A 72,089-nucleotide genomic window follows, 5' to 3' on the forward strand; every position below is an offset into this window, starting at 1 on the left:
CTCATGGCGCTGCCACAACCACAACCACAAGGGATTCTGGGTAGGTGCATGCAAATAAGGTCAACAATTATCACCTTTTGCCTATATATATATATATATATATATATATATATATATATATATATATATATATATATAAACCCAGCAGTATACTGGTAAATTTGGCAACTGCATTTTTTTCCAATAATTTCCCTTATACTTTTTACTTAAAAATTGGGCTGTGAACGCACTATTCCTAGAGAATGTTCTAGTGTAAGGGAAATAGCTGGGGCTGGTCCCTGGGATGGGCAATTTAAGTGGCTGTACAAGGAATCTCTATGAAAGAGGGATGCCTGTGTCTCTCACTCCACCCTCAATTAACCTCAACATAAGAATTATATTTTGATAAATATCCACTGGTAATGGAAAACATATTCTATGTCATAATTCTACTCAGATTTTATGGAGTGGGTGTGCCAAATTCATTTTACGTACAGGGTGTGAGATGGCTCAAGGCCAGCCATGAAAATAGTAAGGAATGGAAATAATGGAGAATAAGCAATTACGTTTCTAGTAATTAGACAGAAAATTAGAGTTTTGCCTTCATTTAACTCCTTCCGCAGCTGCTGCTGCTAAAGGCAGAGAACATACCTCACATACAAAGAAAAAATCTTATTCTTGTTAATGGGTGTAGCGGCAGGTAATCTGATGTATGCTATGCTATCTGACGTTTTTCTAGCAGGCATGTGGTTGGCTGCCACTTAAGTAAGTTCAATGGAAGTGCTACTGAGCATGTGCAAGAGAATTACATGCTAATGCTTCCTGGTTTCAGTAGAGACGGCCAAGGGAAGAGTTATACGAGACAGCAGTCTTACTTTCTAATTCCGATAACTAAACAATGGCTGCTCCATTGTGCAGTAAAAAATAAAAAAATACATTGTTTGAAGACTAGAATGTTATTTCATTGTTTCATAAAACGGCATCCAAGCAGTGCCTATAAAATAAATTCATGAATCTGGCAGTTTACCTTGTAAAGTGAATTTGTTTCCTTAAAATAACATAATGTAAATTAATTTAGGTAATGAGATCATCCTCCACTAGGTGTGATATTATAACCCATTAAAAACCATACAAAGTCCTTCTTACACTCATCGGTTTACTAAAGAAAATAATTGTGGTTTGGGTTTTTTCTCTCCTACATTAAACATATCATCAGGTACATATACAATTATACATATCTATCCCTTTGTATGTAATATAGCGAGTCTTGATCTTTCTTAATATTATTTCTCTGCTGCATGATAATTGAATGGAATAGGCTATTCTGAAAGGCCTAGTTTACTGTCTTTGACAGCACCACTGAAGAAAAAGAAGAAAACACCTGAGGCCTCCAGGTAATCAGTGGCAGGAAGGTGCTTCCAATGAAGTGAATGGGAACATTTTCTGTATGTGTGTATAGGGATCGAAAATGCCTGCAGTGTTTGCCACAGAAATATATCACGTGCATGGAGATGCGTTCAGTTGAACAGAATCCCCAAATGCATTTGCAAGGGGGGCGCCACAAACATGTTATCATACATTTTACCACACAAATATCATATACATCAACGTGCATTTGATCATTGGATTTACCCTTTAAGGCAATGCAGATACAGTGGTGAACATTTGGTACACTCATCGATGTAAATAAATGGGAACCGATTTTCTTTACCAAACTGTGGGGATAGTTGAAAGGAATTATCATTACTGAAAATGAAGAATAACAAATGGCATTCCATTGTACAGGACTGAAGAATACAATGACACTACATAAATCAATAAATACTGGTAGTAAAAGAGCATTCCTTTAACTGGTTAGTTTTTACCACTTAAACAGACCTATATATTGATGTGGGGATGGCCAATTATGAAATGGATATTAAGAGCATGATGATGGTAAAAGCATTTGCCCGGTCCACTGCACACACTAAATGTACATTACAATGTATGCAGCACAAAGGAAGCATGGCAACATCTGGCTCCACTCCTCTATGTCTCTGCGCCAAGCTCCAGCAGACTTATTTATCAAAGTGCAGTTGAAGTAGTAAGGGAAAACACTCTTCGATGCATCATTGCACCATTATCAATAAATAAGTAAATGCTATTCAGCAAGCAACAGAACGGTATTATAAGACTGGGGAAAAAGGCAAGACAAGAGTGTTCTGTATCACAACGCATGCAGGACCGGAATTATAACACAAGGTCACCTACACAATAAAAATAAACAAGCGTTTCCATGTGCAGAGCCATTCCTAACATTTTTGAGTTTTTTGTTATTATTTCTTTATTATTTTCTTGGTAATAAAAAATATTTTCTCCTTGTGCTGTAATATCATAGACCCCATGTCAGTTATGACAATTTGATCCCCCTCTTGTCATCCAGGACAAGAAGATGATATCTAACATTCGCAGTATGTGCATTGGCTACAAATCATTTCTTATAACCACTGTGAATGCCAGTAGATAAAAGGTAAGGGAATCCGGTTTGCAGGCATTGGAGTCGTCGTTTTTCCTTGCGATTAAAAGAAACACAATGGAGTGACAGTGTGTCTATTATGTTAAAGTTGATCTTTCTAAGCAGATGGGAGTTTAAATTCAACTACTGACGAATTACAGATTGCAGAATTTAAGGCATTTCATTCATTAAGAAGAGCTGACTCCCACCTAGATGCTCGCTGAGCTGAGTGAAACTGCAGGAGGCAAGCATTATGTACTCATTGTCAATAACTTCATTATAGTGATATATATAAATTACCAGTTATATACTAAATTACCAATTATATTAAAAAAATATATGTTTATATATCTATATATAACTGGTAATTTAGTCATTTTCACAATGAGTGCACAAAGTACAAAATATCTTCTCCGCAATAGGGATGTTGAGGTTTCCTGCGGCTATACCCAGAGATGTATTTACCTTCCATGCTGCCCTAGGCCCGACCTAGTGAGCCCCCTCCGTCCTCCCCCTACAGTGGTCTGCATGTTCCCTGCATTAAAAGGTGTGTTGGGTCACAGAACACAATGTTCGCTGCACCTTTTGACGCAGTAAGTGATCTGCCCCCAGTTTTGCAGCAGGGAGACTCCCGCCCCCTGGACCTGCCACCTTAGGCCTGGGCCTAGTTGGCCTATGTATACAAAAAACAAAATACTGTCTGCGCTTCTCACCCTAATAAAGTTGGCAACAAATATATAAACATAATATAAATGAGAGGTTTTGGTTATATGAATTGGCCAAAGCATAATTAAGCTCACCCGCCACGTCAAGGCACACTCTCAATAGGGTAAGAACCCACTCTCACCTCCTACATAGTGGGCACACAAAGCAGCTTATACTGCTACCAAAACCTTATTAATGTGTTGGGGGAGGTGCAATTAAACCTCCTCCCATTTAACCCCTGGACAGCAAGCTGCAACCAGACTGATGAGGAGCCAACAACCTCAAATACGTGCAAACAGGGAAAAGAAAAAATGTCGGTGCGCTAAGCTAGTCTCAGGCTCAAATAATACAAATGTATAATATGAGGCCTACCAAACAGTGTGAGCATGCTACAAATACAGTGTGTTGGCTGTACAATGTATACAAAAAACAAAATACTGTCTTCTCACCCTAATAAAGTTGGCAACAAATATATATAAACAAATATATATATATTGGCCAATTCATATAACCAAAACCTCTCATTTATATTATGTTTATATATTTGTTGCCAACTTTTTTAGGGTGAGAAGCGCAGACAGTATTTTGTTTTTTGTATACATTGTACAGCCAACACACTGTATTTGTAGCATGCTTACACCTGTTTGGTAGGCCTCATATTATACATTTGTATTATTTGAGCCTGAATCTAGCTTAGCGCACCGACATTTTTTCTTTTTCCTAGTTGGCCTATGCCAGGATTCATCACTGGCTGTACCTGGCTTTTTTGGGTGCATCTATCCCTATGCAGATAATGTTCTCATCATACAATAAAATTTGCATGATAAAGAAAATCATATTAATATTTTATAGCAATTGGACTCAGCCCTCAGGATACAAGAATTTAGAAAATTAAATTAATTAGAAGATTTAATATACATTAAAAATTTCTTTCTGACTTTCCTCAGGGCAATGTTTTATAAATTCAATTAATTAGCTAGTACATCAGGTTCATTTTTATGCATGCATGCATATCTGTGCATTTATTTCCTCCTCGATAAATTGTAAAGAAATCACTGAAAAACACTTTGAATGTGGAATATAGCAGAGGGCTCAAGTGAATAAAAAATAGGCTCTATGTTCAAAATGTCATTCATTTTTAAATAGAAAAGTAAGCAAAATTATTGTTTTTGTATTTGACAAATTGTATTCTAAGGTTTCAGTGAGATATCCTGTATCTGTAACTATAGAAACAACCGCCAAATGCAATACTTTACAGGTCCAATAAATTGGTTAGCAAGGATGCCTAATGCAGATGACCACAGAGTACTCAGCATGAGAATCAGGGGTTCCCTTGTTGTACAGAATATCTAAAGGGGTAACAGAATCGAGGACATTTTGTGTACAAAGTGCAATTCTGGTGCCATGTAGTTGAAACTGAAGCAATCAAGGGGAGAATTCAACTTGTTGCTTTGATGACCATCACACCAAGCTTCTTTAGAAGAAACCATGAGAACAGAAATAACATGAAAAAACTACTGATCACCTAATAAAAGGTAGCCTCTGCACTTTGCTGTTCCAGCCTGTAGACTATGGGCAGACTAAATGACCTAAAGGGTTCTCAATTCTATGATTTTATGTTGCTCCTACTCTGCGGAATAGCAATTGCAACACCTTTCTTAGTGTGGAATTTCCAAACAATTCCTTGAAAGAAATAAAAATAATACAAAATAATCTTTTAAAAATTCTACTTCATTCAGCTTCTTAAGTGTTTATGTGTTGTTTTGGTTTAATTAAACAATGGGAACAAATACAATGGCAGATTAATTTACTAGCAAACATTGTTTTGTCTAAGTGGAACAGCACCTCTATGAATGAGATGAGCTAGAGTTTATGCATTATTCCACATGCGTCTTTGAAATGAAGCATGATAAAACAGCACAGAGCTTGGTAAAATGTATGTGTCAATAAGACTAACTCAATTTAGAAAGGGAGCTAGAGTTAGCTCTGCTGCTCCTGCAACACTGGTTAGGAGTGCCTCAAGTGGATGCACAGTAGCATTGACAAGCTATGATGTCATATTTCACAGCTATTCATTATTTTACTAATGGATCAGAGATAAAAATATAAGTGCCAATGACATATTTCCCACATGTGCCTCAAATGTCTTAAATCCACCCATTCATCTTTCCTCCTCTGATGTCCCTCTTTTCAAAATGTTTGGTGGATCCTGGGTATAGTTTTTGTGGGTTTTGGTGGGTCATACTGTTCTGCAGTCCTAAACGTTACAATAATGTGTATCAGCATGTATGGGTTTATAAACGAACCTGTGTAAATAAGATACATTATTCTTTTAAATAATTGCGTAAAAGTCAAAAGTCACATAAAAACTCTTGTAAAGCCCCACCTCTAGCCCCATTCCTAAATCAAAGGTGTCCCTCTTTGTATGCAATGGAAATACAAATCTCTATTGGCTTCCCCCATGTCTTTATTGCTGCTTGTGTGGCAGACTCTGTCCTTTAGTGTGCACCGGTGTAACAGCATAGTGCTGCCGTATGTATCCTACAGACAGCTTTATGTGCATTGTTTTACCATCTTTATCTTTAAGCCCTAGTCCAAGACTGACAAGGACATGTGAAGGGCTAAGGATCAGATCCCCAGAAACCCTAGGGTACCTAACTCTAATTTCTTACTCTAATTTTCTCTGAAGCACTAGACTAGGTTTCATGGTCTACCAACGCACTCCCCGAGTACCACCTTTACATACTTTTGGCTCAAGAGCCTATACAACTTGGGTGCCAATTTCAAACTCATGGAAATTATACTGTAGAAACATCAAAGTTGTTACAGAAGAGAAAAGCTGTAATACTTAAGAGATCAATCAATTTTCAAATGCAAGAATATGGACTTTACAAATCTTTTAACCTATGCACTCATAAGCAAGTTAAGTAGAACATTTATTCAATCTTTTAGTAGGTTGGGAAACTGTTCCTTTTTCATTTCTGTTTTCTCTTAATGCCATTTCTCCCTCATTCTTGCTCTGCTCCTGACAGTCTCTCTGTCTCCTCTTTGTCTTTTCTTATCTCTTATCTCTCTCTCTATGTCCTAACTCCAAAGCACTTTCTCCCTCTCCATCCCCCACACACCCTTACATCTCCTGTCTGCCTTTTCTCCTATAGCTAGCATACACATTGTGATTTCTGGCTTTTTACAATTGTCATTCTTCTTATGAAGTCAGGCTAATGAATGATCATACATTTAAATCTTGGTTCAGTGTAAATGTGGCCCTTCTCCTGCCACACTTGTGTGAATATATGAAGTAAAATTCTGAGTACATCATTCGGTGACAGAGCTGGACCAAATGAGCCTATTATATGTCAGCGCTACAGATTAAGACGTAACATAAGAATTTTTGCCTGTGGGAAACCATACTGTCTGTAACTGTTTCTTTGGCTTAATTATTTTTTATTATAAATTACCAATCTCTCCTATGGCACCAGCAATATACCCATTACTTTCCACAAAATAGGGTATTGCACACATATATTATCGCTCTTAGGGCAGACTACTGATGTGAAAAACTATTTGCCCCTAAATGATTTTTTCTATTTTTTGCAAATTCGTCACACGTAAATGTTTCAGATTTTATTATGTGCACTTCTTGAATGCTGTATGTTTGTCTTTTTCAAACATTTTTGAAAATCAATAAATTAAAAATAAAAAAATGTTTCAGATCATTAAGCTAATTTTAATATTAGAGAAAGATAATCCGAGTAAACACAAAATGCTGTTTTTAAAGGATGATATTATGTTTAGAAGGAAAAACTCTATCCAACCCTGGCCCTATGCGAAAAAACATTCTTAGTTACTAAAACCAGCAATTAACCAGATTTAATGATTACTGTCAGCCCCGTTGAATATAAAAATCAATTATATATAACCTGTCTGGCAAAGTAAGCTAAAAGGTCTCAAAAAGCAGCACATGATGCCACAATCTAAAGAAATCCAAGAGCAGGTGGGTAACAAAGTAATGCACCAAGACTTTTGGGATAATATTCTGTGGACTGGTGAGTCAATGTGGAACTTTTTGGAAGAGATGGGCCTCGTGTCAAGCTAACAGAACATTCCACAATAAGAACATCATACCAGCAATGGTGGCAATCTGATGGTATGGGGCTTATGACAAGTTGCCATTATTGATGGAACCACAAATTCTCCTCTCTACCAGAAAATCCGAAAGGAGAATGACTGGCCTAAAGCTCAAACGTAGTGGGTTATGCAGAAAGACAAGCACACAAGCAAGTCCATGTCTGAATGGCTCAAAATAAACAAAATTAAGATTTTGGTGTGGCCTAGTAAAAGTCTTGACTTGAACCCAATTGAGATGCTGTGGCATCACCATAAAAAGGCAGTTTATGCTAAAAATCCTCCCAATGTGGCCGAATTAAAACAATTCTGCGAAGAAGATTGGGCCAAAATTCCTCCACAGTGATGTAAAAGGCTCGATGCCAGTTATCGAAAAAGGTTGATTACAGTTCTTGCCGCCAAGGGGGCAATTACTTTTTCACATGGGTGATAAAGGTTTTGATTAACTCTTACCTTCAATAAATGAAGCCTCCTAGAGATGAAAACACTGCACCAATTATGTTACATAGAACAAAGTATGTGAAATAATTGAATATGTATGGATGCTGCAATTGGTGCCCGACACCCCACATGGAAGCCATGAATAGCAATTTTTGTGCTTTGGGAATACGTGGCTTCATCTATGGGATGTATGAATTACATTACAGGCTAGTAATGCCCATGAAGACTAAATTATTTAACGTGTCAGTATCCATGCTTTCGGCTTCTCAGTCAAAATGTATCCTTCTTTTATGAGAAATATCTGCAATACAATAATGTTGATTAAAAAAAACGCATTCTATATGTAGTTTTAATAAATGAATGGCTAAATATTTTGACACTCCATATTTTAAAACAATTGTTCAAGGGATGTATACAAGCTATATAAAATGCCACTACGAAATGTGGGAATTTAAACAGCATATACAAACAGGCTCACTTGGGAGTGCAATCTGGCTGCTATGCTTAGATTTATCCAGTGTATCTAGTTCAGCACTACCCCAGTTGTTTCATGACTAGACTATGCCTGATTAGGAAGAATAGCGTCTGATGGTTGTCTTGCATAATAAAAAATAAATAAAATTTTATAATTTTTGCATGCTTAGTATAAGATGACCCTATAATAATTCTAAATTAATTGATTGTGTGTAGGTCTAAATTAATATAGAGCAGTTTTTAAAATTTTCCAGACCAGTACCAGTGAAACACATTATTTTTTATGTTGATTCTTGGGGTGCTACAAAGGAGTGTGGCAAATAGAAGAATGCAAGCAAAATTTACCTTCCAAGAGAGATTAATATTATCAGTAAGAATTAAAATTTTCCATCTATCTATCTATCTATCTATCTATCTATCTATCTATCTATACATATATTTACACTGTATATATAAAATGGGGACCCTAAGCAACTACTTCATGCTATTAGATAACGATGATAGCAGCCTTGATTGGGCTCTTTAAGTATAGCCTTTGATCTCTAGTTTTGGGCAAGCCGTACCTCCTTCAACCTGACCGTCCCCCTCATGCCTTTAGAGTAGGAAAAGGAGTTCTCCAAGGGGAAATATATACCAGGTATTGGACTCTCATCCCACAACTCCATAATGTCTATAGTCATCCCGTTTATCTTCTGTAATGAATGGCAGAGTTTTGGGGATCAGCCCGGGGAAATTCCTAGGTAGAGATGTGTGATAAGTGAATTTAACTTTCTGCCGTAGTATTTTCAAAATGTTATTCTTCAGCAGGCACAACACCTACTGATGTAGTATGGAAGTTTCAAATTTTAGCATATTGTCACTATGCATGCAGTGGGTCTACTTGCTGCCTTAAAGTTTGCAAATGCATTAAATGATATACAAAACCACTTTAATGCCATTTTCTCTGCAAAAGGTAATTTTCCAGTATTTTTAGAATGTGAACAAAAGTTTTCAGTCACCTCTATTGCCAGAATAGAGTATATCCCTCTAGATTGTAAACTCGATTGTGTTTCTGTAAGTCAAGTTGTTGTTATATATTAATTGTTATTTCCTGTTTACCCATTGTACAGCACTGTGGAATATGATGGTGCTCAGTGGCGTCACTACAGGGGGGCAAGGGGGGGCAATTGCCCCCCCTAGGTTATTCCTTGCCCCCCCTGTTGCCCCCCTGTAGTGACGCCACTGAGCACCATCATATTCCACAGTGCTGTACAATGGGTAAACAGGAAATAACAATTAATATATAACAACAACTTGACTTACAGAAACACAATCGAGTTTACAATTTGTAACCAACCAGGACTTTAACCCCTTGACTGCTAACGACGGCATGGTGCCGTCGCTAGCAGTCCCAGTCAGGTGCTAACGACGGCACCATGCCGTCGCTAGCACTATCTTACCTTGATGGAGGTCTGTGGACCTCCATCACCACCTACCCCAGCGATCCGCCCCTCACACTGAAGGGCATCACCGGGGCCACCCGATCTGCCCGGTGACGTCTCGCGCAATGACGCGATTACGTCACCGCGCAACTTTATTAACAACTGACAATTGTCAGTTAAAGAGGAATGGGGGCATGCTGCTTAGATGCCTGTATCTCAGGCATCTAAGCAGCTACATACCCCCAACATATACCGTTGGAAAGGTATATAGATTGTAAAAAAAGAATAAAAAATATTAAGTTAAAAAAAATATAAAAAAAATTAAATTAATTAAACATAAAGTAGTTTAACTTTAAAAAAAAAAAAAAAAGTTTAAGTATTCTAGCTAAATGATCACTGTGGTAGCCAATGTTACCACAGCGATCATATAGCTATAAAAAGTCACATTCCCTTTTTAAAAATGGCCGATACTAATTTTTAATCCTATGATCCCTTTGATCATGGGGTTAAATTTAGCCAACGGTAGAGGGAGGCAATTTTTGAAATCCTGATGAACTGCAAATATTATTAAAATCAGCCATTTAGCCTGTGTGGTAGGTGAGTAACCATATCATCCCTGGAGCGCCTTGCATTTTTACTGCAAAACTTATTTTTGCTGTAAAAGTGATTTTTTTTTTTTTCTCCCTTTACCATCATTTCTTTGGGATTGTAAGGGGAAAGAATGGTGTGTGCTTCTGTGAGTGAATGTATTTAAAGTATGGTGTGTGCTTCTGCGAGTGAATGGAGATATGAAAGGCGTGTGAATGGTCAGTAATTAGGGTTGAAGCCTTGACGTGGCATTACTGCTCACGTAGGAAGTACACATTTGCAAAAACGACATCCCTTGGCGCATCAAATGAGGGGCTGCATGTATTTCTAGTACAAACCTGGAGTGCGCAAGACACAAATGAACATGTCGTTATGGTTAGAAAAAAACATATTTTCAAGCCAAAGCAACATATTCCATCATTATTTGTGCACTCAACTTTTGTCCTAGAAATACATGTAGCCCGTCATTTGAAGCTCCAAGGGGTGTAGTTTCTTAAAATGGATGAATTGTCTGAATGAGGGAGAGCATGAGTTAATATGTGGATGATTTGTCTGAATGAGGGAGAGCATGAGTTAATGTGTTTGTGTGTATCATAGATGTATAATTGTGGAAGGGCAAAGATGGCACTAGCAGGATGTTTGAGCCTTGGGGACCAAGATGGCACAGGCAAGGTGTATATGGGACAAAGGTGGCAAATCGTATGTGTGTTATCTGGGTGCTGGCCAGGTTCTATGCGGACAGTGTGGATGCCAGGGCTGGCTTTGGGGTGTGCAACCTGTGATCTATCCCTGTAATTTAGGGGGTTTTAAATATACCTTTAATGCCGTGTTTTTATGTGAATTCCAATTGATCTGTACCTGCAAAGCTTGGTTTGTGTGTTCTTCTGTAGATCCATATCTGCTATGTTATGTTTCCATACATTATTTATGTATACCTGCAAATACAGGGTTTGTATGTCTTGTTCAGTTGATTAATACCTGCAATGCTGTTTCCATGTATTGATTTGATCTATACCCGCAATGCTACATTTCATATATTATTATTGTATACCTGCAAATACAGGATTTGTATGTCTGATTCAGTTTATTTGATATATACCTTCAGTGAATTTCAATTGATCTATACATGCAAAGCTGGGTTTGTGTGTTAATGTGTTGATCTATACCTGCTATCGGCAGCAGGGTCTAATATTTATATATATATTTATATATATATATATCGGCAGCAGGGACTAATATTAGGCCCTGAAATCATTTAGTGGAAAAGTTAAGGTATTGTGTTGTTTAAAGGATTTCAAGGATTAGTCGTACTAAATTGTGGCTTCAGGCTTCCCATGTTGAATGATCAAGTATTGTATTGTCCAATAACAAAAGTATCATTCCATAGCACATTACTTTTGGCAATATATATTTATATAAATATGTGTGTGTGTTTTTTCAGTGGTATGATTTAATGGAGGAAATTATTAATGCCCCCCCCAGTTTGACTGTGGTATCTTGTGTGCCCCCCCTATATATTGTTTCTAGAGTCGCCACTGATGGATGGTGCTATATAAAACAATAAATAATAATAATATCACCTATGACGAGTGATTCCTCATCTTGGTTCTTTTTTGGTTCATGAGTTTTCATTTGATGTGGAGCAATAATGGTCATCTGCACCCCTTTCCCTACTATGAATGCCAAGTATTTTAAGTTTCAATTCCTTAGTTATTAGATTATAGTTGTAATTATCATAGCACTTAAAACTATTTTGTTTTGGTTTCTTAAATAAACATGGCAATACTACCAAATTCAGTTTAAGAAAATTCCAAAAATAACAAATAGAAGTTATTTTGAAAGTGTGTTTGTATAGAGGTATATATGTTGGTCAAAGCTGATAATGATCTGGTTTAAGGAGCAAGATGTTGTAAACTCTGCTAAGCACTATACTTGGCAGGGGGATTTCTGACAAAATCCACGAAACAAATTCGGTTGTAAACCATGTGCATCCCAGTTCCATTCAGAAGTAGAGCAGTTAAATCATCCTTATCTAAGTTAAATGGCACCATTAATTAGGAGAGGCGTGAAACAGTAATCCAACAAGAGCTTTTGGGTACTTTTATCACCATTTCAATTAAACAGAGAAAGTATTCGGTGAACCTCGTAATTTATTGTTGAGATACATGGGGCTTATAATGATTACACATATGCAGAGGTTTGCAAATTGCATAGCAAAATAAGGGGTTAAGTCAATAAAGATAAAAAATAATGGTGAGCCACGCTTGAGTTTTGTCTATTAGCAGTTACATTTTACTTAAATGACAATGTTTGATGGGGTATATTCACTAAACAGTGACTTGAGGTGAGTCACATTGGGTAAAAAAATTCACATGAACTGATGGAGAGCCAACATTAATGGATTTCACCTACAATAATTACTAGTAACTAAATTAAAACTACCTACAACCTAGGTACTTACTGTTTTTCAATTAACATAATAATATGTTTTAAAAATAGGGCTATTTTAAAACAGTGTAGCTGAAATTAGTGGCAAAAAATGAAAAAGTAAATAAGAATTTATTGTTCGGCAAGTATTGTAACGTATTCTCACCACATATTATCACCAAAGCATGAATAGTTTAACAGTGGTGGAATAATTTAATAAAATGGAAATCATGATGTTAAGATGACTCCCCCCCCACCCCCGGGAATAACCAAAGGAGGATTTCTAATACATATATATGGGTTTTGCTTTAGCTTGTAAATCTCAATGCATTATATAAACGTGACAATTGTGCACAAAAATAACAAAATTGTCCGAATTTAGTATTTTACACATATGTTCTGATCCTAAATTCAACAAAATTATATAAGCTTTGAGAATGCAACATTATCTGAGATAACATCGACCAGTGGTTTTGACCTAAGATTTTGTATTGCAATCTGTGGTAGAAATGGTTTTCAGCTGGTAGAGAATCCACACCCTTGTGCTTCTTATTTGAAGACTACCGGCCCGAATATCAAAAGCATAAGGCAATTGATATATGTCTCAATGAAGATCAGGGATAAAATTAATATCATGAGGACCCAGCATCCTAGTGATAAAGATGTCATATTACCTAATCTCTTTCACACAAGCAAATCTAAAACAAAACAAAACAAAAAAAGCACATAAAAAGCTTCTATTATAACTCAAATAAAATACTCATATTTCTGATCTCAAATAAGGCAACAAAAGTACAGGAAATAATATGCAACAAGTTAAACAGCATGAAATTACTAGCCAGCCCAAAATGACTGGTTAACTGAGATCTATACTCTGTTGAAGTATATGTCTTATTAACCATAGCTACCTGAGCTTGATGGGGACTGTTGTTCAAAAACTGCTTTGTTTATGCAACATATTAAACAGGCTATGATAGTGTAGTATATGATAGTGGAAAACAGACAGGTAGGAGTTTAAGGTTGTAGTGTCATTGACCTTGTTGGAAATTACTTTTATCATGTAAGAATTTAATATTAGGATTGAATTCTGCAAGGAAGCATCTATAGATACCTTAGATTCCTCTAGAAGAAATTGAAATTATTGTACAAAACAGTCCAACCTTCTTGTCTGAGCGAAAAAGTGGGATCTATAAGGAAAATACAACTGGAGCACTTTAGGATGATTTTTTGAACTCACAATATTTAGTGAGTTTGGAAATTCATTTAAACTGCTATGTTTTAAATGGTTTCTAACTGAATAAGGCTGTTTTTTGTTTTATTTACAATGAGTAGTGAAGACATAATATGAAGGGTTCTTTATATGTATCACCTCATATTTTACAATGCTTTCATTGTAAAAATATACACATCACTATACATTATGAAGGGAATTGGTGAGCTTCTGCTGCAGGATAAGCTTTGCTGGCCCTGTATAAAGCATTATGAAATCAGATAGTTCTTAAAAGTCTCCTTACACATTGGATTATACAAGGTCAACACGTCTCTTCTAGCTGGAGGAACCTACCAGTGTTGGCCTTTCAAAATGAACAGTGAAAGATGGAGTTAAAACCACAACTCTAACAGTTTACGCAGCGCTTAATACAATTCATATATTCAAGGGTTATGACAAGACAAGAATTGACAGACTAAGACAAACCGATACATGTGTGGAGAGAGCTCTGCTCACAAGCTTACAATCTTGAAGTTCATATAGTTATTTAATCAAAGCATAATTAGCATACTATGTATGAAATATACTAAAAGTGATTCAGCACATACAGAATATTGCACTCCAGGAACCTGCTACTTGAAACATGTCTGAAATTACGTGCAGAAAATACACAGTGTGTAAAGACAGAATAGTACCTTGCATGATTACCATGGTAACAACATTTTTGGGATAAAAGTTCTAAAATTGTAAATCAAACACAAATGATTGCTTATACAGAATAAAATAGTATTTAAAGACATAACAATGATTAAGCATTCTCTCGCCATTTGTATCTACAACCTTCTCATCGCCAGTTTTTCTTTACATACTGTAGTTTGGGCTGAGGGGGCTATGCTCTTTACAAAGTTTTAAAACTATGGACTAAAATTTAGGACGCAAGTTCAGCAAAATGAAAATATAACAAAATTAATTTATGCATGGAGTAGCAATGTTACTGTGAAAAGAGGTCACACTAAAGAAGTAAATCACTTTTAATCAGCCCAGGTTGTTATGTATTGGAAGTATCTGTTTAGTTTTTGTACAAGTAAAAAATTCTTCCACATTTTCATGGCAGTATATGAAGAGGTTCTACATGTGTTGTGTATGTTTGGAGTTGATGGATATACCTCAATCTTGCTTCCTCTCTTCTTCTTCTTATCTTCTGCCTCTCCATTTCTCTCTTTAAACTGGAGGTCAGGCATTCTCTTTGAATTGTTCTGATTCATGAATATGTATCAGGAACAGGTCAGATAACCCATTAATCCCCCTGGTACACGGCTAAAAAGATACTTTTTACTAAAGGTGTTTTTATTCTTATTTGAATGCATGTTGCTAAAACCCAACATAAGTATAAATAAAGTGAGGAATTAGCCATTATGTAGACAAAATGTACTAATGCTATATAGATGGTATAGGCGTCTGTTCCTCCTTGTAGGATGTATATGAACAGACAGCACTAGGACCCGTGAATGTAGAAGACAATAATTGTGGCAGAGAAAGGTCAACACTGGAGACTGAAAAAGGGCAAACTGTATGTGTCTGGAGCCAGTGTGTATGATCTAAATATAAAAGTGTTTGGTATTCTAGTATGGTACAGTAGGGGTAAAGTACATACACATTGATAGACCCTTATCCTTGTAACAGTGAGTTCTATTTGGATTGCATTAACTAAAACATAGGTTTTTAACAAAATTAAGCCAGCACTGGATTCTTCAAGTATATTTTTCAAAAATATGTTTAAAACATAAATAAAATGACAAAAGACACAGTGAAAAATAAATAATAACTGCCCATGCAACATGGTTATGAGTCATACTCAATGCTATAGATTGCATCATTTTGGGGTTTACATGGGAGCAACCTATCAGTGTCTGCTTCTGTGACACAGGACTAATGTTCCTGGTAAAAATATGAATGAGGCAACTTAATTTTTTTAATTGAAGTAGATATGGCGTTTCTAATGTTGAATTTAGTTACAAAATATTCACCTGTATAGGTGCAAGTTGTGCTGCAACTGGCCCAATGTTTAATATCACATATGATTAATATCACATTTACAAATATATTTCAAATGTATTCAGCTGTTCCCAGAAAATATAATATAAGAAATCTAGCAAGAAACAAAGATCATTCCATACAGGTAATACAAATCACAGTTTATTCTAAAGTATTACTTATTCTTCAATTCGTATTCTTTAATATGATACAAATATAGTATCACGAGTAAACCCTGGGGTGAACTATCAATTATATAGCAGTGATTAAGTAAATTATGATTTAGCCATTACGTGTACATGCAATAAACAGTATACTGTTTGACTGCATTCACAAAACGACACATATTTTAATAGATAAATAAATACAACTTCATACATACATAACCTAAAAAATACTAATTCATCCTGAAGATGTTTTGCTTATCTTGGCACTTGGTTATTTTAATTGCTATCTGACACATTCATAAAACACCATAGATTACAAAAACCACACACTTATTTCAAAAGTCCCACTAAATAATCCTACAGGGCAACTTTATGCCATATTCTATAAAGTTACCTTTCTGACTAAAAAAGGAGATTAAGTAATTGTTTTGGTGGTATGAATCAGCCTGTAAATTACTTATCTTTATTTATGCAGTTAATTACAGCCACAACAAAGTTGTGCATGTCATATAAAGACAAAGTTGACTTGTGCTGATCTCCTGTTACATTTCCAAGATCCCATATTGAGGCAAAAGCTATTCCTGAAAAAGGCACACAGATATCACTAATGAGGGTCCCAGGGTCAGGAGCTAGGCAGACTGCGAATATATCATATGGCAAAAATAAGCCACCTCTGATCTCAGATGACTCCCTGTGAACTAGGTAGGCTGAACAAAATATGGAATCCAGGAACTGAGGTAGGAAGAAAGAGAAAAAAAACATGGAAAGGGGTGTGTGAGAGAGAAAAAACGATGTGTGCGTGTGTGTGTGGAAGAGAGGGAGAGAGAGAGAGAGGGAGAGGGAGAGAGAGAGAGGGAGAGAGAGCGAGTGGGGGGTGACCCAGAAATAAAAGAAGATCTGTGTGTGTGTGTGAGAAAGAGAGAGAGAGAGAGAGAGAGAGAGAGAGAGAAATGAGAGTGAGAGAGAGAGAGAGAGAGAAAGAGAGAGAGGAATGAGAGTGAGAGAGAGAGAGAGAGAGAGGATGTGTCTGAAAGGGAGAGAGAGGGGGGGGGAGATATAAAGAGAAAGGAAAGAAAGAAAGAAAGAAAGAAAGAAAGAAAGAAAGAAAGAGAAAAAGAAAGAAAGATGTGTGTTAGAGAGAGAAACAAAGAGGGGGTGTATTTGTTAATGAAACGCAGCCAGACAAACTAGTTTCATGGATTGAGGGCTGTGAACAACAAAGAATGAGAGAAATACAAATAGTGCATTGGCAATTCTTTGAATAAAAGATGCGCTAGGCAATGATAAATTGTCTACCGGGAGAGCTAGAAATGATCTGAAATGTGTATTCTCTTTTTCATGTTGTGTTCCCGCTGGCCCTATATTTGAAGTGTTAATGGCTATTTTATAAAAATGTCCTCTTTTGCTTCCAAATTGTAGTCGTAAAATAAATTTTAAAAGACTGACAGCAAATATAATTTAAAGTGGCTGGCATCATTAAATAGCACAGATTCGTGATTATGTGTCACTCCATTGCGGAGAGATCAAGCTAATTTTATACTATAAACGTTACATACTTTAGTAATAAAGAGACGGTATGAGGGGTGGGATTTTTTCATTAGGAAGTTACAGAGCTGTAAAAGCAAAAAATATATATTTATTGCACTATATACCCCTTACATATTTTAAATAAAGAAGCCATATTGGCCAAAAAATATTTTCAATATGCCTTATAAATTAACAATGTTTATGTTCATGAATGAGGACGCATATTTTGCATGGGTGTAGGTGCTGTGTGAGACATCGGTACATGTACCTGTTACTCTTAAACTGGCGTAATAAAAGCTAGCATTTCCACTTATATTTCCATTTACTTCTAATCAGTTACTTACTAACATCTGTATATGCCTTCGCAATTTGTGAATTTTCTACTATTGTAGTTTTATTATATATTGAAACAGGGTCTATTTTAAAATAAATGTATTACTCACCGAAATAAACAATATACTGTGACATAGTGACAAAACAAAATCTATATATTTATATATATATTTATATTTATTTTTTATAATTATATTTGTTCTAAGATTTGTATGATCTCCATAGATAGGATTGCACACGAAATGAATAATAATAATTATAATAATAATAATAATAATAATGTAGAATAAAATGGCGAAAACAGATTTAAAATCACAGAAACGGAAACAATCGGAAAAAAAAGAAAAGGAACGCATTATATTTATTGTTATACAACAATTAAATACAATGGCAAAACCATCAACATTACCGAGTTTTTCCTTTACATAATAAAAATATATAGTATGCAACGAATTTACTTGTTAATCCCTTTATGGAGCACAAAGAAAAATAAACATTTTAAAAAATATGAAATAATAGTTAACAAGCAGACTGGGGGAGGTATGAAAATATTTAGGAATTCCAGATGTGTATATATACAGCCTCTCTCTCTCTCTCTCTCTCTCCAAAGATATTTTTATACACATACATATATATATATATATATATATATTTTTTTTTTTTTTATTTTATTTTTTTTTTTATTATTATTATTTTTTTTATATATATATATATATTATATAAAGTTTGAAAGTTTATTTTGAGTTATTAAAGTGTCTCGCAATGGCTGATTTGCGGATTTCATTTACAAATGTATTCTTTGCATTGCTCGTTTGCTACGGTTACTCAGGTGTTGGTTTCCCAGTATATGAGCATTGCCGATCAAAGAATAGTTGAAACATTTTATTTATGTGTTAAACATTTTATCAAATCCCAATGTTAAGTGAAGTAAATAAAGCCCGACTGCCAAACATCTTGGGATTCAGTCAACCTTAAGTGCATTGGAAAGTTTCCTTTTTTCTTTTTTTACATCAGATCATCGATCTTGATAACATTCTTTGAAAATTAATCAGTTAAATGTAGCAAAGCAAAACTAAATCCGGGTATCATATACATCCATCTGCATTTATCTGCATTTGATCTGATTCTATCTGTATATCTATCACTTTCTTAATGCATCTGCGGGCGTCGGATTTACTAATGTATTAGGGAAATATTCATAAAGCAGGAAGAGATTTTATTCAGATATAGTTTTAATGTTTTACGTGTTCCTTTCCTACTAAGTGTTTACATGTTCCGTATATTTACAGTTTTATATAAACTGTAATTAAATAAAGAGGGATGAGGCTATTTGCGTGAAATGAGATCCGAAGCAGGAGTGATTAAAAAAAGACAATTTGTAGAAGTCGGCTGCGTGAATTCCACACACATCCAGATGCATATGGGAAAAATACACTGAGCTTTTATCATCTCCCAAATCGTGCTTTTATCGTTTGCCAATTATTAGTTTTTTTAAACAAATGAGTTCTATTCTGGTTGGGATGCTATTTTGGCCATAATTAGTAAGCCATAGAGTGTTTCCTAACAAAACCGAATTCAAGTTTAGGAGCATAAACTGGGTGTGCGTGGACTGGTGTGTGGAGTGCTTCGTGGAACTCGAGGAGCGGTAGATGGTAGAATGACTTCTAATCCCTGTTATCAGAAGGGGCTCAGATATTCTCTGGTCACAGCTAGAACCTCTCAGACTTGCCATAATCTGCTAACCAGCACAGATGCTACAAGTACACACACTCTTCCTAAAATCAGGAACACGCAGGAACAAAAACAAACAATCCACGCACATGCAGATACAGTCTCAGAATTCAGTCTAGTCCACAGCTACTCCGTGTGTGTATACCTATATATATAAAATATAAAGAAAAAATAATATATAAAGACAAAAAATATATTTTAAAAAACTCATGTTCTTGTTTGATGCTACAGATTAAGATCCCTATGGCAGCCGTTAAGCTTTCTGTGTATACAGTGCACCAGGTAAAACAGGACAAGGGCTCGCATCACTAACACCGAATCACATGTCATTTACAGCATCCCTTGCCTTGTTATTTATCAATTTCTACCGTGTCTGCTGACATAAACACCCTATGAGAATTACACATATGTATCAAAATTCTGATGATGTCAAGAGCTGCAGTGACAGATTTTACACTCGTGTTATTTGCATTAATTACCCCATTACAGGGTAGTTACATAGAACAACGCACCTTGACCGCCTGCTGATTGGAAACCTGGCAAGAAAACATTTATGCAGTCTTTGCAAACCTCTAAAACACATGGCCATCCTTATCCCTCTGGCTTTATAAAGCTTCTTTAACTGATATACCGTTACTCATGTGATATATAGATATATAGATATAGATAGATAGATAGATAGATAGATAGATAGATAGATAGATAGATAGATAGATAGATAGATAGATAGATATATCTCTCTATATATATAGATATATGCACACACGTATATATAAATACGATCTATTATTGTCGTTGCACGTTGCTCTACGAACCCTCACGTGTAGAATAACAAATATCTTCAATGGTGGTTATGAAGGCTCTGTGTAAATATATTGTATGACCGCGTAGATTGCAAGCTATTTGGGGTGGGGAAAGTCAGAGTACTGTGATCTGTTTGACTTAAACGCTGTGGTAGAGATAGATTCTCCAGCCAGCTGCGTGGAAGTGATGATTGTATTTGTACAATAGGTTCCAATAATCATTTTACGTACAGTAGTCATTGTAAACAGGTCACAAATGTTAGTATGTGGCCTCGGACTGACAGGTATGTATGACGGATGTACACAAAGGTAAGGTGTGTTAAGCGATCGCCCGGCATTTGTGGGTGAGGTGTACAGCCAAGAAGGGGTTAATCCGAGAAAACGAAAAGAAAGAAATTAAAGCCCAGTGATAGATCTGATTTTGTGCCTCCATTTCCTGCTCAACTCATAAAGTCGTTCTTTTGCATTTGATTTACAATGCCTCTATGAACCTGCTCACGGGAACATGTGTTCAGTCTTGTAGAAATGAACCATAAAAAGCAAATTGCTGCAGCCTGAAACTCACCAAACCTGCCCTCTTTTTATTGGTACTTAATGGGAGAAGCTGGACTGTACTGGGCACAGCACCCTCCTTGTGACAATGATCAAAGAAGCTTTTTTTTATGAAGGAGGTTGCAGGACCAAGGCTGAACAGGAAACCTTCCAAGGTGGATAATAAAACGCATGGAAGGACCATTCTACTGTAGCTGGACCTTGTCTGGGCAAAGGGGTGGGATGGAGAGTTTCTGTGTACACCCTTCACAGTAGGGTACATTGGTTTTAAAAGAGAATTAATTAATTGCTGTTATCTATCCATCTATCTATCTATCTATCTATCTATCTATCTATCCACCCATCCATCTATCCATCTATCTATCTATCTATCTATCTATCTCTCTGTTTATCTGTATATCTGTCTATCTCTGTCTGTCTATCTAATCACTGTGTATGTAAGGCATGCAGACTGAACGTTGTAGATTTTATACCCATTTCCATGCTCCCTTATCCTCTCTCACACACAAGAACTTGTGTTAGGTCCCATAAATACTACAATTTAAGATTTACAGAAGGCGCAGGAGCTCCTGTATGTATAGTGTGTGTGTGTTTGCATGTACAGAATGCTGTGTATTCACATCAGACCTCCTCTAATAGGCTAAGGCAGGGCTATAACCTAAATCACATGTAAAACAAAATGCAAGCATTATAAGGGATTAAGGGAAAACCAAAGTTTAATGAGTCTTTTCCCACTGCATCTACCCAAAACATACCTAATATATACCAAAAACCATCACAAACAACCACTTATTTCCTATTTCAACTTTTGGCTACCAAGTTGCATTTCTGTTTAACCAAAACAAGATCTATAGTAAGTCTTTTCAATAGCGAAAAAGTGATTATGTAAAAACAATTCTGAATGTTACTTTTTTTCTAGGCAGTTGATTCTATGGAAACCTTTGGGCTGGGATGGGTTAACTAATTATTTCACCTACAAAGCAAATATAGGAAATACTGCACGTATGCAAAATGTATTACAATGTATGCCTCAGAGAGAGGAATATGGTAATCCACCCTATATATTGTGTGCAATGAATCTAGGTTAGACAGACAGAGTGCGGCAGACATGCAGGACTGAGAGAGGTGTGTATATGTGTTTAAATGACCCACCTGGGTCACCTTAGTTCTCTTAGTTACAATGTGAAGATCTAGTTTTTGTTTTACATTAAGAGTCTAAAATCTTAATCCAGGTGTTGACTAAGTGTTTATCCACTCTGCCCCATGGGATCAACGAGGGAAAGCCAGGAAATCTTGTGTATGGGATATTCTTGCAAGGAGATTGCAATTGCAGACTGTGGTTGGTGAGAGGCCAGCGTTGAAGAATGCATGACTGCCTTGGCTGGAAGACATTTGCCTGAGGTTTGTATTAATCAGAGGTCTATTACACTGCAGCTCGCAGGAACATACGCACACACTGCCTACCTTAAGGGAAGCTGTGTGTTTGTGTGTGTGTATGTGTGTGTCTGCACACTTACTGCTGGAGAGCAGAACATACAAACACCCGGTCTATTTACTTCTAGGTCTCTTTAGTTAGCCTGGCAAAACTATATGGAGTGCATCTCTAGTAACCCATGCACGCTACTGATATTAGATGCAAGGTACAACAACATTTGGGGGGCCGCGTGGTCTCAAAAGGCACTGGCTGAGGGTTATGAGAGTTGTCTTTGTTCAAAACTTGTTGATGGTAGAACAGGGCCTTTAGCGTCGGTTAACTAGAGTGAAAGATAAATGAACAACGCGCCTGGTAATGTTAAAAAATAATTGTTTTTAGAGGCCTGTTTCTGTGATCTCTCTGTTTTAATGTGAGTTTGCTTTTGTTATATTATATATATATATATATATATATATATACATATATTATTATTTATATATTTTTTAGTGTCTGCCGCACCAACCTCAGGATATTTTGTACAATCCAAACGCAATGTAAACGTCCCACTTAGCGCTGACTGTAAACGATATTACACTACAGGTCACATGTATTCGTTACTGAGCAAAAATTACACTTTTATCATCCCAAACTGTTTACCGGGTCGACTTTACTAATAATATTTTTGTTTTACGCAACATTGTCGCTCAGAAAATAACATATATGTATTAAATTATTACTGACGAATATGTTGTTCTAAGTTTGTTGCGGCGACAAATCTTTCCTATACTTAAAGCGTGCGTATTTGTATATATATACAAATGTTCTTCAACATACAGAACATTCGGTATTAACGGCATAAACTTAGATGTTGGATTTACCAACCTTTACGTATAATGTTACAGTATTACTTTTAGTGTCATGTGGATTAAGAGAAAAAAGGCATAATAATAATAATAATAATAATTAATAATTAATATACAAATTTTGTTTGATATAATTCATTGCAATGAGAAGATGCACAGATATATATATATATATATAGCGCATTAAAGGCAATCTCCCCTCACATGATAAAAGCGCTCTATCATTGCTCCCTAACACCAATCACTAAATCTTCTTGGCTAAGCCTAGTGACTCCTCTTTCAAACTGCAGACAATCTGGCAGACCAAGTCAAGTTAATGTCACAATTAGAAGCAACTCCTGTCTTGACATTTCCAATGTTGCCAACAAGGAAATAAAGAGGGGGAGGGAAGGACATGGTGGGGTATGGTGGGGGGATAAACATGGACACAGTTAGATGTAAATATATGATTTTCAAAAGGGAATTCAACAAGAGTGAGAACGTGTGCGTTCCTTACAGATTGTGTATGTGTTGTGTGCGTTCCAGAGAGAGAAGGACGATTGTGTGTGTGCATGTGTATATGTGTTATAGCGTAAACCTACATACCTAATTCCATGGGGAGCCCTTGACTTGGAGAGTTGCAGAATTATAACCACTTTGCATCCTGACTGAATGACACCAAGTTACAAGAGGACTGAGGGGCTTTAAACAAATAAAACAAGGCATAATTGAGTTTGGTTGCAATTTTACTCACAGTTCACAGCCGTAAAATTGGGATTTTGGCTTTTGTCACACTTAAGCCAGAGTCTTTCTAGAAGAAGCTGTCAGTTCTGCAAGAATTGTGAAAATGAAGTAATTTTTTGTAAGATTTGACTATGCATGATCTACTTTACAAATTCTGGCCCTAGAGAGCCCCTGAAACTCTGGCCTGCAGCATCAAGCCCACTGCATATTAGGGTATTTTATGCCAACCATGTGGCTCCACGGTGTTGCAGAATGTTGCAGATCACAAATGAATGCAGCAAATGCTTGGGATACATGCAAATTCTACGATTAATCTTTTCAATTTCATGTGTAAAGCCATCACTTATTGGTCTAGCTCCCATTTATACGTAGAATAATAAATACATTTCCTTGCTCCCAAATCCAATGTCCAGTTTTAAGTGGTACATAAAATAGCATTGAAAAGAGCAAAAGGGAAAAAAATCAGTAAAAAGGTAAAAAAAAACCCTTTAAGTATCAAAAACAACAAAACCCAAGGTAATAGGGATATTTAACCCATTCACTGCTCGAATGATCTGCCAATGGCAGTAATGGGTTAAGCCTCGATTTATCAGGGAAGAGGATTTAGGCTTTATCATTATCAACTGTAAATAATTAGTCCCTAAAAAAGAAAAAAGTTCAAGCAGGTTATCGATTACTAAATATAGCCACTGCCTGGAAGGTGTCTGTATATTCATTTGACAAGCTATGCTACGAAAAAAACACACTAAATGAATACATCACTTTGGAGATTTGGGGTATTTATTTATATTCATCCTATTATTTTTTACTCAGTCATCCCAACCTCCTCCAGCACTCCAAGTTGATATGTTTAATTACAGAGTCTTACTTCCCCCTTCGAATAAATACTTTCTGCAAGCATCTTCCAAGGGACTATCTAAGAGATAACACTGGGATAATATGAGGAGTTAGCAGATTCTGTACCATCCCTTTTCTAAAGGCAGAGAAAATAGACCAGGGAAGGTGGAATGACGTCACAGACTCCTAGAGGTGCAGTGTCTGGTCCCTCAGACAGCACTATGTACGTCTCTTGCCTTTCTTGTAAGCTGCCCATAAACAGCAATATCTCTTGCTTTCTTTTTTTTTAACCCAGAGATCTTAAGGCATTTTCCCATTTTTTTTCAGTTGGATGCTCTAGTCTAGCATTTAGATCTTCCTCTCAGAAAAGGCAGATTTGAGACCAGAAAGACGGTGGATATGTGTAGTAGGTGAAGAGAGGTTGGAAGAAGAGAAGCTGATCTCAGGAGCCCAGGGTGGGTGATAATATAGCTAGTGCTGAGCGTGTCATTGGGATCATCTGCACCGCTGTTTAAAGGTAAGGTTTCTGGAAACCAGTTCACCCTTAACACATATACATACATAAAGTAACTTCATTTATAGCGTCAAATATCAGAGTGTCTATATCATTACATCTTTATAAAAGATAAGTGTATGACCCACCATACAACACATACAGCCTATTCTGAATTTTTGTATTTGCATAACTATCCATTGTACGTATTTAAACAGAGAACATGGACGTATAAATACTATAGGTTTTATGTCTATTAATGCATTTGGGATTCAGTTGCGCGAATGGTCTGCTGTTCATTTGTGCGCTTTCGTGTAACTACTGCAATTTATATATTTTATTTTCTATATGAATATGTTTATGTTTAAATCATGCTTGTAATTGTGTACAAAATGATCTGAATGTTGTTGTTGTCGTGTAGCACTGATATGTATATATATATATCGGTTGCAATAATTATCGCCTGTATCTATTTATGCACGTTTTTATTTAAATACACATGCCTACCTGGTAATTTTCATTTTATATAAAGTCCAGCTCATGGTAAATATGTACCACTATATAATGCATATTACTGAACACGTTATATTTAATTCAAAAGTTTCAATAAAAGAGAGATCCATGGAGGTGTTTTGTTCTCCCCTCCTTCGCAAACTTATTCCCTTGTTTTTTTCTGATTATTTTTTGTGTTACTTGTGTCATATAGTTAAACTTGTGAGTTAACACAGTGATGAGTATACCAGCAGTAAGAGAATCCAGGCAGACAGATAATTCTGTGTGGTACTTGTGTACAACTGCCAATAAAAGCAGATGGACTATTCTCCTATATTTATTGTTTGAGATCCACACACATTAGTCCTGTCAGCATGAGGAATGGAGGCAGAGGCTTCACCTGGGATCCCTCTGGGCTCCTTTACTATAAATAAATATCCCATACACTGGACCAGATCTGGATTTTAGGTGATAATCCTACAAAAAAATACATGGAGCGCTTGTTGTTTTATGTTCCATACCCGCAGTGGCAATAACAAACAGGGCCAGGGAAATTTCTAAAATAAACTTTACACTATTAGCATATATATCAGCCATTTATAATCTAATGCATATCTATCTATCTATCTATCTATCTATCTATATATATATATATATATATATATATATATATATATATATATATACACACACATACACACACACACATATATATATAACAAATATTTCGTGATCGAACCTATTACCTATTTTGATGATCAAGTCCCTGCTGCTGCTTTATTATGATTATTGACTACAATTACAATAGGCAGATAATTAATTTGTAAGGAGTATAATTTGTTTTTAAATTTGTGCAACATATTAACACTAAGTCAGAAATCGAGAATCAAGTGTGCTGGGCATTAATCCTTATCAAAAGAATACACTCTGCTAATCTGTTTCCATTCAGATGGGAGAGTGGCTCTGTTTACCTTGAGCTGACCTGTTCAACTTTACCCTCAAAATAATACATTTGACAAAATAGAAAAGGACAGAGAAAGAGGAAGAGACAGAGAAAGAAGAAGGAGAGCGATAGAAGGCACCCAGATAAAACCAATCTCCTGTGCGCTATGACGGTTTGATTATTTTATATGAGCCGGACCTGCTTCACTGTATACATTGCACCTTCAACTTAAATCGTTAGTGAATTCCATCGGTTGACATATCTATTTATACATCGTTTGATCTACCATATAGCAGATAGCGCAATAGTTCAAGGAGTTAAAGGGTTGGGGTCATCTGCTTGTGGTTTACATGCCTAAATCATGCGTGTAAACATTGCATCCATTTCCATAATATTTTTTAGAGAGAGCGCTAACAGATCCCATAGCGCTATTACAATAGTGGACAGAAAAAAAATAACAAATACATTCAAAACAGACAAAACATGAACACACATGAATTATACTGGCAGAGAAGGAGCAGAGTGTCCTGATCCTGGGAGCTTACAATCTACCCTGCATGTATGTTATAAGTAAAAAAAAAATAAGGCCGGGGAGGGAAATTTTATTTTGTGTTGGTTTTTGATGGAGATCGCTTAAGAGGTCTCTTGCATTGAAAGAGTTAATAATAGCAGGGGACTGATCTTAAAGGAGGACGCAGCATTTAGCTGCTAGATGGGAAGGACTTAAAAGGAGAGAGGTGGATTAAAAAACATCATCAATGGCAACTGGGATGTACCGAAAGGCATTTTCGCTATAAGCGAGGATGAGAGGTGAGTGCGAGTGGAGGCTTACTCGGAGTGGACGTGGGACGCAGTGAGTATGTGTGCAGTGCACGTTCAGCGCTGGTTGGACAGTAAGTAAGCACTTCCAGTGTGTGCCCCATCCACTCCCCTCCCCATCATTACACACAGCTCAGTGCAATAGAACAGCTTGGGTTTCTCTATCCAACTCACACTGCCCTCCAGAGAGAGATACAGAGAAAGGAGAGAAACACAAGAGGAAAAAAGAGACACAGCGAGCAAGGCTCTCCGCAGCCCTCAGACACCATCGCCAGGCTGCCCTCTCCATAACCCTATCTCCACCAACGTGTCCCCATCGCTTTGTGGAAGAAGATTCTCCTCTATGCTGCCATAGATAAGAGCTGCCGGATTTATCTCTCCTTCTCTGACAACCTGAGTGTTTGCAGCGATCGGCCGTGGCCAGGACTGAGATCCCAGGCTTTTCTGGCAGCTAAATGTGTAGAGGCAAGAGAAAGGCGCTGCATTCCCTCCCGGCACATATTTAATCCCGATCGTATTTATTACTGAATGATAGACTCTGATAGGGATTGTGCACTCATTCCATGGGAACGACCCAGGTCGGGGCACCCATTTTTGGGAAATCAAAGGACTGAACAATTATCCTTTCAGGAGGAACAGAGGGCCTTTCCCACAGAGACAGCAGGACATTCCCAGGTATTGTACAGCCTTAAATCCACGATCCCTCACCTCACCGGGTGAGACACACGGGAAACAGGGTTCAGCTGTGGGCTTTTCTGGGCTTTGGCTTCATCACGATTTCTGCTGGGGGTTTACTGCATTCTAGAAGGGTCCTGTTTACCCCAAATTGCATTATTCCTGCTATCTTTCGTTACAAAGGCCTGTGATCAGGCTCCAATTGCAAATAACAAATGATTTGCGAGCCTGTGTGTATACTCTGATTGATTTTATATATATATATATATATATATATATATATATATATATATATATGTATATATGCACACATTTAACTGTATACACTTACACATAAGTGCATGAATGTATATGTGCATTCACACAAAGATACGCGTTTGTAGGTAAACACAGACTGCTGATCACTGGACGACTATATGTCAGAATATTATTTTATGTATATGTAACACACACCTACACATCGCACACACACACATATATATATATATATATATATATATATATATATATATATATATTGTCCCATACTAATAAATAACTACAAGGCCCAGTTCTTGCAGTTGGGTGCACCTGTAGAATAACAGTAACTCCAAGACCCAGACACATCCTTCTAATGCAGAAACACAATAAACCCGGAAACCAGTTGGATACCTTGCTATTACGACGTTATTATGCTGTGCATGTGATCATGGAAATATACAGTGTATATTTTCATGAAATATGCGCATTTTTTAAGTATATCAATATCACTAGTAAATGCAGGGGAGTTTGTTTAAACTACTTCAATTAAATTCCATGTTGTGTATTTCATCAATACAAAACTTTAATATATTCATGTCATATATAGTATAAATATGGGATTAATATAAGCAAACATTCTCTCATTCTCTCTGTATCTCTCTATATATACATATATATTTAAAAGTTTATTTTTTGTGGTAAAAACGTTACTCGTAAATAGTATCATTTACTTTTTATTTTGAATAAGTGTATTACAAATATTAGTATCTTTAGGCACAGACACACACTATATATACTAAATATATATTGTATATATGTGTGTGCGTAAAAATACTAATATTTGTATATATTTATATATTATTTTAATACAGTTATGCATAATATTACAATGTTGATATACAGGTTTAATTTCCTAGACGGCTTAAATGTAAAGATGAAAATATGTGTCGATGCTTTATTTTTTGGGGGGTATGCAGTTGAGTTTTGTCTTGTTCTGAAACAGTGTTAACAGAAGGAGAATCAGGGAGAGGTTAAAGTTGGGTTTTTTTCTAACTAAGGATTACTAAGTAACTGTTGTGCATATTCAGTGAATTTAAAGAGTTGCAGTTTTTGAAGTGTACTGTGTATGAAGTGAAACTGCCCTCATACTTCATGGTTGGAATGCTAGTTATCTGTACAGAGGCTCATTGGAAGCAATGTCAGCTGGAAATAGTTTGGGATTAATTAGGTCGGGGGAAGTCACTGTGAATGTATATACAGTAGAAAAGTACATACACAATCCATGATGGGTTATTAGTAGTGTCCTAGTGCTTCCAAAAAATCTTATCTTTATTGGTCTTTTCAGAGGAGATAGACACGTTTCTTGTACCATTATCTGCAGTCCTAATTACAAAAATTCACTATTATTATTACAGTTATTAATGGTAATTATACTGTGCATTTCTGTACGGTTACAGCTACTACGAATTAAATTATATATATATATATGTGTATATATATATATACACACATATATATATATATATATATATATATACACACATACACACACAATTGTATAATGATATGGACATTTAGAAAATATATTTTATGTTTTTAAAGTTTGCATATACATGTTTTTTTACCACGAGCAAATACATTGTTTTAGTAAGAAAAGTGATCAGTAGATGCAACAGATGATCGTTAATTTAAATTATATTTATGCCAACACAGACAAGCATTTAACGAAACATGGACCCTGAATACCGAAGATCAGTATAAGGCTTGCACATACATATAACCTATATCGTATTATATATGTTCCTTACACTACAGCCTCGACTTTATAGTATGTGCGTGCTGCAGAGCAATATATAACAGGATGGCTTCTTTTCATGCAGGCTTCTAATCTAACATGGCTGACACAGAGGAGGCATATGGGATGCCTGATACCCCAGTGGAGCCAGACCCCAAGGAGCTGCAGTGTGAGCCCAAACAGGACAGTCAGGTGGGGGTCAGCAGCAAAACCCCCACCTCTCCGCAAACAACCTTTACCCAGCAGGTAAGACACACATAGGGTAGCATTTGCACATATATAAACATTTGCATGCCTTCAGTGTATTATAAAAGTGGTATATAATGAACATTGCAAGGCATGATGATTTATATGCCGATATACAAATATACAAAGTGATACATATATCAAAGCTAAAAGATATATATACTGTAATGGACACCTTACATATGTTGTATATTAAGCTTCCCTTTACACATGCGTTATACATTGCAATATTATATTTTAAAGTTGGAAAATTTGATAACCCTATAAAAAAAATATACAATATATGACAGACACAAATATGCACTCAATATATATAAGTGAGAGATGTCCTGAAGATGTATACTCACCAACTCACTCATGTATACTCAGTTATTAGTTTTAAAAACATACAAACTGCAAATATTTTAGACTGAATTAAACACGTGTATTTTAAATAGAAGCTTATTCTATCAGCCAGTCCGAATTCAATCTATGGTCTCCTTGTTTCATTTTATATTTTAATGTCCAGTTCGTATTAAATCAGGCTCATTAGTATGTCTATAGATTTCTATATAGTTTGCAGCAATCCTACAAAAAAGAAACATGACTGCAAAAAGGCGAATATTTCCCGGGTAACTTTCCAAGAACATTACCAGATTATCCAAATATTTTACAAATCTCAAACCTGGTTAAACCCACTTAGATAATTTACACAAACCGTCCATAAATTACCTATATGTATAATATAGGAGCGTGTTCTTCAATAAGTACACTTTCATGCCTTTTATATAACGGGAACAGATTTATAGCTAATTATGCCCCCTTAAGATTTTTAAAATATATATATCTGTTTTTAAAAACAGTTGGAGTATTTCCCTAGTGCTAACATCTGTTTTTATAGGTTCTGGGTGTTTTCTTCTATATAACTCATGCGATTTCACACATACTTAGATGTGATATTTAATATATATTACTTAACAGTATGTACTTTTATTTTTTATTTTCTAATTATATTCAAATTAAGAACATATTTTTATTTTTGGACCTATATTAGAAAAACTTTTCAAAATCTAGAATAGAAATACCAGGTTATTCCACAATAATAAAACCTGCTTTTTATACCAGTTTTATACAGAATAAATTAACTTTGTAAAGTGATTTTTGTACATTGCATAATTTGCATTTAGGCCTCTAGAACAGCGATTTTTCCCTGGAATTTAATTATAAGATATTAAAATGTGAAATAGCGAATAGACTAGCAATAGCTCTCCTAAAGACATAGTTTATATTAATTGTTTTTAACACACACCCACATTTTTTGAAACATAGGGTTGCTTATTGCAACATCGATTTTCTCTTAATAATACACATTTCTTCAATTGTAACGAACATCTTTACGGCTTTTCATTAGGGTATGGAAGGCATTAAAGTTTTTTTACACGAAAGAGAGCTGTGGATGAAATTTCATGAAGTGGGCACTGAGATGATAATTACTAAAGCTGGAAGGTAAGACGATCGTATTTAGATTGTTAGATCTATTGTTACAATTCTGCCAGTTTTAATACCGGGTGCATCCTTTAGAAATCCTTTATTAATCACATGTCCCTGCCAATTATTTTGTTCATTAAACTGGTTGTCAGGATATAATAAATATGAAACTAACTCACAAGGGTCTTTCATATTTCTAACTGTAAATGTAGAAATGTCCCAGGCTGGAATCCAGTGCGGGGAAATGTTTGTAGGGGGGAGAGAGTAAGATATAGTAAGAGAGAGAAAAAGGAGGGAGTGGGGAAACTAGTAGGGAACAAAAGCAAATTTGGTGAATAATTATTAGCTGTTGTAAAATAGATCATAAGCTTTCCAGGCTGTCTATTTCTCTTCTTCAGGCATACTACACAATAAGTAAATATACGATTTAGGAACGAAAATATTGGGAATGAGAGACAAAAGAGACCAAGATCTATGAAAACAAAGGGAAGAAACAGTAAGGGTATGAAAAGTGTGAGCAAAAAAGATTTAAAATATAGAGCCAACAAATAATGAAGGGGTGGAAAAAGTGAGTCACTTTATGAAGAAAATAAAAGGAGAGAAATTAACAAAGGAACTGACAGACTTAATGAATATTAAAAAAAATAAAAAAAAAACAGAAAAAGGAAAGCATTGGACATTTAAAAAATAATAATAAAACAAACATAATTTGTATGTAATATATAATCTAGTAACCTCTAGGCCAGATGAATTACTGCAAACCATGAAGAGAAGAGGGACATAGAAAGCATGAGTTAACAGATGACGGCTCCAGAGCTTATTCTGGATGCTGAAGTCTAAAAGTCTAAAAAAGACTGAGGTCTATCCCAAGAAATTCCAGGACACAGCAGATCGGTGCTGGCAGCTCCTTAGGTTCGTGATAGATAGGATTTATCTAATAAAGATATTTCACTCCACCACTCATTTTACAATGTAAATGAATATATATGTGTGTGTGTGTGTGTGTGTGTGTGTATATATATATATATATATATATATATATATATATATATATATGTGTGTGTGTGTGTGTGTTCATTTACATTGTGAAGAGAGTGGCAGTGAAATTAGATTAGATAAATACATGTGCTATATATATATATATATATATGTACATATATATATATACATATATACATTAACACTTACATTTATCTTGTAGGTTTAGTAGCAAAAACATCAAACGCAAGTTTTAACGTTTACAAAAGAAAACAGTGTGCGGTGTTGACAGAGGTTTAAAAACCAGATAGGTAATTGAAACTAAAAGTTGTATATATTTAATACGGACTGTTGTGATTTCTGTATTTCATTAATACATATAAATTCCAGACTGATGTCTCCTTTGATTTATTTATTATTAATCTATGGCATAGTTCACACCTCGGCTCTCATCCGCAGTCAGTACGGGAAATCGCGGTTATATACATATGCGAACAAAGATGGATAAATACATATAAATATCCAATGGATGTATTTATATACATATATACATCCATTCTAATCTATGGAGTTTACGTATAGACTACAATGCATTCCACAATTATATTTTTAATAGTACTACAGACTATTTATTTCCGAGGTAGCAAACCAGTAGTTTGTTGGATTACTGGGACGGCAACTCCTATTATCCACGACTGGGGAGCAATGTATTGCCCCTATAATGAATTTAATTTAGGCCCCATGAAATATTTAGATTGTACTAATGGATTAATTGTATGTTGTAAAATAGTCACATTATACCAGATTATAATCATAAAATATGACATTATATATCATCTTTTGGTACTGATAACATATCCTGCTATATCTGTTGGATTTCAGCTGGTGTGCTATCTACTTTATTTATTGGTGTTATAAATATAAAAGAGTAATAATTCTGTGTGATTAAAAATTAAATGGGATTAAACCTATACCAGCTGTCATTAGTATACTCACAAAAACTCATACCAAAATAAATTAAAGGAAGGTTTAACATTTAACATTGGTAGACCTCTGTAAACATTGTATATATATATATTATTTATTACACGCGTAGTGTTTGCATGTATTGCTGTGTACATGCTTTGGTGTTTGAAGTATGAATATGAATATGTTTTTAATATTATATAATATAATATATAATTTTAAAATTATGTTTGAGGTTTCAACGGTAAAGTTTATAAGTGGTTAAAGCTAAATTTCTATTTAAAACTTAAAAGTACATTTCGACGCAAAGGTTGTGTATAAAAGCTCAGGACACTGAAAGCTCAGGTGATAAATTGGACTCTCCAAATACTTAGGCATATCTGGTTTCCTTTGAGGAGGAAAAATAGCTTTTACTGCAGTTTTGTTTAAAAGATAAAATAGCAGTATTACTCTTAAACTCTGTGCCAAAACCCAAAGATATATACAGAGGGACACTAGGGCCTCCTTGTCTAAACAGCGTTAAAAAATTATACCATTCTACTATGCATGCTTAATTATTTTGATTCTTTGAAGTGTGTGCAGGCTGTGTAAAACATTTTAAAGATAGGTACAATAATATAATGCATACGATATCACTACCAATCTCTATGCATGTATGTTGTGGATACATGTATGTTGTGGATGCATGCAACACTGTCATTTTTAATATGACATTTAATATTATTATTAACAAATATTTATGTGGGTGATTTGTCCCCATTTATGATGTCATTGTACCACTTTTCCATTCATAACTTTAATTGGCTGATTCCAGCAAATATACTTGCAAAACAATTTATACATTTACAATGTCTCTAGATTCCTTCCTGCATTTGCACCTGTGATTTCTTTATAAATTACCTCTAATGAACCGTACATTGAGATGGATTTCAGCACAAGATGGGCATATGCATTCCTCTTTCATGTAGTCAAGGCCACAATTGTTCAAACCTAGGTTAGGGGAACCTAAATAGTAATAATGTATCATAAATCTGAATTGTATTAAATCCCTCCAGTACAGTGTTTATTCTGTAGTTATTGCTTATAATTACTATTACTGATCTCATAGACAAATATGATTCATTTGTGAACATTTGTATATAATATAGACTCCAAAATACTCATACCACTGTGTGCAAATATTAGAGAATTCTTATGTAGCAGACCCTGTGAATTTGAGCTTGTCATGTGATTGACTCAAAAGGGACTGTATGATGCATAATGCAATGTGTAAGGAGACTTTGGAGAAATCTGGCTGATTTAACTATACATTATACAGGGCCAGCCAAGCTCTTCCTGCAGCAGAAGCTGAGGAGAATAGGAACATAAGTGACAGGGCCATGTTTAAAAAGCGACTCTGGTGCAAGGCTTGAAAAGCAGTCTTATCACCAATGGTACAATCCAATCAGCAAGATTGTTGGTATTGGTTGCTAAGACAATAAAACTACTTTTAAAATTGTGCACCAAAATCATGCCTTTTACAGAACCCCTCATATATCACACATTTAACTAATATGTAATACTGATGTTAAAACTTTCACATTTATTTTCTGCTGTGCAAAATCTGAGACTTGCTATTTTGCTATGTACATGGATGTACTGTGAGTATATATATATATGTATATATGTATATATGTATGTGTGTATATGTATATATATATATATATATATATATACACATATACACACACACAACTTTCAACATGAGCATACAGTATCATTCTAATGCAGGCTCCTCTGATGGGTCATGAGAAATTTATGCCCTGGGCCCTGTGGCATCTAGTCCAACCATTGGAATGGGGCTCCAACATATAGGTATAATGTATAGGTGTAATGCCATCAAGCAGAAAAAAAAGAGGCAAAGATTGTGATGCTGGAGCCTGTGTTAATCTTTTGACAGCTTATTCCACCGCCTGTTGTTGAGGCCCTTAAGGACGGGTGCTGGATAGACCAGCACTTTTAAGTGTATAATGACAATTCATCTTGTTTACTCTCATAAGTGTGTGTGTATATTTATATAAATTTGCAACTTAACAGTTTCTATATAGTTTACGGTTAGTTTCAAAATGCATATAATTGGTAATCATATGTTTATATCTATATTATCAGAAATTGAAATATTTGTTTGTTAAATCAAATATTGTTTTCACATCTGCAGACTGTATTCATAATGGATCGACCAGATATAGCAATTTGGCAGAATTCTGGTATATTTTAATTGGCATTCTCTCCTAATATTTACTTATATCCAAATTAAATGAGTGCATTGTGGATTTACCTAATTTAACTAGGCCAGAATAAGTCAAACTTGGGGAAATGGGCAACTAAATTAATTGATATTAATTGTTATTAGGGGTTAGGCATAGAATGTATAACTTTTTAAAATCTCATTTTTTACTGTGGTCTAACTGAGATTTTATCATATTTCTGGGGGATACATTTTTTATGGTAATAAAATTTGGCCCCAATTTAGCTGCCCTTTCTGCAATTAACCTAGGAATCACCTATCTTTGCATTTAAAATATTTTGCCCAGTGTTTCTAATAAATTTGTATATAAACTGTGAATTTAGTAGTGAAGAGGCTCCTGAATCTGCTGAATTATGTATGTCAATGGGAAACATGTAATGTGACTGCTTATATGGTGAAATCAGAACTGAGAAATTGAGTTATAAGCAGTTGAAAAAACTTAGATGGTTAGTTAATTTAACATTTGGTGAATATAACTATAAAGCAGCCTTTATGGGGAATGTTAAAAACAATGTTGCGCATATTATTCGATTTTTTTGTCCTTTTTGCTATGTTTTAATGTAGACTAGTTCTCTGGAAAATGGGGTTCGCCCCCAGATAATTTGAAATTTTTGTGATCTGGAATTATTGAGGCTTTTTGTTAGCATTTCCAAGATTGTATTGTGTTCATGATTCTTAGAGTAAGATTCACAATAAGCTTACATAGTACTGTACTTGTACATCATTTTTAAATGTGTACAAGTTATATTTCCTTGACTATGACTTGGAATCCTCAATCAGGCATGAGGGGCAATAAAATAACTAATATTTGGTACAATCCCGCTTGTACCAACATGGACTAAGATAACACCAACCAACATGTATGACATGAAACAACTTCCATCTGTCCAAGGAAGGCATGATCAACAGGTTGTCCTCTTCTTTGCATCAAAAGCAAAATAATCACATCATCACGGCTCCTTTATAAAAATAAATGTATATGTTTGTGCCACTGGCTGGACCAGTCTCATTTTGAATTGCCCAACTACTAATTAACAATGCCAGCTTGAGATTTTTAATATATATTATTTTATCACTTGGCATCACCTGTTCTTAGCTTATTGACATATCTATAAAGATATGTGGGCTATGCTAATCATTGAACAACTATCACCAACTCACTTTTATGACATAATCTTATAATCTACACGTCTCAACCACCAGTCAGTTGCATATCGCCACTGGTAAACGTGTAATGTTATATCCGTGCCACGTTTTTAAGTACACCTAGCTCATTTGATCCAAATTCACAGAGTGCCTAAGGTGCCAGACAACACACACACTTGGTGGCACTGAAAGAGTTAAAAATATATTGCTATTCTTATATGAAAGAGTACAGAACATGTTAAGGAATACGTTATGTTGCGTTATTTAGGTGATGATATCAGTATAAATTAAGCTGTCTAAAGTCTAAGTAGGTCTGCCAGAGGCAGTGCTTGTTTGTGATGGAAAACTATTTTTCATCATCATTTCATCAGAGCATTTAGTGAGTGGGATATTTGGAAACTTGAATTCACAGTGGGAAGAAATGAAAGAATAAAAGTTAGTAATAGATAGGACCAAGGGAACAATGTGTCTGCCTTGTTTATCAGTAGTGAGGGTAACATGAAATAGTCCATCTCAAAGCAAAGCACTAAATTAATTCCAGTTGATAATTGTGGTCTAGCTCAACATAGACATGCTTAAGCATGACTGATCATAAAAACATAAGAGGATATCTATTACGTTAATCTTATTTTGATATAATGTCAGACATTTAAAAAAAAAACTAATGATTTTATGGAATGATCAAATAGTCTACAAAATATTCGACCTGGATGAAATGCAAGATATAACAAAAGAGGCAGTTGGCAGAGATGTAACTGTTCACTTGAATATTTTTCCATTACGATTCTTATTCTTCTTATATTTCTATTTGTGATCCTCACTACCCGCATTAATCCAAGAAAGCACATAGGAGGCATTAGCACTGTCTTCCGCATCAGCATATGTTCTATTCTGCCCCAAAACAGCTCCCATTTGTCGTACCTTGTATATTTAAGTGAAATACGTTTGCGTATTTGTTTTGAAGCAAACATGTTATCACTCCAATGCAACGCTCAACATCCAAAAAGTCAAATATATTCTATCTTTTGCTTCATCCCATTAATGCATTTCGAGACGTAACATCTTTAGATGTCTTTCTTATTGTTGGCACTATCCAATCATTAATGATATTCTGATTTATTTTTTTCTGATACTTTACCCTCCATAAAAAAGTTGTTCTTTTGACTTAGGCAGGCTAGTGCCTAATATGATTGCTTGCAAAGAGTCCTTTCCCTGACACAGATAAATGGCAGTAATTTGAGCCATGCTAGCACTGACAGTAGTGAGGCCATACAGTCAACATCTTAAAAATTCCCTTTCATGGAGATAATGGGTAATACCTTCAACACTGAATAAAGAAGCGATTTATCTATCCCATAGTGTAATGGTAGAAAAATACATAACAAATGGAGAATAAAACAAATATTAAGTGTGTTAAAAATGCTACCACAAAACACTTTATCCACGGCTCCCACGGTATTTGGACTTTTAGAAAATTTTGTTTCTCTTGTTCTGAATCCTGCAGTCTAATCTTACCAGCCTTGTGCATCGAGACGTTCATTTGCATCATTGTCGACTGGAAAAAAACAGCTGAAATCTGAAGTCTAGCGAAAATCATGGTTATGATATATTTTATATAATTAAATATAAACATTATAGGGAATTAAAATTATAGAAATGGCATTATGCGTGGAGGTTGTGGAGCCTCGGGCTGCTATACATGTGGATCTGGGGGACTGTAAAGAACATATGGACAACACGGGGGTCCCAAGCCAAGGAAGCACACAATGAGATCGACGTCTGCAATTCATCAATGCACCAGCCACTGCCCTGTCTGATATATATATATATGTATATATATATATATATATATATATATGTATATTAAAACACGTCTTATTTATAATGCACTACTTCAACAAGTTGACAAGGAACATTATCAAAAAAATATATATTTATATATATATATATATAACTATATCCTGGCCTCCTACCTAGTGCTTAGTGCTTCTATTACAAACACTCTACAGGGCACAAAGGCATCTCTCTGTCCACTGATATGGCACTTTAGCTTGTTTAGATTTCTAGATTAACAATGGCATGAAGTGGATGCAGCTAGGGTCAACGCTGAACCCATTTACTGGGCATTTTTAATACATTTTCCAATGCCTGTGCAAGCAAGCGCTTTATGAGCAGAGACTCAGTACTGTCAGCTGATTAGAGTGCAACATTTCTCAACTAACACTGGACGAGTAGCATAGAACAGAGATCAGTTAAAGTGTGTATGTCGCTTTTTCAAAACCCTGCATTTTACAGTCCAGTCCAATAAAACTTATGAAATTTTGTTTAGAGCTTATATGTGTTAGAAACCAACCTTATATTTGTACAACCAGGGTAAGCATCTTAATTTCCTTTTCATGGGGTATATGTGATTACTCTTCACCATTAGATTATCTCTCTTATTGTTAAGTTGTTGATTGGTCCAGGCAGCCTGTGTAAGGCTGGGGAGAGAGGAAGGGAGAGAACTTCAGGACAAGAAATTGATTAGATATCCTAGTTGTGCCACTTTCGGACGCACATGGCAGTTTTCTCTGTGGTAACACATCTCGAAAACAATCACACTGATGGAAAGACAGAACGGCTATTTAGGTAGTTTTGCTAAATGCATTTATATATACTACATATTCTGACGGGAACAGGATATTTATATTCCCCATTGAGCAAATTCAGCTACCTTCTATAAGCACTGAAAACAACTGCTCCTTTATGGTGGCATGGGTGGGAGCAGTCTTAATGGCCATTTTAAGCCATTAGTTATTTTGGTAATTAAACAAATCTATATGCATCTTTACTGTAGTTTAATCACATTGCTGTGAAGTAAGGGACGTTGGGGAAGGAAAACAAACATAGGGGTTTAAATACCAAAACAGGTTTGCTGATCTGTAAAAGTTAAGCATACTATGGCTTCTCATTGAAGTGCTTGAGCATAAAATTGATTTATGAACTGTAATCAACATCCATAATAATCAACCTTTGGAAATATGTGTAGTTATACTTGGTACTCTTTTACTTTGCAGTCCATTGCTTTTTCTTTAGTAAAAAACATTCAATGTTATTTCGTGTACATTTAATATAACCATAAAAGATTTGTTGGCATATATGTGTCGTAAATCCACATTGAATCTCCAGCACTGGAATCCTTAATGTTTATTTGTACAATTTCAGAACAATGAATAGTCCATCTGTACCGGTATGGACATCATGGACAGAGAATGAGATAATTATATAGGGAGAATACAGCTGTTTTATTCATGTGTTTTTGGTTGGGCAGTGATGGGATAAGAAATGAAGGGCTAGTAACAGTTTTTATCCTCTGTAGCATACAGAGCCTCAAAGGATAATTATGTGCTAAATTGTAAACATCTTACACATTTTGGTTAAGCATTCCACCCAAATCTAAGAACAGCAATCAATATCCATCTCAGTATGTCTTTTATCTTAGTACCTTCCCATCTCTGGTTGCTGATCCAATGCATTCCTATGTGGTTTTTTTCTGTAATTCCAGACGTATGTTTCCCAGTTACAAGGTGAAGGTAACTGGTCTCAATCCAAAAACAAAATACATTCTTCTCATGGACATTGTGCCAGCTGATGACCACAGATACAAGTTTGCAGACAACAAATGGTATGTAAATGTCATGAGTGGAAAAAAACACTAATCCTGTGTATTTGAGATGATCATAGTGAACTATTTTCCTCTGACAGGGGTCCTAGTCACTGCGGCAATGTGTGATTTCAATAGTGGTATGAAGCACCCAAAGGACAACCATATATGTCTATGCATAGAAGGTTAATCTCTAAACAGCACAGTACAGATAGGACACAACATTATGACATGCACATATATACACATAAATAAATACATACATAAGGTTGTTTGGTTGATTACAGACCATTTCATGACAACTTTATGTGAAATCGTCTTGGAGTGACAGGTGAACTTACATACATCATTATTACATATAGTACTAAAACCTTATATTTATTTGCTGTACATGTTTGCAGGTTTGGAATGGACTATTTTTTTCTACTCTGTAAAATGTGGCTGAATTAAATTCTGTAGCCACTAGCCATAGGGTATAAAACATCCCTGAGCTCAAAAGACAGAATAGTCTTCCATTTTTTGAAAGCAGGCCCCTTTCACATATAGTAATGTTGTTAAACTTACTTTAAACTAATATCAAACTCTTTATACAAATTTTAGTAAGAACATGTAGAAGTGGGTTTTCTGATCTAGCAGCGTAAATAATTGCAACATAGGATATACAGTTCGGGGCAAAACATTCACTCCTTTATTGTTAATACAGTCAGGCTAACTCTTGCTTGTATCATCCCGTAGGTGCCAGGTAGATCGGAAAAGTGGGTGGTAAAGCCACACAGTAAATACAAACTTCCAAAGGGGGGCATGACTGATTTGTAAGAGAAAAATACTGAAACGTTTGGTCCTACAAATGCGAACATGGCAATACAATCAATTACAACATAATCCGTAACAAAGTGTTAATGTTCCTTTAAATATCAGCCATGTGTTTGTTTTATATGATAAATTTGCTGCTTAGGTTTGGCTCTAATTTGGTGACCTTGCCATGCTGCATATTTGGAGTTGAAATAATGCTTTACAGTAGCTGATTACTTGGTTGCTGCTCTGAAAGTTTGCAAACGTGCACTGATACTTAGGATTGTTTTATATTACATCTTGTTCTACTTAAGTGTGGGCGTTCTGAACATAAACCGCAGTTTTAAAGATGTGTTTTTGGCCAAGTAGCAGCAAAACATTTTCTAGAGTAGCTGTTGACGGGGAAAGGCTTCTGAGGGTAACTGTTTACTGTAACTGGTGAGTTCTATAATCAAAATCACACCCTGCGGGCAAAGTGTGCAAAGCAGATTGGGAACACAGGAAACCGGGGCAGAAACAGATGTATGTTTGTTAAAGTGTCACGTATTTATCATGCACGTATTATCCTTTCATTGAGCCCAAACATGCAGATACTTTCTATTAATTAAGTCTTGCCGCAATTAACCAAAATTCTAGTTTGATGAAAATTCACCGGTATGCTCAATTAAAAATACACTTTGAGAGTTAGTGATTTCATTTGCTTTCACTCTTTACAAATATAAGTAAACATATTCTTTAATAAAGGTGTACAATTGTAATAGAATGGATGACAGAATACCATTATGTAGAATTTATATAAACCACAGAAGTCAATTTGCCTAGCTCAAAGGTGGCGTTACTTTAAAAAAATATATCTTTGACCATAAACTATACTGTAAAATTCAGTAAGCATACCTGGAGATTGCTATTGGAGGCAGTCATGTGGTATGTGAGCGTAAGTCACCACTTACCAGCTGATAGCTTTATGACTTTCCTTTTCTCCATTTACCTTGATTAGTCAGCCATTAAGATCAAGACACTGAATTATTACCAAAATACAGTAGGTTAAGGACTCAGTGTAGATTGGGACAATAATTCTTCAAACATACATGGAATAAATAAGCAGATGTAAGATGTTTTGTATGTTGCGGAAACTAATTTGAAACTGAATTTCTGAAATATAGTTAAAAGCAGTTAATTAAGTGGTTCTACTAATAATGCATATAGCGGCTAATCCTCTTAGATATTACAATACTAAGGTGTTTTGCCAATAAGTATAGATAGGGGCATTTTAGCACAAGTTAAAAATGGAGTCTTTGGTTGAATCTGATACCTTTTATTGGGTCAACATAGGAAAAAGCTGTAAAGTTACTTATGCTTTCGTGACCTCAGAGATCCTGAAACCGTATGCAACTTTATATCTTTTGCTATGTTGGCCCAATAAACTTCAACTAACTACTCCAAGCTGTTTTGGCCAAATAGCAAATGGCCCAAAAAAGCACATACATTTTTTAAGTAATTGACCACTTTGGTTTTGGGCTTTAGATTTTGCATGTTGTTGCAGGTCAGTTACCGGAAAAGCTGAACCTGCAATGCCAGGCCGTTTGTATGTTCATCCTGACTCCCCTGCTACAGGAGCACATTGGATGAGGCAGCTGGTGTCGTTCCAGAAGCTGAAGCTCACTAATAATCACCTTGATCCGTTTGGACACGTAAGTACTTGACTTAATATTTAAGAACATCTACTAGAATACAAAGTACATTTCACCTGCAAAGAAAGTCAACTGTGTGTACAACTTCCTCAAGAAAAAGCAGCTCCTTGGCATTTGTGATATTAGAAATCTACCTGTGTGTCGTGACTAGTATTACTTTCTTTCCTGCTTATATGACATCTTTGCAATATTTGGCTAAGAAGCCCCTATTAAACAAACCACAAGTCCTTTTGCATGTAAAGTGAGTGTTCTTCAGTGAATCCATTTACAGAGCTTATTTGAGGGACATGAAGAAATTATATCCTAAAGACCATAAAAAAACACATGTACAACCAAAACAAAAAGGAATAAAACAGCCAGTTATCATGAACAGTCTGATCTTAACAGTTAATTATGACTGTCTTAAGCAGAGTTGTAATATCATAGTTGCATCTATCACTGAAAAGTTTTTATTGAAGCAGCCAATCAGTGGCAAGGAAGCACTCTCATTGAAATCTCTAGGAGCATTTTCTGCTCATGTGCAAGGGGGTCTGAAAAGACCCCCATCAGCAGCTTACTGGCAGTAAATATATCACTTGCATGGTATGTTTTTATCTCTAAATTGCTGGGGTGGGAAACATGGCCAAATGGATATGGGGATAGCACAAAAATGTATATGGGCCATACAGGGATTATATGTGTTACAGTGCAGATGATGGTTGGACTGTCCCTATAACCCGCAACCATATACAGGCATACATTGAGGTTTAAAAATAACATTTCTGCTATCACCGGACCCTTAATTATAAAATACACTTCTCTATTTACATGTGGAATCCCTCTATATTGATATGTGACCGACACTGCCAGTGAGTAGAAATTAATCTTCTAAATAAATTCATTTTAGTCACTAAAGCATATGTTTGTTGGATAGTTACAGTTTTACTCATTGGCTTCATTATGCATTACAAATGCACAACATGTTTCTCCTCTAAGAGTTGATTTTGAACAATTACTTTAATATGTGAGGAGACTTATGACATTTTAGTGAACGGATTAGACAAATCTAACTCACAGCAGAAATGCACCTTGGTGTTGGCCATTAATAATGTATACTGAAGCGAGTGAACTAAAATTACACCAGTCTTGTGCAATTTCCAACTTAAGTAAATAAACCCTAAGACTATACAGTATGTTTGTGATGTTACATTACCAGACCACACAATTAAACTGAAAGCATGTTGCTGCTTTCAAATTTTTTCTGCAAGGGAAATTTACCATACTGGTTGACTATAAAACAAGATCCTGTTTAGGTATTTTGTACTACAAAATAATATAATCCAACAAAAATAACAAAAAGCAACTCTACTGCATAAAAAGCTCATAAACTAAATAAATATATAAAAAAGGAAAAAGAAATACAAATATACTGCAAAATAAGGACTTAATTCAAATGGTGATCTCCCCCCCCCCTCCCAATAGTCACAGGAGGAGCTGTGGGAATTAGTTATAACTACAGTTATGGATGGAGGAAACCACATTTAAGAGACTTCACTAAAATGATTTGACACTGATATTTATTCAGAGCTTAGCGGATGTGAAATTTCCCATACGAGTTTGAAAGAAGGATAAACGCACAGAATGTTTTTTTTTTCACTTGTAAAAGTGGAACTGAAGCTTTATTCACCCTGTGAAGCAGAACATAGCAATGCAGTGCAAAGGTTCCATCTGGCACCTAAGGGGTTACTCAGATTTATTTTTGTGTAGAAGCCAGGAGAGGAGATGGTAATTGTCAGGAATTACTGTGCAAGCAGCGTGCTGGTCACATCCTTCCATGGCCCAGTGCAGAGAGATTTCAGCAGCCAGCGGGTAAACTTCGTGATCAGACGGTGGTTAACGCAGGTGATGCCAGTAGAGGCAGAGATTAAATCTCACTCATACATCAGTGGATGAATGAACAGGGCTCTTATGCACACACTGCTGTTTGGCAGGACTGTGCTCTGCGGCTTTTCAGGATTGATGGAATGGTTCTCTTGGAAAAAAGCAGAAAGAGAAAGTAACTGAGGGGAAACACACAAGGGGAGGGCTTCTGGGATTTAACCATCATGGTTGTATGGAAGCTTATATTTTTATATATATATATATATATATGTGCACGGAGCTAGATTTCTGAATCCATTTTTTTTCCTACTGAGAGACCTCCTAAAATAATTTCAGGCGCAGTTCTCAAGTGTCAGCATCCTGTTGTAAAATTTTAATGAATTTATTTATAAAAAGCTTTTTGGTCACCATGTGATGTTCACCTCTAATTTCAGTTACTACTGAACACACAAATATAGTCAGAGGGTACAAGGAGGCAATTGCCCTCTTAGCCATTTGGATTTGAAAATTACAGGCCAGAAGCTCATTTTCTATTAGGGTGTGTATCACTTGAAATGGAGCTACTGAACTATCTACAAAACATGGTTTTAGGCAACATTTATACCCAGACTAGAGCCTTTCTGTGCTATTGTATATGCTTTATTTTTGGGCCACTTGGATGAGTCGTCATTGTCATTGTTGCGTACCTCATGTCCATAACTATCATTTTTGGGACAAAAATCATCCAAGGGAGCTAGTTACATAATAAATATAAGTTTGTTATATCTTTTTTTGCCCATTGTACATCACTATGTAATATAACAGAACTAACGGTATATCAAATCAATCAGTAAGCTTGCAAGGGCATGGCCCTCTTCTTCTTTTGTAGATTTTAATTTATTTCACTGACTATATAAATAAATGTAATGTGATGTAATAATAACAATTCAGGCAGATATCAGTTTACTAGTGTACAACACAACATGAAAATACCCTACACTTCTGGTTCTTTGTGTCTACATATGAAGCCAGAACAGGCTTTTTTTTTTCTTGTCAGTATAATATTGCATATACTGCCAAGGTAAAGTATGGAGGAATGTCAAACTACTGTCTTTCTTGTCAGTCCCGATACCCACTTTTCCATTATATCACCCCTTTATATCAACTGTTCTCTCATCTGGTCCCGCGTTACAAACTTCTTTGAAGCCCTTGCCCCATGTGACTACTTCTCCTACCATTAACACTTCGGCTCTCTCCACCAAATGTATCGGTTTGTCTTAGTCTGTCAATTCTTGTCTTGTCATATCCCTTGAATTTATGTATTGTATTAAGCGCTGCGTAAACTGTTGGCGCTATATAAATAAAGGATAATAATAACTACACTAGACCAAACAAGATCTCACACTTTCCATTTTTGCATTAAACTATTGTATGTATATAATACTTCCTGCCAGCCCGTCACCTTCCTTTTCCTTCAGCTAGACTTTGAACTGTTATACGGCCAGCCAAATTGGTAAAATTAAGGAAATTGTGAATCACAGTTAAAAAGCATGAATAATTACATCACTCAAAGAGTGTTTATTTTTTTTAATCTGCTAAGAGTGGCATGGATGGGGGCTGCTAATACTGTTTGTTATCTGCTAAATGCTGCTTGTGAGCACTCTGATAAGGGAGAGTGACTTTGAATGTAACCTTGGAGTTCCTGGGCCTTTCACATGGAGATATCATTTTACATGTACTGAGGACACGCAACACTACACTTAACCCTTCAGCACCTGATTAACCCCTTTACATAAACACTGGATTTTGTTATATATATACACAAGGGAGTCCAAAGGAGAGTGACGGTCTGAGGTCATTTCATTAATTAAATGCCTTGATGCCTTCAAAGGGCAAAAAACTTACAAAAACAGACAAAAGGGACAACTTGCTTACTAAAACACAAAATATTACTTTGCAAAATATTACTTTGCAGTAAAACCATTTGCTAACATAGCATTCATATTAAAGGTTTTTATTAATAGTGAAGAGTAATAGAGTCATATAATTTATAACGAGCAAATATGAGGTAAAGAGGGACTTGGAGGCAGAGGTTAAGAAGTCGTAACAGTCATATTTGAAGATTCTAGATATGAGGATGAGTATATTCTGTACACTCAGTAACAGAAGACATTAAAGCCAATAATTATCGCAATAGTCTAGATAGCAGGTCTAGGAATGTCCACATGCTAACTCATCTGTGGTGCTTAATTCACATACCTAACAATAGATGGACCAAAGACACTAGCATTTTTTACTATCAGCACAGACAGACAGATATTACATGATACAATTAAGGGAGAAACAACAGGAATCTGGAGAAGGGAAACCATTTAAGCATGGGCGCTAGAGAATAGTTTTACTGTTACTTGTTGCCACAATAGCTTTTTTTTTTTAATATTCAATATTACAATATAAGATTGTAATGGAAAGGGAATAATGTTTTTATTAGCTAAGACCTAATACAGCGACAATATAAGTACTACTATGTAGGTGAACTACAAAGTATCACTCTGCTTAATACGATTTTTAACAAATGTAAATACGTTTTATGAAATATTAACATGTCCTGTGTTGGAGAATTCCAAGCCCTCCAAGCCCTGTATTGGAGAATTCATTATTCCTTAAATACACATATGTATCCAAATAAATTATGAGCTAGGTTCTATTATCTGCCTTAGCATGTACTTTTTTCCCCCAGCGCAAAGTAGCTAATATGGAAGATTCAATTAGCAGGAATTTATCTCGTAATAGTATGTAGCCCAGCATCTGACCTTTTTAGGTAGCGAATTGTCAAATGTTTTGTGTCACTGGTAGACAACCTGTGACTTCACAATTATTTTTTTTATAAACAATTTCACAGATCCAATTGTTTAAATCACTACATATTTTATTATTTTATCAAGATATGGCATAGGTGAGGGCAATGAGAGCTGATACCCAATGACAGTGCACTGTGACCACTTATGCCCTATGCAGTCAGAGTGACTGTCAGCAGATTTTGCTGCAAGGATTGTCTGGCCACAAAGAATTTACTAGTCATTAGCGAAACTGTTGCGGGTTTTCCAGTTTATGTGAACTAAAAGATATTACCAGTAACAAACAAAGGATCAGCTCCAGCTCACATCCACCATGGGATAAGGAGTTCCAGAGACAAAGAGATCTAAGCTGGAAGGAGAGCAGAGGGCAAAAAGAGGCCGGATGGAAGTGCAAGCAGCTTCTTCCAAACCTCAGTCTCTCTTGCAGGGGTTAAGTCTCTCTTCAAAGACTTCTCCAGATAAGTCTTGCTTTGAGCTTGTATATTTATCATAAGACAACAGAGTAAATTCTATCAGCATCCGTTAGCAGAGGTTGGAAATTCCATTTTGACATATCTCATCTGCCTTAACCCTTCACAGGTCACGAAGCCCTTTTTTCAGCAATCTTCTATCGCTGACCTTATCGGTCACATGTACCAAGGGAAACCTGGAGCAAATCCAGTGCAAAATATTAGATTTGGATCACAATTTAACATAATGTTTTGGTTGATTGGAGTTAATCTGCACAAAAACTAACCTACTTTTGCTTTGATATATTTGTGGCTTTTGTGCTAACCATGGGGTAAAAAATACTAAACAAAAGTAATTCTGGTAGACATATTAACATTAAAATTGTCAACTACATTAATATGTTACTGCACTTATTTTCCAAAAATCCTGAAAGATTGTAAGATGATACCATTATTAGACAGTTTTAATTATAGTTTATGGTGTAATAGGGGATTTTGGATTAAACGTAGGTTTTATTAATTCCTTCTATGACAAAATAATGCAATGATTGGCGTGGGATGATAGTGATCGCCATTGTTTTAAGTTTTAAACTGCAAGATGCTGCAACCAAGATGGTACAACAAATGGGGCTATGGATACAACTGGGTCTGGTGCAACATTTTAAAGAACATGGTCTTATAATCGTAACAACCAATATAATTTGCCTGCTGATATTTGTTGCTATGATTGTAAGACCTTTTATCAAACTTTACATTTCTTATACATGGCATCCAAAGTGTTTAGGCATTGTTCTCCCACTCTGGGCTCTGGTGATGTTTCCTTTGAAAATATTCAGGACAAGTTCTGCCTCTTACAAGCTATATAATCACTAGTCTTCAAAAATGTTTATCAATTAATTAATGGAACCAAACATTTGGTATTCATAAATACTATATTGTAGGGATAGACTTTGCACAATGAGCAATTCTGATGCAAAACGGTAGAAGTGGTGCAACAAAGGCAATATTTATAATTATAATACCACCTTTACCACTCTAAATCAGGGCAGCCCTTTACACATAGCATCATAAATCAGCAATGTCATAGAGCGATAGCCAGGGTTACATTTGACCTGTTAGCAGTCATTCTGGTTTGGTTATCCATTCTGCAGGGAATGCAGAATGTGGAAACACTTCCCTGCCAAGGTAAGGTGTAGTAAGGTGTATGCAGTAACCTTGGTAAAATAACGTTGGACGCAAGATGGCTTAGTTGAAATCACATCTATAAAATTTTCCATGTCATAGGACTATGGTGGATACACACTGTTATGAAATATTTAACCTTTTTCCTACCAGACAATGCCATCAAACCATTGAAATCTATTTTCAATTATTAAAATCTATTTTCAATTATTGAAATCTATGCGTATTTTATACTAAGATGTATAATAAATTGGGTTTGCATTTTCTTTTCAATTAAGAACAGAAATCTCTTTTGTGTGAATAGGTAAGATGCAATAACAGTGGCAAATCAAGATAAAATATACCATTCAGAATGCAACATCTATCCAGGCTACATGGAGCCAAAGGGTAATGTAGCGTAAAGTAATTGGAGTAGATGGTGGAAGGCAGAGAGGGAGACTGGGGGTAGGGTAGAGAGAAGGGGCAACAGCCATGCCCCTACTGTGAGCAGAGACTGAGCCAATAAGGCATTATGTCCCCCCAGTCCAAAAGTGCAGCAGTAGCCTCTCAATTAGAGTCTATGTAATGAAATTAAACGCCATTAGATCATTCACCGCTGAGGCCTGCAAGTTACCCACATGTCAAAGGAATTTGGCTAAGCCACAGTGATGAGAGGACCTCGTGAGCAAGGATGTCTCCACTATTGTAAGGGTGGGGTGGGGTCAGCGGGGCTTGACTGTCTCTGACGCCAACTATTTTTGGTACAGAACAAGAAGATATAGGTGCTCGTACAAATATGATTAAAGGGAGAAATTAAGTTGTGTGCGTGTATATGTGTGTGTACTTGTTTGGCCCTTTAAGTTTGCCTCAGCAAGAGTATTTAAAGCTTTGAGAGATTAAATGGAAGGAGTGAGGACTAAAAATGATTAGGACTGAACAAAGGAGTAACTTGAATGACTGGAGTTTAATGAGCAGAAATTTTGGGGATATCCACGTTGCTGGTTCTGGCTTCTTAAATTAGTCTAAATGGCGTGCAGCATAAACTGCAGTATAATGATGAAGTGGCAAAAGTACTGCAAGACAGTTTCGCCTGTGCATGTGAATATTATAATTATTATCATAAAAGGTACCAGTGCCATTACAGCTCTGAAAAAATATGTTAATTTTTAAAATGATTATTAAAGGAATTCGTTCTCAATCTCCATTTTCATGTTAAATGCCTATTGGAGTCCATTTTGCTTGGACTCGCATGCATTTTATTACATGAAAATCAGAGTAGGCATTCTTTAGATATTGGTGCTCATTTTAGTCATCCTCCAGCTGCCTCTGCAGATACCAGGAAGCACTGGTATATATATATACTTCTTGCTCATGCTCTGCAGTAGTCCCATTCTAGTCACCCGAAATGGTGATAGCCATTGTGCCACTATATTGAAATGAAAGATTCCTCAATATAAAAGATAATTAAAGCTATATGACAGCTATATGATCCACATACCGGTATTTAAAACCCGTTTTAAGTTTCATGCTGCCTCCACTATTGGCAGTTGACCTTTAAAGAACACCCAATAAAACTAAGATCAACAAAACTTGTTTAATTTTTCTTACAATAGCCAATTGTTTCTGATTAACAATCTTGGACCAGATTTAACGTGACCTCTAAACAGCAAGACCCTCTACAATATGTTTTTTTATTAGTTATAGTAAATTCCACATACACCTTAGACAAGGTGTGCCTATTTATACATGTGTATAAGTACTAAGTAAAGTTTTATACGTGGATGTGTATTATACCTGATAATTTACTGTATGCTAATGTTATGTGTGAATCCTGCCCTTCTAAATGTGTGAATAAAGATTAATGTTAATAATTATAACATCTGTGGCCTTCGTTTTACCACCCTTCTGTACAACGTTGCATTGCATAGAATGAGTTAATGTACACTGAGCACATTAATAGCCACAGAACATTTTTTTATGTATGTGGTACACTATATAACCATCTCGATTGGAGGGTGCAAGGCTGGTTTTATGCTGCTGTCTCCGGAACCCTGGCTTCCAGCCTCCCAAAATGATGTTTTCTTCCAGGTTCTGTAAACTTTATGGATTTTCCTATTCAGAAATGGAAATCTTTAAAATTTTAAATCCAGATACTTGGGCCTCATTATGTAACCCCTTTAATGCTTAAATTAGAAAGCTTTGTGATAGGAGATTTTAGTGGATAAATCTATACTATTTTTTAAATACTTAAAAAAAATGTAGCATTTCATTTGTTTTATGATGGAACAGAATCAAAACAAATATACATTGTAAAAGTGCAATATTGCTAATAAATTTGTTAAGATGTTTTTCTTTCGGTAAACTTAGCCTTATCCCACTTTACAAATCTCGGGTTAGACATCACCTCCAGTATGTCTAAATCAATCTTTAGAAGGGCACAGGCATTCTAGAGAGAGTTCAGGGAGGTTCATTCTGGAGAGAGTTCAGAGAAGGGCTACTAAAAAAGGTGAATCATTTGCAGGAAAAAAATTAGGAGACACTAAGGGATCTCAATATGTATAGCTGAGAGGAGAGAAGATAGAATGATAAAAATGTGATAAAACATTTAAATACATAAAGGCATTTTAACAAAGCACAAGAGAAACAATCTCTAGATTGTAAGCTTGCGAGCAGGGCTCTCTCCACCAAATGTATCGATTTGTCTTAGTCTGTCAATTCTTGTCTTGTCATATCCCTTGAATTAATGTATTGTATTAAGCGCTGCGTAAACTGTTGGCGCTATATAAATAAAGGATAATAATAATAATAAAAGAGGAGAAATATTAAATCAAGAGGTCTAAAATTAAGATTAGATGCAATGTAAGGACGTTTTACAATATTGAGTTATTGAGTGGTAGATTAAGTGGAACATACTCCCATCAGAAGTTATATAGGTTAATACAGTGTGGGCATATGAACATACAAGTGGCAGGTCCATGGCTATTCTAAATATAAGAAAAGACCAAGAGCCAAATAAAGCAGGAAAGAATGGGCAGACTAGATGGACTGAATCTATTTCTAAGTTTTGTTGTATGTTTTCAATACTTAATGGTAATAACGTATTTGCCAATTTCAGTGCCTACACTGGAACTTCAGAAATATAGGTACTGTACATGTATGAGATGTATTTTTAAATGTATCAGACATGCATATATATATATATATATAGATATTTGTCTAAGTAATGTTTTTTGTGTTTTTGTTTTTTGCAGATCATCCTAAATTCTATGCACAAGTACCAGCCAAGACTCCACATTGTTAAAGCAGATGAAAATAATGGATTTGGGTCTAAAAACACAGCTTTTTGCACCCATGTGTTCTCAGAGACTGCATTCATAGCTGTAACTTCATATCAGAACCACAAGGTATTGAACAGAACCACAAGCTCAGTGCTTCTCTACCCAGAGACATATCACTTGGGATAGCAGAGGTTCTTTGTTCCATTATTAAAAAAAAGTATTTGACAGTACACTGTTAGAAGAGCTACTAACAAAATACAATTTTAATATTGGAGGTACTTGGGTATTACGGTTAATTGGATGAAAGGCTGAGAAACACTTCCCTAACCCACATATAATAATAATACGCGGGATTATGTCCCTTTGATCTCCAGGTGGTGGCATAAGTGTGCCACCCACTCTATGCATTATATTTGTATATAAAGATTAAGTAACAAAGAGCAGCCAATCAAGAAGAATACTATCAACTAATACAATTCATGAAACTATCAGATTAAGTTATTAGGATCGATTTTAGCATACTCATAAACCTATATAATTTGCCTTTCCTCTATAGGACAACTAAGACTCTATCAATAGTATGGCATGTTAGTCCTGCTTGGCCAATCCTGACAAATAGAAGAAAGCATAAAGGACTGGGAAAAAGCTTACATGTATGAATGCTGCCCATAGTGTCTGTGCATGAGTGTCACATTGTCACAGACCTGACACTGCTGAACGACAGGTGTAAGCCAATGAATGGCGATTACTACTAAAAAGCTGCTTGGATTTCACTGAAATAATGATAAGCAAACAAAGTTTTATTGAGCGATGCTTAAGAAAAAGCATCAGCAACCAAAACACAGACATGGCTAAGGGCGATATCGGTAATTTTGTTTTAGGATAAAGGAAACTAAAAAAACATTAGTCTTTGTGCTGTTAAAAGTGACTGTGCCGCATAGTGCAGCAGTGATGGAGTTAAAATAAATCCATCAATCTCTGCTGCCAAACCTTACTCCAACGCATGCACATGTTTTTACTGGTTTCTGGAAATAAACATAGCCAGCCAATCCTTTTTTCTTTTGTAACATCTGTATTCACATAAAAGCAACATTTCTGCCCATGTGGAGAAACCTTAAAAAAGAAATAAAATAAAAATACAATCAGATGCCTGGAAAAAATTCAGTACCACATTCCCCCCCCCCCCACTTAAATAAAGGGAAAGGAGTTCAATATACGGGATTGCAATAAAATTGTGCTTATTGTCTTTGAATATTATTGCTTCCAGGATAATTTAATGCTGCTGGTGGAAAATATTTATATAAACTATCTATTAATATTCTAATATATTTTTACCAGGCATCAGTGAGGCACACAGTATTTAATCTTAATACAACTAAATGACTGTTTTTTTACTCAGAAACACTGCTTGTTTGGCCTATACTTCTGGCTGTCGGCATAGCGGAGTGTGCAGCATCTGTATCTTTTCAGCATAATGGCACACAAGTCTGTTAAAAAAAACAGTAACTCACCATCAAATTAACAAAGATGCTGCCGAACGGGGAGTGGGGATAGATTTCTCAATATCTGTCCCCAGCCACGGCAATAATTCGCAAACATTCGCAAGCAGTGGTGTATTTTGGGCTGCACTAGGCCTGACCCAGTGCAATGTCAAAGCTGCCCCTTACAACCTACCCCTGTCCACCCTGCTGACCACTTGGATATGACAGCACAAGCACTGAACAGCGAGGACAGTGGCTTCAATGGTTGATCCGCCTTAGAAGGAGATGTCGTGCTGGGTGTATAATTGTGCTAACTTTATAACAAACTACGATGATTATTACCACACTTTACAATGAAGATGAGTATGTCTTCATAATGCACATACTTATTTTCCTATCAATCCAAAAACATGAAAACAGAAACTAAAAGCCAACAAGTTTGCCCATTTTTCAAACATGCAGACCCTCATGCTCCTGAATTCTTAGGTTGGAGACAATCTTCTTTGATGTATTGGCTTCCGGACTTGAATTAGGGTTTGCATTGCATATGGGTTAGCTTTTATAGTGTATCACAGATTCTGTCTATCTACAGAATAGTTTGCATTTGTTTACTGGATTTGTGTATTAAAAAACCCATAACATTTTGAGTATGTAACCTGCACCGTTTATTTAGTGCTATGTTTCTATGTATAGAGCACTGCCTTATCCTGACCACAGTCCCATCTTCTCACCAGATCACACAGTTAAAGATTGAGAACAATCCATTTGCAAAAGGATTTAGAGGAAGTGATGACATGGAGCTACACCGCATGTCCAGGATGCAGAGGTAACAATGCCTATATTGTGTCCATCTATTTGGGTGGATTACAGTTTATGGTTTAGATAATAACAATATGGGAGGTATATGAATAAACCACTGCAATTCAAGATTACCTGGGGTCAAGTACTATAGTATTGTGAAACTGTTTCTACCAATCACATCTTTCAAAAATGTATACCTTCAATGACTTGGAGGCATTCTAAATCAAAATATTCCTTTTCCTTTAATTTTCCTGCAGCAAAGAATATCCAGTAGTGCCTAGAAGTACAGTCAGACAGAAGGTGTCTTCTAACCACAGTCCTTTCACTTCTGAGAGCCGCAACATTTCTGGATCCTCAAACCTCAACTCACAGTTCCAGTGCGAGAATGGTGTCAGCAGCACCTCCCAGGACTTGCTTCCAACATCTAACCCTTACCCAGCTCTGCCCCATGAGCCTGGACCCATATATCACTGCAACAAAAGAAAAGGTAATGAATGATTCTCAAAACATGGGACCAGAAGGCTAGACAAGCTGGCCAAATTCTGGAAATGAAAGCAAGACAATCAACGAATACAAAACCACAGGCTGCATTTTTCCCCCAATTGTTCTTCTTTGCTGAGGGTACCCACAAACATGAGACTTTTCAGCATTTTTACAGTATGTTTCCTTAACTATGATTCTCCTTTTTAATGTTTGCATTGCGTGCACCCACACCATTATATTTTTCTTTTTCAGGGAAAGATAGCGCTTTTTTTGATATTATTTTAGATATATAGTCCAACACTTAATATAAACAATACATTAACATAATGAAACATGTTTTTTTTGGGGGGGGGGGTTAATATGAAAATGGTCCTCAAAACAGTACAGTTGACCAAAATACCACAAAATATATTAATGTAAGTGCCTTGAAGTAAAAAAATCCCAACACGCATAGGCCTTTTTTTATAAATGTTTTTTGGAAGTTACGGGACACAAAATGCAACACGCCCGTTCTCTTTTCTAAACTTGAAATTTTTACATTTTATTTTGTGAGGCCTGTGTCTCATTTGGGGCTGTTTAGCAGCCCACAAGCTCAAAATACCCCCACAAAAGAATATACTTTTGAAGAGAAGACAAGCCGGTGTAATTCACATGGAGCATTTGGACACTTATCATGCAACCATGTAGTCACCGATCACTTGCCAAAAAGAGCTGTATTGTTCATTTTAGTTGCTTTTTTTGACCAGACTTTCCATGTTTTTTAGGATTGTTTGCACATATTAGATGGAACTGCAGAAAAACCCATAAAAATATATTCAGCTACATATCCAGATTACAGAAATACCGCACATACATAAAATCTACAGGCACCCTACATACTACATTTCACTGCACAACAACACACAGAATAGGGTAAGGTAGGCACAAAGAAATGGTTAAATGATAATACACTCTACAAACACAGTTTAGATAACAAGCAACACATTTTCACAAGTGTTTCATTTTTTCGGTTTTCTCATGCACCCATTAGGCAACAGCTCCCATCAACCTCATCATCTGTCTGGTGTGATTGCCTGGGATTTCTGGTGTAGGGATCATGAATACTGGTTTCCAAGCACTAGCTCATGTGCAAGGCAGTCCCCTACACTAGGAACCCCATGGTGGCAGTATGCGCTCTACTTTCTTCATGGCACTGGTGTTTTTGGGCCACTTTTTGGACAGCGTGGAACGTCATGAAGGCTTTAAGGGGTTAAAAATGTTCAAAACAAAGTAGTATAGGTATTCCCCCATTAGACCAACACTGCATACCAGAAAATTCTAAATGAAAATATCAATAAGGAAGAGATATTTTTATGTTGGTTTACTACTGTCCCAAAGAAAAGAAATATGTTTGTGTCTAAGTTACAGTGCTGTGTAGTAATGTACATTACCATTGACAAAAACCTGGTTTTAGCTCATTTTGTTCCAATAAGCTTTCTTAATCCGCATACCCGGAGGGTGCCATTTCCATGGATATTTTGGGAAACATTTCCTGCTCAAACACCACACTAAGTTGATTACTTAAGGCGATGCTAATGAAGTCCATTCCTTCAGGGAACCTCAGATTGTCTGGCTAGGTGAAAAGACTGAGCAATTCTATTGTTTACCACAGGCAGTGGGAATCAAAGATAACAGAAGTAGAACATATAAAACTAGCCTTTTAATTAAACTTATGTTTAATCTGCTACTACTAATAAAAAAAAGTAGTGGGTGTTTTTAATCACACTCACAAGAGCATTGTAGTTTGAAAATGAAAACTGTTATCATGCTTTTCATTTTAATTTACATTAAAAAGGATGGAATATCAACTTGCTTAAGACACAGTCAGGTTGCGTGAGGAATGGAGTCCCGTGTCTCCTAAATGTTGGATCTTAAAAATTCTCCCAATAATACAGTTCGATTACACTCTTATGTATTAATTTTTTCTCCACAGTGAGCGAAGATTCAACTGAACACTCTTATAAGAAGCCGTACATGGACACATCTCCTAGCGAGGAAGACCCATATTACCGCTCGGGATACCAACAACCTTCATCCTCTTCATCCACTTCCACCTCCTTCCGTACAGAGTCTGCCCAGCGCCAGGCCTGCATGTATGCCAGTTCAGCTCCAGCTACAGAACCTGTGCCTGCATTAGAGGACATTTCCTGCAACAGCTGGCCAAGTGTGCCCTCTTACAGCAGTTGCACAGTAGGCAGTGGGATGCAGCCAATGGAGAGACTGCCCTATCAACATTTCTCTGCTCATTTCACCTCCAGTTCCCTAATGCCGAGACTGGGAAACCACACAGGCACTCAGCCTGGGGATTCCCACTCAATGTTCCAACATCAATCTTCTCATCAGGCCATAGTAAGGCAGTGTGCACCTCAATCAGGGTTACAACAGCCAGCCGCACTCCAGACCTCTGAGTTCATCTACCCTCATGGTGTTCCCCGGACCCTCTCCCCACATCAGTACCATTCTGTCCATGGGGTGGGTATGGTGCCAGACTGGAGTGACAACAGCTAACAGTACAGAGACATAGTGAGAAGGTTGTTGTTAGGCAAAGGACCTTGCAAAGGTGGACATGTGTTGAAAGGATGCCATCATTTGTGTGCTGGAACCTTATTTCCTGATAACCTCAGAAACATTTACCCAATTCTTTTGTATTCTTCCTACCGCTTACCCCAAGAGGAATCACAAATGAGATGGTGATTAACGCTGGGTAGACTATCTTCCTTAAATGAATTGGGACACAAGATTTACTTTAAGATGGCCCTGTAGCTTGGCACTTCATGCAGCGGGCTTATTCCAAAAGTGGCCTACATGTGAAAGGACAAGGACAGCAAAACAAAACAGTGATGCACTTCATGTACTCACCTGCATGGCTCTGCCAAAATATTTGGTGTTTGCAGTGTGTTACACAGTGTGATGTAGGAGGCTGTAACAGTCAGTATAAAATGTGTAGAAGGTCTGGGTTATTGGAGACATGAAGGTTGTGCTGGAGAGGGGCATAGACTGTGTCACATCCCAATCCATCTAGGTTCCTGTAGCCCACGTGTGTTCTTTATAAAGCCTTAAAAGAACAGTAAAGAAAAAATATAAAAAAAACAACTGCAGATAAGTACCTTTAAAATGTTAACTTATACTAGGTTAATCTATGCCTAGTTTTCAAAAGCTTACAACACTTTGATTTAAGAATATTCTTACATGAGCACAGAAGTCAACCAGAAAAACACATGCACTTACTAAAAAAAAACATGCACATAAATGGTGATATCCTACTCATGTATTTCCAAGCCACCTAACCATAAGAAACCTACAGTGAACATTTAAATGTCAGCATGCCATTGACCTTGATGCTTAATACCCTGGCAGTAAATTGCCCAATGGATATTCAGATACAAGGTGAATTTTCATTAATCAGATACAGCATATATCTAAGTTATGATTGTCATAAAGGTAAGCAAGGAACTGCATGTATCACACACCTGGCACTGAAAGGTTTGTAGAGAACAGACGCGTGTATCTGTGTACTCAATGCTAGGCTTTGATGCCGCTCCAGTGTATACAGTTGCAAGCACTTGGCAATTTCACTATTCAATGAATAGCTCAGCTTTGTTGGTATGATAGAGGCTGATTCCCTATTAATGTCAGAAACTCTGTGGTTAATTGAGTTGGGGACACATTTCTCAGTTTAATTGAGCTTTTAAAGCACTAAACTTGGCAGGATGTCAGGTATGAAGGGACCCTACTGAGCTCACTCCATGATCAAGGCTGCATACCTCTAAATATTCTCAAACCTGAAGCTAGAAGAAGAGCATGGTTTTGTCTGACAGCATACTGGCCATTCAACAGCAAGCACATTCACTAATAGTGAGCCCATGTGTGCTCAAAAAATAGAAAAACATGTAAAAAATAAAATCAGGCATGGTTGATAAGATAAATGCAAAAATTAACAAAATATGCTTCACAATAGATCAAAATGAGCAGAGAGTATAAACGAGTTAGTAAGTCAAATTCAAGCCCCTAACTCCTTTATCCTCTAAGGCAGGCCAGATAACCCTCATCTTTGGGACTCAGGTCTACAATTAAAACACTACTACTTTTACCAGTCAACTTCTTTCTAGTAAGTGGAAATAACTTTATAGCAATAACCCCAAAAATATCACAATCATATGTGTACTTGGGCCAGCACAAAAGTTTGCTTATAAATCTCATATTGGTGCCTGCCCTAGCAGTGATGTATGTTCCAGAATTAGACATGCATATAGTCTGCACCTCACTCACTCACTCATCCAGTCAAGTAGACATTTTCATCTGGCTGTAGTATCAGAATAGTTTTCTATCTTCCTTCCTGATGTTTCCTTCATCCCATACTAATCTTGCACTTGGAAAGGCTAAACCTTATTCATTCAGTTAACCCAAACTCGTGTTATTTTAAAGCAGTGAATCTCAGTCATGCCTCTCTCCACACACAAAAAGATAATGCTAGATTTGTTGACTGTTGTGTTATTGACATTGTTATATAATAAAAGATAATATATTTTTCCGTGTGGTCTCTCTGTGAAGGGTTCCTGGGAAACTCACTATATTTATTATTATTATCCTTTATTTATATAGCGCCAACAGTTTACGCAGCGCTTAATACAATACATAAATTCAAGGGATATGACAAGACAAGAATTGACAGACTAAGACAAACCGATACATTTGGTGGAGAGAGCCCTGCTCGCAAGCTTACAATCTTGTTGGGTCATGTATAAAGAACAAAAATCAAGAACATACAAGAAACTCAAATCACTAGACACTGCAGAAGTGTATAGTGACTTATTTCGCCACAAAAACAGCAATCATTTTCTCCTTTTTCCTTGAAGCTCCTTGCCCATGTCATTTTAACAGACCAATTTGGCCAATAACAGCTACCAGGGCTGTAACTTGGGGAGGGAATAAAAAAAGCAGGAAATGGGGATCCAAAAAGTACAAGGAGGCAACAAGGAATGGAGTGACAGAGGGGAAAAAAGCAACTCAAGCTTTTAAAATAAACAAAAAATAGCAAAAATAATGAAACTATTACCTAGTCTTGGGACACGTTGTAAAGTGTTATTGGCCAAATATGTATTGGTTAGAAGTACTTGTGGGGAGCCCTTACTGCATTAATTAAAACACAGCTCTGTGTTTTTCCTTGTTAGTGTTCAAGTTGGAGATCTTCCTCAGCTGCTGAAGTTTGGATATTATTTTCGGCAAAAACTTTCATCACTAGTCTCAAACATGACATAACATCTTAATAAAACAGATTCATTTTTTGTGGAAAGTTTACATTCCAAATGTTTTATTTAATTCTCCTTGAAGTACAAGAACCTTACAGTTAGTGAAGAAGCACTAGAAGAAGAGGGTGCTGACATCTTTATATTGTAACAATCCCCTGACCGTGGCCTTACCTTTTTGTTTATGGTTTTATCATAAATAAATATACATTTTTATCATAAAATGTAGGACTGGTTTAAAAGCACTTTCCATTTAGCTTGCTCCAAGTATGACAATCCCTAGTTGCAGCTCTGGTGGCTGCACTTGCTTCCTTGCAACCATATATTGAAGTTCAAACCCTGGCTGCCCACTGCCACCTGTATTGTGCACACGTCCGCCTTCTTTTTTCCAATGCGTGATGTCACAGTCAAAAAAGATGAAGAAAGAAACTCTTGCTGCATGTCAATTTATCAATGGTGTTTGATATTATCTTTATATCACTCTTGATCTTTTTCAGAGCCACAATTAGCACAGAAGATTCTGATTTGTAGCAATTTTTCTGGAAATTCCACTCCAGAAATGGTTTAATGTTATGTTCGGAACAGCTGTACTGCAACAGCTTTTGAAATGTACTTTATTAATACAAACTGTTCTTTAAATATACACATATAGTAATAAATCATTCACAAGGGTTTATAGTATACGCAAACCCAGCACAATTCCCTGGATTAATTATAATGATAATGTATATAAATCCACTAGTGCAAAGGGTTTACTTTGATTTGAGCCATCATACACATCAAAGTATGTCATTCCATCCATTTTTGATAAAATGTGCATGTCAGCCACACACACTTACCTAAATATATTTTACGTGTGTATATATATATACATGTACAGACTAAGGTGCAATTCTGGTGCAGTCAACATGTATAGCCGCAACAAACAATGCCAATCCCACAATTGCTATGGACATCAGACCACTTTCCATATTATATATAACCTTGTTATACATAACCCCAAGGTTTGCTGTGTATAAAGTTCATTTAAACCTAGACGGAATATGTTTTATGCACATGACATAAAAAAACTAACGACACTTTAGAGCAGCAGGGGGTTAAGGCAGCTTTGCTCAATGTCTCTTTGGGATTCCTAAATCTGAGCACGCATATGGATGGAGAAACAGGGAAAACCACAACTATCTCTCAGGGGGGCACTCGAAAAGAGAGGCAGCAATGGATCTGCCAACATGAGCTAAGAACAAGGAAGCATGGAATGTATTCTCGATCTTATGAATGCTGTGATGATGAGAGAAAGGCCCAAGCTAACCACAGAGACCCACAACCCCTCCCAGTTTAGGTGCAACCAACAAACCATTGCCTCGTTCAAAAAAAAGGAAGGCGGTTGGGTAACAGGGAATATAGTCTGCATGACATAAACTGCAGAGATATCAGAAGAATACAGCCTTCGGGGCAACGCAGAAGCCGCAGTGTTTGGAAGGTCAAGCAAGTCCTCTGAAAAGGAGAGAATGGAATACTAAAAAAATTGTAAAATATAAAAAAGATGGGAAAGCAGAATTAAAAAGCACCATAAAGATACCATCTGAATATAAACAAAAGACAAAGGGAATATGGAAGACTGGAATAGGAGACATGGGGCTACACACCAATTTCTTAAATTAATGTTTGCTTTAATCCCTTAAAAGATACCCTTTAAAAATGCGTATGTGGTGGATTATTTAGAAATAGCAATTCTTGTGAAAGCTTGAAACTTTCCAATTTTATATTAATAATCTAATATCCTGGTGATCAAGTCTCTAAGACTAAGTGCAGCATGATGGTGATGTAGCACGTTTGTCTATGCAGACAACCATAAAACAATAAGGGGATGTTCTCCAAAATACTACACCTAGACATCAGTGGGGGCTATGCTCACCTCTGAATTGTTTGGTTTAGTACTGGGAACATTGATGGGAGACAATAGAAATAAAATAAAAATGGAAGACAAGACAGAAAGGCGATACGAAAAGAGAATAAGGAAACGTAGAGACAATAAAGGGAAGAAAAATGGCAGAAGAAAAGGGGAACATAGAAAAGAAAAATAGAACAGAAAATATTGGGGAAAAAAGAGAAAAAGTAAAGGAGAGAGAGAATGGATAAAAAAAAAGAGTAAAAGGAGACTAGAAAAAAAAAGAGAGGAGGAGGAAATGGAAATGGGCGAAAAGAGAGAAAGGGAAGAGCAAAAAGAAAGGAGACGAGAGCAAAAAGGTAGGAATAAAAAAGACGAGTGAGGAAAACCTTTCAACCTGCTTAGTGATAACACTTGCACTCCAGGCAGCTGCATAAAAAATAGAAAATATATCTATTACATCACAAAAAAAAGTGGCCAAACCTGCTTGTAGTTATAATGCTTCAAAACAATGTCAGTTACTTTCTTCTTTGCACAGGATGATCCATAATTCTAGGATCCCCAGCACATACTCAGATTTGTTACTCAAACTTCATCCCGTACATCATCATGACCATTCACAGACCATCAACTCTGGCTTGGTCCTGGTTACCCAAACAAGGCTGGCTTGCTTGTGAAAGTGAAGAACATCAAGGTCAAATAATATGATGATATACTCAGTTATAATAGTTATGTTATAGTTATTAACCTGTGGTAATAGCGCATTAGCTCACATTGGTGTGTCTGTGAGCTGGAGTGAGTATATGTTAGCGTGTGTGTGTTAGCGTGTATGTGTGTTAGTGATGACAGTCCTTCCCTGCCTAATAGTGTCCCTCCTTCATGCATTCCACTGGGTTCCAGGGCCATACTGAGTGCACCAATCAGTCATTTGTATGTGTCCAAAGGTTGTCCATTCCACCTCTGTAGAATGTGGAATCATATGGCAATGGCCCAGCATTTCACAAGACATAGAAAAGTAAATCAAGGATTAGTATTATATCGTTTTCTGGTATTATCATGTGAAACTTGGACAGGTAGCAAGTATACTTCTGGCAGTTATTGCAGATTAAACAAACATTTCACTACTTATACTTGTACATGTATCAAGGATGCATAGGGAGGGAGGGAAAGGCTATCCTGGTCTAGTATGAGCTAATTCCAAATAACAAGCCATGGAGAGATATTAAAGTTACATAATGCCTTATTTGAAGCTGCCAGGTGGACAATAGGGAAGTGTGTAATGATTAGCTCTCTCCACCTAATGCATCGGTTTGTCTTAGTCTGTCAATTCTCGTCTTACCATACCCCTTGAATATATGTATTGTATTAAGCGCTGCGTAAATTGTTGGCGCTATATAAATAAAAGATAATAATAATTAGGCATGAGGAGCAAAGAAAACTGATAAAAACAGCCACATTCCTTTTTTATGAAGCAAATGATCCACATAACTAGGTATCAGGTACAGTAAGTAATAATTAACAGTCTCATTACATCCCTATACAACATAAATTATCACTAGTTAAGAGCCATTTGTCCCTTCTAGTATTATCTATTGTTAGAACTCAAACCTTACTTGTCTAGTTGTTATGTTGAAATAGAAATAACCTGCAATAATAAGAGTCCCGTGATTTGCAAATATTGTCATGGGATGGCACTATTTACTAATGTTGTTTATGGGGAAGTTTTTGCTCTCTCAATTAAAGTAAACATATATTTTTATTAATGACTTACACCCAGTCCTCTAAAATCAAGTTTACAATGACAAAATTTACGTGATAAAATAACCAAATTCTGCCATGTAGCGTGTGTGTGTGGTTAAAGAATTTGTCATGACTGTGCTTTTGGTTAACCAGCTCTTGTCACTGAACATGCGATAAACTGGTACACCTGGGCAACTAACCTGAATATTAGGAGGTTTGCGTTAACCTTCATATAACCGAATTTTAAAATAAAATAGGAAAAAACCTGTTTTTAAACAAAGTTAAGGGTTTAAAGCATTTGTATTAAGATATCTTAATAATGAATAAGAACCTATATTTCATACATTGTATAAAAAATAGACGGTTTTCTTTGCAATAAAAGCTGAGTGTAAACTGAAAGCTGTAGATTGTCTATGATACTTACTGACTGCACACTACTGGTTCAGTTCAGGTTAAAAGACATACACAAGTCTTTAAAGAACAATGGTGCAACATTGTACAGACCTAAGCTATGTTTGATGATTAGCAGATCCCTCCAGTGGGAAGGTCCAAGGCTTTCTTTCAAGCTCCTGAAGTTACCTAGTGGTTCCCTCCCCTCAGTCTAACTGAACTAGTTCCATATGGGTGTGTGGCTGCAGTATGGGGATCATGATAAATGACAACACACTGTGGACAGCACCAGAAAAAGGAAGCAGTCAGCAATGGTCAATCTTTTAAGAGAAGCACAGGAGAACTTTCAAGAGAAGCAGAAGAGAAAAGAGCAGGAGGGGGTGAAGAGTAAAGGAGAGCGGGGAGGATGTCCATTTTTCTTACTGGCAGAAAGAATTTTTATAAACATCTGCATTGCTTAAAGACCAGACAGGGGAGTGGATTTTCTTAGTTAAGGAGGAGTAGGAGTGGAGTGTATACAGACCCTCCCAATCATCCAGCTATTATGTCTTTAGTATTATGGGACAGTGATCAATGTCTTCAAATAAAGACAGTAGTTTCCATGGCCAATTGTAAATAAACACATGAAACAACATGAAACTCATTTTGTTATATTAATATTGTGAATATTTTAAGTAATAATCAAACATATTTTAATGGAAAGTTACTTAATTAGAAAATCACTCACTGATGTATAGGTTAATCTCATACACATTGCATGCAACTTGCAGGACAAGGCAACCTGGCGTTCATCTAGCTAGACATATTAAAAAAAAACTGTGTGTATGCATACATATATGGATATGTACAGGCATGGGACTGTTACCCATTAACCCTTCAGGGCAACTGACTGGAGCAAAGTTTAATAAATTAATTGATTTCAAGGTAAAATTAAGGGAGTTGATAAATAAGTGGCCGATTGTACCTTCCCAAATATAGGCTCCATCAATATAACTATGTATTTTAAGTATGGTGGTATATGGTTGTTTTTTTTTTTATTCAGTCTGTTCGCCCAGTTTAATTAAAAGAAACTAGGAACTGATAGGAATCCCACAGACCCTAATTTTTAACTCCTTTTTAAAAGACCATTCAGGTTATTCTTGGGCCAGAAACTGAGGTTCATCCTTCATAATGCCATACACCTCAACATTTTAGGTGTCCAAATCAAGCTAGAAGTGGGCTCGGGTGTGGTCAGGCCAATGCCAGGAAGGAGCATGGTCTTGGACCACATGTCCACCATACTCAAAGAGCCACCTTGGGGCACTCAGCTTCAGAGTGTTGCAAGGTGACCAGATGGGAGTTGCAATGGTGGTCTTTGCTGCAGCAGCACAGAACACCATTGATTTTACAGCCCCTTAGGCCAGTCAGACACCCTGTGATCCCCAATATATATGGTCTCAAGCTGAGTGACAATGTGACAGAGCTCAAAGTAAGTGCTTCCACATTATGGTAAGTTAAGGGCCGAACATTCACTTTCCCGGGATGTCATCGCTGATGTCACTGGAGAATCCTCTCACTCTGATGGAGATCCAAAGGGTTGGTGGGGAAATGTATGCACAAATATGCCAAGTTAAGTTTGATTCAGTTCATTCAAGGGGTATTTGTCTGTCCTCGTTAGTGTACTATAGTGTACTATAGTTTGTCTTTAGTCAAGATGGGGCACAGAGGTTCTACAGGTAAATAGCAGGACATCAGAGATGGAATATAGGATGTGAGCTCAAGAGCCTCAAAGGTAAGGAGGATTTGCAGGTGATGCTGTACATAAGTATATCAATAAGAAGGTACAAAAATGTCACATATTTGCGACATTCAGCCAGAGAATCACACTGGAGCAAGCTCTGCATATGTACTTTCAGAAAACAATATATTCCATATGTCAGGGGGAGTTTTTCTGGTCAGTAGCTATGTTCATCCCCCTCCATCCAATTGCTACTCTCCCACACAGAAAAGTCTTATCACTGCCTTACCGCAATCCAGCTGCAAGGAATTATTGGGGGATTCAGGAGCTGCACGGAACGTGGTGGTGGGGGGAGATTACCAAAAAGGTGCAACAGAAGGGGGAACAGATATACGCAATGTGCTTTAATTCTGGAAAAAAATATTCTGACCCAGCAGGTATGGAGTTAAACAGGTACTAACCAATCAAGTCTGCAGAGGCCAAAAGCTGTGGATGAATAGTACTGATAAATATCATGTTTTAAGTTTTCATTTTATATGTTTATATATGTAGTAGGTCCTAAGCTATATATCATCTTCATTGTTACATATAAAGGTTTACAATGATAACCCACTGAGTACATACGTGGATAACACATTTATCGCTTTTGATTATTCATACTATCATCGTTTATTTATAACGCAGGGCAGTATTAAATAAAAAGGGTGTGTATACCTTTAAGTATTTTATACCCTGAGCCCGGACCTGTGAAATCCCTGCTCAGAGATTTGAACTCTTACTTTCTTCATGTTCATGTCAGTTACTGCATGTTTTATAATGGCAATTCTCCTTTAAGTTACCATAGGAATATGTGGCTCAAAATACATATTTATATGTATATATATATATATATATATATATATATATATATATATATATATATACATATACACACACATAGGTCCCAACTTCTACATTTGCGAATAGGGACGTCAGGGGGGTGGTGAGTTTGGTAGGTAGAGTGTCAATCAAACTAAAAGCGTTATTATGCATGCGCACAATTCTGCATACGTGCAGTATGCATTTTCCGGTATCACCAGAGAAGAAAAATCGGGACAGACGTAGAGTGGCAAAGTCAGGACTGCCCCACATTTGGAAGGCATGTACTGGACGGTTAAACCCATTTACATATATATATGTATATTCATGAAATCGTGTATTATAATATTTGGGCTTCTCACAGAGAGAAGATTTGGCAAAGAAGGCAGTGGGCAACTACCCAATGGGATGCCTTGAAGCAAGGTCCATAAAGACATGGTTGGATGTGTGGAAGAACTTGGCCGCACAGAGCCCTGACCTCAACCCCATCCAACACCTTTGGGATGAACTGGAATGGACATCGCAAGCCAGGCCTTCTAGTCCAACAACAGTGCCCTGACCTCACAAATGTTCTACTGGATGAATGGGCAAAAAAACCCCACAGAAACACTTCAAAATCTTGTGGAAAGCCTTTCCAGGAGAGTGGAAGCTGTCATAGCTGCAAAGAGGGACCAACTACATATTAATGACTTTGTATTTATAATGCAATGTCATAAAAGTCCCCATTGGTGTAATGGTCAGATGTGCCAATACCTTTGTTTATATAGTGTAATCAGTGGGAGGATATAAGTGTAGTTTAACCCCTTCTTTACTCTGGGTGTTTTGTGTCCCAAAACCTTAGACTTGTTTCCTTATCCATGATTACCCCTTTTTAACTTTTGGGCACTGAACTGGTTTGCAGCCCATTTTTATTTTAAAATAATTAAAAACTATTGTTTTTATTTCAACATTTTTTCAAGGACAGATTTCTTTTGATACCATTTTTAGATGTATAGTCCAACATTTAGTATGAATAATGCATTAACATAATGAAAAATTTTGAAATAAAAACAATAGTTTTTAATTATTTTAAAATAAAAAATGGGCTGCAAACCAGTTCAGTTTACCAAAATACCTGGGAATACATTAAAGTAAGAGCCTTGAATTTGAAAAAACCCAGCATGCATAGGTTGTTTTATGTTTTTTGGAAATTACCGGACACGCCCTTTCCCTTTTCCAAATTTAACATTCATTAGCAGCATTTAGACACTTATGCAACTAGTTGGCCACCAATCTCCATACCTGGGAACTTCTGGGCTCTGGCCACCCAGAGCCTGCCCTTGCAGGATGCAGCCAGGACGGCCCACAGGGGCAGTCCCGCTGCCATCACTGGGCGGGCCTGCTGACGTCAGGGGTGTTCCTACTGATGTCAGGAGGCGTTCTCACTGACATCGTGGGAAACACCCCCATTTAAAGTGGAAATGGGTGGGGAGTGGGGCAATTCGGGACTGTTGGCAGGTATGCGTAATGTTAATTTTCATTAATTTTCCCACCAATCTTTCCATGTTGTTAGGATTGTTTGCATAGATTACATATAACCATGAAAAACCCCAACAAAATATATTCAGCTGCATCTCCATATTTCGGAAATACCCTACATGAATAGGCCTCTTAATATATTTTTTTAAATATAAAGGACACACTACATAATATACTACATAATACAGTATACAACCGACAGTTTATATGAAAAATATAAATTTTCACAAGTATACCAGACTTTTTACTTCTCATGCAACCTCTTGTGAGCCACAACTCCCATCATTCTTTTCATAAGCATGGCTGACCATAGGCATTTACCACTGGAACAGCCACCTTCATGTTCTGCGAACCTGCATACGTTTTTGTCCCCGTTAAGTTACACCCCCCATCTTGTTAGGATGCTGACTGATGTTGTTTGGTTCAGGTAGCCATTATAAGAGAGAAACAGGATAGGAAACTGCTGAGATAATGCTGAGAGAGAAAGAGATCTCAACTTCCATAAGATTAACTTTTAAACTAAACAATTACAATCACAAACAAAAAGTGGAAGCCACAGGTAACTTCAATTTAAGGATTTACTGTAGTTGTGATACAAGCTAAGATGGCAAGAGATCATCTTTACTGTGCAGAGCTTTTCTCGTGTTGTGAGATGTGTAACTGATGCATTTGCTGTGGTATATTTATCAAATGCCAGATTTTTATGTGTCATATGAATGTGGCTGATCTTTCTGCTTTGCATACTAGATTTTTTCTTAAAACTCACAATTCATCAAGTAAAGAATCTGGAGTCATGAGGTACGACCAGAAGCTTGGAAAGCTAGAAATTGTGTTATGAGCCTATTATTGGTCTCCTTAAACAATATTTTCATGGTTCTTCGCAGTTCAGACAGGTGTGAAAAAATGCTGTAAAGTAAGAATAGTTTCAAAATGGGACATGGTACTAGGATTTTTTTTAATCAGTTAACAAAATGCAAGGTAAGCGAACAGAAAAAAAATCTTTGAGAACGAATCTAAGTTCTTCTGAGGATTTAGGCAGCTCAGTTGCTTCTCTCTCTTGTAATCTCAGACAGACTCAATGATGGTGAGATCAGGACTCGGGGGGGGGGGGGGGTCATACCATCACTTCCAGGATCCTGTATTCTGCTTTATGGTGAAGACAGTCCTTAATTACTTTATGTCATGGCTGTATGTTTGGGGTTGCTGTCATGCTGAATAATACATTTGAGGCCTATCAGATGTCTCCCTGATGATACCGCATGATGGATAAGTATCTGCCTGTACTTTTCAGCATTGAGGAGACCATTATTTCTGACCAAATCCTCAACTCCATTTGCAGAAACACAGCCCCAAGCCCACTACGCTTTACTGTTGTCTGCAGACACCTCTTCTTGTGCTACTCTCCAGTCCTTTGGGGAACAAACTGCCGTCTGCTACAGCCAAATATTTTAAGTTTTGACTCATCAGTTTAGAGAGCACCTGCTGTCATTTTTTTGTGCACCTCAGTTGTTTTTTTGTGAATTGTGAAGCTTTCACTTGTTTCCATGATGTTATAGAGTTACTATAATGTATGTAAAGAGCACTGTAAAATTTAATTGAATTAAATTAAAAGGACTGTAGAGTCTGTAGGATTTACGTATGTAACAATGTTTCTCTGCCTCTCTCGCCTCACAACAGAACTGTAAGAGGAGCAGAGCTAACATTCTAAATATTATTTCTGTGATGCAAGCCCTGTGCTCGCTGTGATGACCAATCACAAAGTCAGAGGTGCATCGAGGCACCCAGCAACAGAAAGAATTGCAGTGATGTCGCGCAAAGTTGATTGCACTGAAGACTTTTACTAACGACATTCCATTCCGTCATGTGGTCGGCATTGCATCAAACTACATGGTGGCAGGGAATGTCCTTCAGTCATCAACAGGTTAATAAGGTTAATATAATTTGTGTGGGTACACTAAATAAGGAAGAGGGGAATTGCAGCTAAACAAGGACATAGTAAAAATGTTGAAAATGCTAATGCCCACAAGTATAAAAATACGTTAGTTATTATTCCTGCATTTGGGGCCAGCCTGGCCAGGCATAACTTGAGTTTTATATATTTTTTTTCTTGTACTGTTTATTGATTGTCTTTACTTCAGTTATATATTCTTTGGGCATATTAACCCTAGTATTTATAAATTATTTTCTTTGTCTATTATTGTATGTCTTTAATGTTTTTTGTTTCAAATGTATTTTTAACATTTATTTTTTACTTGCTTATTATTTGTTTCTTTTCTTTTAATAAATTATATATATTTATATCTACATATTGTTTGAGCGCTGTCTTTCTTTAGTTAATTTCTTGTCACCATAGGTTTTCCCTTGTCAAGAGGAATTCCACACCTCTCCAGATGCATTAGAGTTGGTGCTTCTCTTTAAGAAACGGCTCAGGTAGCCTCTCTCCTTCACCCTATTATCCCCTCAAGGACATATGCCAGCCATTGCGTGTTTTGACAAGGGACAAGCGCCTCTGTGGCAAACAGTCTGTCAGGCACCATGTTCATATCACTCTGCATGGCGTGCAACATGCAGATCTGAGCTAAGGCACAGCTAGAGGTCAAGGGTTCCCTCCTCGTTTCCCTCCCCTCTCCCTGATCAATAAGCCATTAATACTAGACATAGACGAGGATATGGGTTTACAAGTTTAGACAAATCCCCCTGGAAAAAAGAAAGGCAATTTAGCAACTTTTTGAAATGCTGCAGTGTGATGCATCTCCTCAGAGTCCTGCTAGCCTGTGTACCAGAAGGGTGACCGGACTAATGTGCTTTAGGAAGAGCAGAAA

The 72,089-nt window shown here is 36.4% G+C and overlaps 1 protein-coding gene across 3 annotated transcripts; it reads left to right on the forward strand.

The window, feature by feature from the left end:
• The first annotated feature begins 30,404 nt into the window (after window positions 1-30,404).
• TBX5 (T-box transcription factor 5) lies at window positions 30,405-58,418 on the forward strand. 3 transcript variants are annotated; one of them, XM_089489579.1, is made up of 10 exons: window positions 30,405-30,551; window positions 31,942-32,036; window positions 40,940-41,059; window positions 43,374-43,521; window positions 53,080-53,232; window positions 55,322-55,413; window positions 55,646-55,875; window positions 57,005-57,007; window positions 57,644-57,652; window positions 57,853-58,418. In XM_089489579.1, the coding sequence occupies exons 1-10, from the start codon at window positions 30,405-30,407 to the stop codon at window positions 58,416-58,418; spliced, it is 1,563 nt and encodes a 520-aa protein (XP_089345705.1). The 3 variants fall into 3 exon arrangements, with proteins under 3 accessions (XP_089345705.1, XP_089345706.1, XP_089345707.1); XM_089489580.1 differs by lacking the exons at window positions 57,005-57,007; window positions 57,644-57,652 and having other exon boundaries at window positions 57,844-58,418; XM_089489581.1 differs by lacking the exons at window positions 57,005-57,007; window positions 57,644-57,652.
• Window positions 58,419-72,089: the final 13,671 nt, after the last annotated feature.

The sequence above is a fragment of the Sceloporus occidentalis genome, unplaced genomic scaffold (assembly GCF_023333645.1).
Source record: "Sceloporus occidentalis isolate IW3139 unplaced genomic scaffold, rSceOcc1.0.p SCAF_40, whole genome shotgun sequence".
NCBI lineage: Eukaryota > Metazoa > Chordata > Lepidosauria > Squamata > Phrynosomatidae > Sceloporus > Sceloporus occidentalis.

Bases quoted from the DNA above. Each gene is read 5' to 3' on its own strand.
- TBX5 (XM_089489579.1), top strand. From the start codon at position 30,405: ATGGCTGACACAGAGGAGGCATATGGGATGCCTGATACCCCAGTGGAG. The intron at 43,522-53,079 runs GTAAGTACTTGA...TGTTTTTTGCAG, and splicing joins ACCTTGATCCGTTTGGACAC to ATCATCCTAAATTCTATGCA. The intron at 55,414-55,645 runs GTAACAATGCCT...ATTTTCCTGCAG, and splicing joins CGCATGTCCAGGATGCAGAG to CAAAGAATATCCAGTAGTGC.